The following is a 72,089-nucleotide window of genomic DNA, read 5'->3' as shown; positions in this document are numbered from 1 at the left end:
TGCAAAACAGTTAGTAGTCATTCTCTACTTACATTTTAAGCAGATACATACATTACACATACATCTTTCACTGTCCACAATACCATTTTATGCTGTTATCTTATATCAATTATATACTTATCTTTAGTTGTTTCCACTTTCATCACCCTAATTTGGTATTGTCAGCGTTGAATCATAATTCCACATCCAGAAAGTTTCATTCAGTTACTGTCACATTTTAAGCCACTATTCAAGTTAATAACTAAACTGTTAATTTCCAATCTAACACTAGTCCAGTATTCCGCCATTTATCAATTTCTTCCTCTGAATATCTGATGCAGTTCATTCAAACCGAAGGGTGTTATTATAGACAATCCTTTTCACATATTCAGAGAGTTATTGCTTGTATGTCTTTCTTGACCTGCATTTCTATTGAGGTAATTATTTTACACATTCCATGACAATTTGATATGATTAAATATGAAAAAGGAAGACGGTACACTATATGGCCATATTGTTCAGCCGTGTGATCTACCGTGTATATTTTTTCAGGCCTACTTCTAAAAAAAGTCAAGTAAAAATAAGAAACAAACTATGTGATTTTAAAACGAATTTAGAAACTGCCATTGACAATACATTCGACGTTGTGATGTTGCGAGCTTTCTGTTATTTTGAATAAACTTTGATATATTATAGGAGCTTTTATATCATATTAGTTTGTTACAAAAATTTAAAAGCCAGTGTACAAAAGTGTATATTTTTGATTTTTTTTATTATTTAATTAATATATTGTTACTAGTCGTTTCTGTCTAACCTACAATTTGTCTTTATGCTAACTTAAATATAGGTATATAACTAGGAGGACCCATCCGCCCTAACCTCGAAACACTCCAACTCACTACACAACACTACACAAGATCAGATGGTTTGATTCTTTTGAGTCTGTGTCCTGTTCTGGTGTTATCCAAAAGTTGCAATATTTCAATATTAGTATGAGAATGGAGTCTTTCCTCATGGCCCCTTGCAATCTCTTGATTTCTTGACTGATTGTGGGTATCTGAAGGTCTCGATGTAGGTAATCAGTCCTATAGTATTTGGGTGCATCCACAATACGTCTCAGGACTTTGTTCTGAAAAATCTGTATTTTATTAATATTACTCTTTGCAGAACATCCCCATAATTGAACTCCGTATGTCCATATAGGTTTCAATATTTGCTTATATAATAACAATTTATTATGTACTGATAATTGTGATTTTCTTCCAATTAGCCAGTACATTTTCCTGTATTTCAATTCCAATTCTTTTCTTTTCTTCTTTATATGTTCCTTTCAGCGAAGTTTTGCATCGAGATTCATTCCGAGGTATTTAGCGTTGTTGCTGTATGGAATGATAGTGTTATGTAATGTTATTAATGCTTGTACGGTCTGTTTATAAGTGAACTGCACATGTACAGATTTACTTTCATTAATTCTTATTTCCCAAGCTTGTGTCCAATTATTTATACTGTCACATGCCTGTTGCAATTTTCGTGAGGTATCTTCATTATTGTCTCCGACAGCTATAAAAAGTGTAAAGTGTAAAGTTGTTGGCATTAGCAGTAGTAGAGCATTGGTCCTAGTACACTTCCTTGTGGTACACCTGCATTAGCTTCTTTTATTGTAACGTAACTTCTTCTTGCTTCACTCTAAACATTCTGGTTGTAATCTATGTTTTAATAGTTTGGTTTGTTGCTGTTTTGGTAGCGTTTTCTGTAGTTTATGAACAAGGCTTTCATGCCAAACCTTATCGAAGGCTTGTGCTTCATCTAAGAATATAGCTGAGCATACTTTTTGACTTTCGTAGACTTTTTCAATAACATCTATTATTCTATGGACCTGGTCAGTTGTTGAGTGTTTGTTAATAAACCCAAACTGGTGTGTTGGTATTACGTTTTTTCTCTCTATACATTTTTGATGAAAATAAATTATTTACTAAAAATAATACTGTAACTTTTAGTTAATTTTAATACCATAATACTTGATGATCATCGAGGAACTATAGAAGTATAATCCACCACAACATTTATTAATGATTTAATTATTTTAATTTTTACTCCGCTAAAAATTCAAGACCTTACAGAAACGTTATATCCTGTTGATGTGCGAATGGACGAATAACTAACAACAATAAGATCAGACGCGGGTTATAATAGTTTCGATATTTGTTGTGAGTAACATAAGGTGAACGACAGATTTTGGAAGCGAGAAGCAATGATCATCCCCCAAAAAAAGTGGACTAAAATCATAGAGGGCGATCCAAAATATAGATAAACTAAGCCAAACTTAAGTGAAGATATTCGAAGCCCTGCGTCACCAACAAGTCTTCCCAAGAGTCAGACATAATTTGGTGATGATATTGATGATGAGAATCTACGAAAAGCACTTCTAAATTTTAAACCATATATTCTGGAATTTTTCTTAGATTCTTCTGTATAAGTTGTATTACCTTAATAAATGTTATCTATTTTTATAACAATTATGTAACTAGTTACATAATTTACATTTTAACGTGCTTGTTTTGGACTAAATATGTACAGAAAATTGGAAAAACTCTAGAGTAAACTGACGAGACATTACCAAACCATCAGAGCGATCATTAAAGTACGAAGAAAGTTGCTCGTGGTCCAGAAAAAAAATTCATTCGAACTTTTACCTTTATTTTTTACGAGGAAAAAAGTCATTCTTGCGATTAAATATTTCGGGAATATAAATACATAAAAGTTATAACTCTTTAATTACTTTTTTTTCGAAAGATAAGTTAGCCTGGGATTCCATCAGACCGAAATTTATTAAGCAACTTTAATTAATCTCTAATGAAACGTGGTTATGAACAATTCAGCAAACTTAATTAGTGGTTTTAATGACCTAATTAGTTATATATTACTTAGGTGAATTTTTTATTTTAGTTGTGAACATTTAAGCACTAGTAACCTTAGATGCGCTTAAAAAATATTTTTTTTGAGAATTGATATTTTTAAATTTAGCAAACCATATTTAGTTCTATTTTTAAATTATTTTCTTTATTGAAGCTATTTTATCTGACATTTAATTTTAAATTTTTAGAAGAACTTATGAATATAACTTTTAGTTTCTTGGCTGTCAAATAATAACAAGTTTTCGTCAATTATATTCAATATTCAATATTTATATTCAAGATTTTGGAGAATTAAATGTTTAGACCTATTTAATTTCATTACATTTTTACATGAAACAAATACTGACCTTATGCATTAAGGATAATGGTAAATATTTCACCACTTTTGACTAATTTATTTAGAGCTAATTATAGTTCAATAATTTAAACATTAGTAGTAAATATTTAAATTTCCTGAAAAAAAATTCAGCCCCTATTAAATATCATGGATAAAATTTTAAAAATATCTGTCTTGAAATCATTCTAATATCAAAATTCAGTCAGGTGTAAAAGAAGTAAATTAAAAAATACAGAAAATATAAAATAACTGTATTAGAAATAAACTATATAATTTTGGATGAATGCAAATAAAATTAACATATGTTAATTCTAAACAACATATAGTTCACAGAAATCACTTGAATTAATTCCAAAGTATTTTTAATTTAATGTAAAACTCATCAGACTGATTAAATCAGTGACATTTTTTGCTGATGCAAATCGGTCATATCCAAATTTTCGATTTTTAATCGACTTTAGAAAAGGAGGAGGTTCTATGTTCGGCAGTACAATTTTTTAATCTATGTTCTCCGATTTCACCATCAATTATACACCGATATTCTAAATTTTTTTTTTTATTCGAAAGAGTGCACTTCCGAGGTGGTCTTATTGGAATCAAGTTAGGATCTGATACGGAAAGGGGGAAATCGAAGTAAAACCTCAAATTTCAAAGGCACGTACCTTATTTTCACATATTTTTTTATCTAAAATAATGAGATTTGGAGAGAGATAATTTATTATTGCTGAACTGCCAAACTGATGTGACGAAAAATCGGAAGTAGTTCAGTGTAAAAGTCAGGCAGTTTGCTTTTCAAGCAATAACCATATCATATAAGATGTCGTAGATATACTACAGTAACTGCTTCTACACACACAAGGAAATCGCGGGTTCGATTCCCAACATGGCAGCAGCTTATTTTGTTCTAGTTTGGTTGGAACATTCGTCATATTATGTAGACTAGGTAGCGGACCCCGGGGCCTGAAACGTTTCTTGTTTTCAGTAATTGTTTTTTATTCCTATTTTTCTCATTCAGGCTGTACTTTTACTTAACCTATCCATTGTAATGCTTAATGAAATAACTGTGTAATTTATTGAGTAAATATCTAACACTAAATAGAGAGTCCAAACAATACATAAATAATAATTTAATTTTGTGACATATACATAAAATTAAATCACGACCAAATCAAGTTTGTTGCTCGGCAGCGACTTGAAAGTTATCAGTTGATAGTAGTTAAAATAATATTCTGTGTATATATTAAAATATAAAATACGTGTAGTAGATAGGTTAAATAAGATTTTTTTTTATTTTTTTTTATTTAGTTATTACAACAATGAGTATGTACATATTTTATTACGCAATGTTTATTTTTTGTATTAAAAATGTAAGTTTGAAGATTTTTTACTTTCTAATGAGTCCCTTATTTATCTTTTGAAATCGATTCAATTTTCTTTTAAAAATATTCCTTTATTTCCACAATTTGAAATCGAGCAGTAAGCTTATATCATTCAATGAAGTGTTTAATGGACTTTGGCAATAGATTTCTCCTAATCAAATATCAAAATTGATGAAAGTCGAAAATCTATTTAGAACATTCAATGATTACCGTCTGTAAACACTGAACAGTTCAATAATACCAAATGGAAAGCTTGTTAGTTATTCTATATAAAAAATGTTCAAACAATCGAACATAACTATATTAGCTATTACAATGATATCGCTGATCAAAATACCTGTCGTCCTGAAGATACGTCTCACAGACATATAGGTGTCGTGTATTGTCCTTGCCTTGGGGTACTTCAAATGTGTTTCAATCTCTATATTCTATAAATTTTTGACATTCGCGATATATTAACAATTACTCTATTATTCTAAGGCGCTGGAAATGGTTTGCAAATATCCTAGTCGTCGAGAAAGGAGGTTTTAGCAGTTACTCAGAGTACAGATGAGGGTATAATGCCGTCAAAGGGACCGCTCTTAACAAGTCACCACCTCACTATATTTTAAAATAAAATAGTTTTTTGCAAATTAGGATTATTTATTTTAATTGCTACACATTTCAAAACAAATGCAGCGTTTATAGTCATAATGATTTGAAATACATGAAACACACGCCATTAAGCCATAATTTAAAAAAATGTATCGTTATTTTGATATTGTAGAAAGGTAGTTAGGGATTTTTTTGTTTTACCTCTTATTTCTACAAACTACATAAATTGTTGCTATGTTGTTTGGCTATAAAACATGACATGTTAACAAAGAAAATGATTGCCTAATACATGAATACATGAATATTACTTACAATTAGGTTTATTCAGTATAATCAAATTAAAAATGTAGAATAAACAAATTAAAACTCCATACAACAGAAGACTTCAAAAAGCTTACTACATATGACTGATTGATTTAAAGATTTGTCATATATCATTTGTCATATATATATATATATATATATATATATAAATGATCAATGGATATACTTCTATAAAGCTATCACGGAATATATTATTTGGAATATATTAATATTATTTGAACTTGATGATGTGATATTTCTCAGTTTCTTGAGAATATTCACAACGTCATATTCATCATAATATTATACTCAACATTTTTGAATTGTATTTTTATTTTTTGTCATAGTGTAATTAGTAGTAATTAGTGAAAATTACAATTTTAAAAATATATTAAATAATTATTTTAAGTCTTTGCATTTTCTCTGATGAATGGAAATGGAGGTGGAATTATACTCCACACTCCCTGTTCTAAAAAACGGTTTGTCAAAATTATGTTGCGATTTCATGATTATGCTGACCAGAGAAAATGTTTGATGATATTCAAATAAAGAGTGAACGTTCTTCGCAGAGTGTGGGCGCATGTCATGCTGAAATATGGCAGTTTGACTATAGGAAGAAAGCAGTCCAGTTTGTATAGTTTTTTTTAGGATTCTTCACACATAAACCCGCCCGTTTCTAGCAAATAATGACTCATCGGATCATAGCATATTCCTCCAATCATTCCGGTTTTATAATCATTGCAGCAGTTGTTTCGCAGCTCAGTATAAACTTTCGTTAGAAAGAGTTTCATATTTGTAGCCTTTCCATGAATTTTAGTTTTGTCAAGTTCCCATATGTGTTCCCATCGAATTGTTTTTCTATAGAGAGACCTACTCAAGTCAGAGCTAGGTTCTGAGGTCACTTTTGGCCACAGTAGGTTTATTTTGTCCGTCTACAATTGTTAATTTTTACAGTACGTCGGTCTATATCAGTTAACCTTGGGTTTTGCCCACTATATTTCTTGGCCTATGAAGATGTACCATGTTATATTGTATTATGTGAAATATATACGTTATACGAAATAGTCAATATTTTTTATTTTGAAAATACTCAATGACGAAAATGGATTGCCATATTGCCAAAAAAAATGGCAAAGAGTTACAGAAAATAAATATATTTTTAAAGTAAAAAAAAATTGTCAATATACATACACGCCAATGAATATACTAATAACAAATGTCAATATAAATAATAACAAACAATGAATACTATGGCTAATTTAAAAATGAAAACGGCATATTGTAACTTGAATTGTAATGTCATTACTATAAAATTTGTTAAGACTTGTATCAGAAACTAAGTGATGTTAAAATAACTTCAACTTCAAATAAAGACATTATATTTAGTCACATTAGCATCTTATATTCTCATAAGCAATACGTCACTGAAATTAAGTGAAAAATGTCTCAATTATATAGGACGTTATTATAATAAAGTCAAAAAGCAACTACAGTAAATTGGCCGTAATAACACCATTAAAATTGAAGCGAACCAGACTTACGGCGCAGCCGAAGTATTTTCGGCGAAAATTCTTTCAGCGGAAGGTAATCTGAAACTAACGGAACACGTCATGAGAAATCTGTGAGGAACGAACTTTTTTATTGAAAGATTACTAAGGAAATCCGCCTTATCTTTCTTCCCTTCGTGATGCGGGAAATTGAATCAAATTGGAGGAAATTTAAAAGTAAGACCAAGCGATGAGCTACACATAAGACTTATATCGGAATTTGACAAGATAATGTACGCTTACTACTTTATTAGGGGGGCTTTAGGAGCATTATATTGATTTATGTAAACAATTAATTGTTGCTCAAATAAGTTTTTTCCCAAATTTAATTAAGTTAAATCATTTCAAAAAAAAAAAAAAATATATATATATATATATATATAATTTTACGAAAAGTGTTTGACTTATTGTTTTTAGATGCAATCTGTTAAAATTTTCATAAAGAGTGAATATACGGTAGAGAGCGCAGAATTTTCACCTGATGATTTGCTAATTTTTTTTGAAACTTTATGAAATAAATGTGTCATGCACTCCAAAATAATTTTAAATAGACGTGATTTTTATATATTAGATGTTTTCATTTATTTATAAAAAATAACTCAATATATGTTAATCAAAATATTGTCAATCATTTTATACAACGTTTTTCCATCTTGCAGCATGTGTGGGTTAACGTTTTCATGACAACACAAGAGGATGACTTTGCATCTGTTATTCGCTATCGCAGCGGACTTGTACCAAAACAGTTTCATCATCATTACAAAACATTTCATTTAAATGCTTGCGATACACAACACCTTGCCGATCCTATTATGTGCACAGCCAGATGTTATTGCCAAATGGTTTCGATATGGATGGGTTTTCTGGACCAACCATGAATCTTTTATCTTGGGATTGTTATAGTAGACAAATTTTTCATCGCCAATTACTATACGATACAGAAAATTGTTTCTTTTTGGTTGGCACTCGCGATTTTGAAATTGTGTAATTCGTGGGAATCAATCCAATCCAAGAGCACGTAAATATCTGGAACTAATTGATTCATCAATACTAGGACATCTGCAAGTTTTTTCGGACTTTGAGTATGTTTTTAGTCTAAAATATTATACTCAATTTATTGTCTTCCACAGTTGTCTGCGGGCAGTATATTCCCTCAAATCATTTTGTTATAATAAATATTGAAAATTTGCATCTGTTTGCACTCAGTAACTCAGCAATACTAAATGTTTAGTTTACACTATGATTTTTTAAAAGATTTATATACATTGGTCAAAATATATGCATCCAATATTTTATCATGCAGTCCTAATTCTTCGTTGTTTAATTATTTTAATATATGGTGTATATGAATATATGAAAATTTTACCCAGGCAGATAAATAGCAAATAATAAATAAAATATTAGTGAAAATATAATTTCGGTTTTACACCAGAGATGGTTTTAGAGTTGCATATACCTTGTAATGTTTATGTTTGTGTTAGGAAATTAATTATCGAAAATTTTATGGCATTTTTGGGTTAAGCAGTGTTAAAGTGAACTCTAGGTTCAAAATATGTTTGCTCCTTTCCGGTCTGGAATCTGCGATGTTAGGGACAATTCACGCTTTTGTTACCAAACAGTTGAAACAGTTTAATGAAATTAATAAAGAGATCGATACAAACCGACATATTTAATCTCTCAACATTCTTATGGAACTATAACATATATCAAGTACAAAATAACTTCAAATCAGTTATACAGCATTAAATCTCAGCAAATTAAGCGATTATGGACGAAAATAAGGCTAGATTGGGCCACCAGATTTGGATTATTTTGATCGACCTCATCCTCTTTAACTAGTTAAAAATTACTAGAAAAAGAGCAGAGAAGAAGTCCTGCATCCCACGTTTTATATCCCTGACTTTTTATTATGGATCTGAATTATAGATTAACTTGAAGAAATTTCAAAAAAGGTGTTTATGATAAATAAAGTAACTAATTAGAATCGCCACAATGTATCCAATCAAATGATAAATACAAGTCGCATTCCATTATTTCTAATAATATAGGGTATTCAATATTTTCGACAACCCAGCGGATAGCCGTGGGGGATACGAGTTTGATTCGCTGACAATTACGTACTAGGATCGAATATCGCTGCTGCTAAGGTCGTTTAAAAAAAAGTTTATAATATAAAAAAAAGGATATGAAAATTTAGGACCCTAAAAAGTCCGAGAGGCTGACAGGTCCTTGATATATAAAAGACAAATAATTTAAACAACAATGGAGCAAGAAGGATTCATCAAAACTTTCAAACAATGTCTCTCCATTTTGTTGATTTTGTCAAGTACTGTTTACACTAGAAAGTCGAGATAATTGGTTGGCTTGTTTTATAGGCTCTATAAGCTGAGTACAAACAGGTCCTTTCCAATAGAAACAAACACTTAGATCGATTTATATCGACGAGATCTTTCATATCGAAATTTCCCGATAAAAAACGAGGAAACTAATTCTGATATTGGAGTTCATTTAAGCAGATACCCCAACAAAAACCAGGCAATTTTCAACTTGCATGTGTTTATAAATTTGACTAAAATATCCTTTTAAAATCTGTATGCATTTTTTGAAATAAATTTTGTATGAGTAGACAAAGAACAATACATTTATATCTAGAATATTTTACGGATTCTTATCTCTTAATCGCGATCTAATAGGGATTCATTGAATAAGTATTATAGAGATATACGAATTCAAGTCAATATGCTAAGAAAAACCGAAATTACTTCCTTATCGGCCTTCGAATTTTATTTTATAATTAGCAGATACTTATATACAATGTTTTTATAATATATCCATTATTTTTTGCCAGTAAAATTATATTCTTATCTGATTTTCAACACCTGTTGCTCTCAATCATAAAATAACAGGCCAATTGAAAAGTCCCCAGCCTGACACATATATGGCGCTACTAGAATTAAATCCATTGATTTTTTAGTTAGCCCTAACCTTCAAAAGATGCGTGTATAAATTTGACAGCTATCGAATCATTAGCTTGTGAATTATAGCATTTTGAGTGAAGCAAATTTTGTTATTGTGAAAAAAACAGATAAAATGGAATTTCGCTTGTTGATAAAATATTGCTTTTTTTTAAATACAGTTGAAGCTAAAACTTGACTTGATACCGAGTTTCCGGACACTGCCCCAGGAAAATCAACCATCGGAGATTGGTATGCTAAGCATAGACGTGGTGAAATGAGCACCGAAGACGATGAACGCAGTGGACGCCCAAAAGAGGTTGTTACCGACGAAAACATTTTAAAAATGGGCAAAATGATTCTGAGTGACAGTAAATTGAAATTGAATGAAATAGCAGACACTCTAACGATATCAACTGAACATATACATCATATCATTCACGAATATTTGGTTATGAGAAAGCTCTGAGTAAAGTGGGTGCAGCGCGAGCTCACTTTTAACCAAAAACATCGACAAGTTAATGCCAAACGTAATAAACTCGAGTTTTTCCATCAATATGTGACAATGGATGAAACATGACTGCACCATTTCACTCTGAAGTCCAATCGACAGTCATCTGAGTGGACTGCACACAATGAACCCGCTCCAAAGCGTGGGAAAACGCAACAGTCGGCTGGCAAGGTTATGGCGCCTGTATTTGGGGATGCACCTGGAACAATTTTCATTGACTACCTTGAATAAGGAAGGACCGTCAACAGCGACTATTACGTAGCGTTATTGAACAGTTTGAAGGACGAAATCGCCGAAAAATGGCCGCATTTGAAGAAAAAGAAAGTGCTGCTTCACCAAGGCAATATACCGTGTCACAATTCAGTGAAAACGATGGCAAAAATCCATGAATTCGGCTTCGAATTCCTCTCTTCATCCACCATATTCTCCTGATCTGGTCCTCAGCCACTATTTTCTGTTCTCAGATCTCAAAAGTATACTCGCTGGGAAAAAATTTTCGTTGAATGAAGAGGTGATCGCCGAAACTGAGGTCTATTTTGAAGGAAAGGACAAATCGTACTACAAAAATGGTATCGAAAAGTTGGAGGGTCGCTATAATCAGTATATCATCCTTGAAGGGAATTATGTTGAATAAAAAAAACTAATTTTGACAAAATAATGTGTTTTACTATGGTAGGTCGGGGACTTTTCAATTGACCTGTGAGACTAGTAAGTACTGGTTGATAAATTAAGTAACGCAAGTTTCTCCTCTATTTGAGAAGGATTTGAATTCAGTAACGTTTCTAGAGAGCAGCAAGAAGGGTGAAGAGTAATAAATTTTGTTGTATTAAGAGAGAAATTCAATGAATGTTCTATAGAAACTTGATCATTATACTGCATTCTTTAAAATTTTGGATCTATGAAGCTTTCTGGTACTGAAATAATCGTATAAGTTACTGTACTTTAGCAAGTTAATTATACAATTGGGTACAATTCTAAATTATCTACTAATGCATACAGCTTTATACAAATAATTTTTATATGATATGAGTTACACCATAATACACTTGCGGTTTTGATATTTATAATAATATTTTTTACATACATATATGAATATAATACAGCCTATATATTAATGAATATAATTAAAATGAAAGCCAATTAATATCCCTCAAACTATCATTACAAAATATTTAACTAAGACCTTCCATTGTAGAGGACTTATTTTTTTCAACCTTATTCTAATATGGCATATCGTATATAAAAGGAAGCAATATACATACCCCCCACTTAATTTATAATTTAATAAGAGTCTCTGCTAAACAAAAGTTCAATGTTCTACTAAAAGTATGTAGGTTTTCCTATCTATAATTTAAGGTTGCATGACATGACAAGCCTATAATGTATAATTATATTAGTTAAACATTTATATTATATTATGAAAAAGCTTGAATCTGTTGACAAAATGGAAATATTAAGCGAACCTAAAATATGTGTAAACATACATATATTTACATACAAACCAATTTTAACATTCGATTGAGTGGCTATTGTGAAATAATGGAAATATGTGTTATTTTAAAATATAATTGCGATATTAGTTAAATATTAAAAATAGAAGAGCAATATTGTGCAGAAAAACTTAATAATATGCTCTACTGATACCATAATATATTCAATCAAATAATAAATACAAGACAGACCGTTCATCAATATCCCAATTAGTTCGATATCGAACATAATAGATTGGCTAAATTCTATTGAGCTTAATTCTAGCTTCAGAGAATGTTCTCAAAAAAAATTCAATCAGTGGAAAATAACGTGGATCTAACGCAACATGTCATGAGAAATCTTAGACGGCCAAACTTTTTATTGATAGATTACTTAGGATATCCGTCCTATACATTTTTTTTCTACGACGAGATAGATTGGATTTAATCCGAACAATTTATGAGATGGAAGAGAGCTAAAAAAGTTTTACATTGAATTAATATGTTTTTTAATATAACCTTAGCTAGTCTTAGTATTATTAGGTACCAGTTACATTTTCTCACCTATTTATTTATACATTTGTAAATAAATTTTGTCTCGCAAAACTATTTTGGCAGTGATCCAATTTTTAATATCCATTTTCGCACTTCTTCAGCATTTCGAACCATCTGCCAGCCAAGCCGTCTAAGCGCTATGTCTGATGATTATGCTGGGAATAAGCATGGACTTTACTGTGGTTGACTGTTCTATGTTTCTGTACTAGACCCGCTCTCTCTTCCAAAAACATACAGCACGAATGTGTTTACATACTATACCTCAGACACTGTTTTCAGGGCAGTGGCAATTATATGAATATAAACAAATTTTACTACTAGTAACGGTATCCTACTTGACAGTCCTTATTTCTCAATGTTTGCATAATTTTGCAATTTAAATACTCTCAAATCTAAAATGTGTACCATCTCTTCCATCTTTTCTTTCACTTTTCGGTGTCCTTGTAAAGCAGCCCTGTGATGATAATTATTAGCTGTTGCTAATTAATTATTTTTAACGATTCTATATTGCCTTCCTGGTCTTTCTCACCTTTGTTATTATTTCTTCAAACATATTATGTTTTCATGTTATTAATAATATAATAATATTCCTTTGTGTCAATCAAGTAACTCATACTTTACACTCGTATTTTCATATTGTCTGCTACTAATTTTCTAAGTAGTAGATGATTTATAAACGAATTTAAGAATACCACAAACATAAAATTATTTTTAAAATACTACCTAACTTCCAGTATTGTAGAAAAGAACGCTGAGGCGTCGAGACAGAAATGATTGGTAGAGTTTCGGAAATATTTGAGCATGCGTAGAGTCAAGTACTGATGAACTTTCATGTATGTTACCAAAGCCATAACAAAAAATTGAAATGAGACTTAAAAATAAACAATAAACCTTTTTATTAACCACTATACACAATAACAAATATGCTGTGTAAACATGTTCATATTGTTGAATGTGCGAGTAGAGAAAGCATACTAGCTCCATTGCTGATCGGTCATTGCATTGGGGAAAGCTAAAATTACAACTAGTTTTTAAATTATCCATAATTTAAACTTTAAGAAAATTACAGCTACTATGGGTGTGTAATTAAATTGAGTTTAAGTCCTTAATTAATATATGTATTAGATTTAAGTATTATAATATTAAATAAATTATATCCGATTTTTGTTTCTGTTTGATTATTTTATTTTTATCAATGAAATATTATAATTAACAATAAATAATAAATTTAATAATAAATATCTAGATTTTTTTGTAAATATTTCTCTGTCTGCTCTTCACTAACGAAGGTTTATGTCGACTGGAACTACAGTTTAACGTGGGCTCCGAACTTCGATCCTCAGCACTAACCCTACCGACTAGTCAGTGGTCAACTTAAAGATCATCCGAGAGATATTTGGCCTTACAAAGCCTGGACACTGGCGTGACTGGGATGGTTATTTCTTGTCGGATTTTCCACTGTTGCCTATAATGATATCATAAATGAGTCACAAACCTAAAGTACATCCATCTATCAATAAATCGCAACTCACTAACTTCTCATCTTTCAAGTATTGCAAGTGTGTTGTCAGCATTGTCAAACAAAAGCATGATCTAGCGTCTGCTATTCGCTATTGCTAGACTTGTTACAACAATATTTCATTCATTTTGCTGAGTTAGTTCGGTTCCAATCTTCGTAGGGTGAAAACGTATTTTCAATACGCTCCAAGCTCTAGAAAGATACCTTTCTTCAAAAAAACCCAGTATTTTATTACGGCTATTTAATTGAGTGTTAAAAACGCATAACAGATGCGGCTATCCGTCTCTCAGCGGACCTAAAGTGTAGTGAATACGTGTTTACGTGACCAGACAAAAAGACTGCATATCATTTTTATTAGTGTTTTAAAATTATTTCCCCTTATTTTGCAACAGTCCTTTTGAAATTCATTTATAATATTTTTAGTCAAAAATTAGTGCAAAAAATAATGTAAGTGAAAAATGAAGTGCGTGAAATAAACAATGCATTTATTTTATTTTTTTATCCTCTGGAAGTAAATAAAATAAAATATTAAAAATCTAAAAATGGCAAACCACAGCGATTTAACCAAATCACCTGCACACTTTGATATAAGATTAGAACAATCAGCAATAACGCAAACTCCACCACCAGAATGGAAGTTCGGAAGAAGAAATCGCGAGGAAACAAACAAGAATCAGTGACTATTGGTTGGGGAAACCGCTAGAGACAAAAAACAGCTTTAGCAAACCGTCGGAAGAAATTGAAGAGAATATACAACCAAGCCTTTCGAATTCATCCATGCCCTTCGTTATCATTAGATAACAAGGTATGAGTCTATACTCAAGCCCATTTGGGCATATGGAATTGAGCTATGGGGCACCGCTAGCAAATCTAATATATCCATTATTCAACGGTTCCAAAATAAGGTGTTGCGTGCCATTGTTGATGCTCCGTACTATATTTCAAATAAAGTGATACAACGCGATATTCCTCTAGAACCTATAACGAGTGTAATTCAAAGTGTTTGTGTGAAGCACTTCGAAAGAGTGTCGGTGCATCCCAATGTACTCGCTAATCAGCTACATATGCGACGTGATAGTGAAGTGCGTAGACTAAAACGTTTAACACCGCCTGATCTGATTACTGGACATATGTAGACTTTAGAATAAGCTTTAGAATAAGACTAATTAATTAAGATAATATTTTATACAGAAGATTGCTTAATGAAGTGATTTTCTACATGCCATGTATATATAATATAGACATAAGAAATACTTATTGCCAATAGGGCAGATTGTGGACTCACGAAGAGTAATAAAAAAATATTTGCTGAGTTGGCATCGATAGTCATCAAAATACACAACATCTTTCTAATCCTATCATAAGCATAGCAGAACTTTATAAACTTAACATAATAACTATGATTTTTGACACTAGCATTCATCGTAGCAGATACACTGTTCATCGTTAATTACTATATACCACAGAAATATGTATCAAACACAGATTTCACCACAGATTATGTTTTAAACTCGAAATAATCAAATTTAACATTTAGTTTAGGTTGTTTAACAGTATTTTACATTGATATTTCTCATTTTCATCAATAGAAGTCGCTGACCCAAATAAAATCAAGTAGGTTCTTATATATCAGCATTATCCATTTTTCCCATTATCAAAAACTAGGGAGCGAAACGTTGCAATTTTATTAGCAAGCACCATCTTTCTTTAATTAACTAATTAACCAATGATTATTGTCTTCGTTCCGTTGAATTCAAATCAGCCCCGTTAAAGATATCTGTGACACTGTTTGAATATTTCCTGTTGTCTTGTCCCGGGAGGAGCAGAAGTTAATCGGTATTCGTTAGGGGTGGATATAAAAACGAGACTGAAATTTAAAATTGCTTCATTAACTATATTTGGCCCGACATTATTTTGGGTTGTTTTAAAGGTTTAACGTTTTTAAGCTGAGCTTAAAGAGTATGTCCAGGAAATATAAACTGGATGTGTTTGGGATAATTCATTAAGCTAAACTTACGTCACTGTTAAATATTTTATTGAAACCGAGCTATACAAAGATTATTTTCGCTATATTATATACATTACATATATATATATATATATATATATATATATAATGAATATAAAATAGCGAAAATCTTTTATCTATGTATCTATTTTATGATAGTAAAACACCTGAAATGTATTTTTGGAAGTGCTGAACTTTTACAACATATAGCATGTGTTTTAGAGCTATGCTACATTTCAAAACATTAAGATCATTAAAAAGAGTATTATAAATATGTCAGTAATAACTAAAAATCTTAATGGAGTATATAAAAAACATATCAACTTATTAATTTGTAGCGTTTGAGAAAAGATCGCTTGGCATTTGATTGTTCTCTACATCTAGCTAGCGCTTTAAATTACAGCTGAAAATCAACAGGTCCTTTCCAGTCGCACCAAACACTTAGTCGATGATGGCATGGAAGATGGAAGGCTAACTACTTGGTAATTTCAACAGCTTACATCTGAGACATCTTTAACATTAAAATTCCCTGTACCAAAGTGAGCAAACTAATTGTTATATTTGCGTTCAATTAAGTAGTTATCACAACAAACACCAGAAAATTTTCGATAATCATATATTTTTAAATATGACGAATATATCCTTTCGAAATCTCCATCTTCATACTGTAATAACTTTTAATTGAGTAGAGCAAGACCTACATATTTATACCTGGAATATTCTATGGACTGTTATCTTTCAGCGGCGCCATAATCTAGATTCATTTAATAACTTTAGGTAGAGGGCCTTGAATTTAAAATCGTATAATGTTCGTTATCTTCAGAGCAGATAATTATATAAGATTCTTTTTTAATATATACAATTTTATTCGCAAGTTAAAAGTAAATATTAAACTCTTAATCACTATAGAACACTATTTTATCTGATTTTATGCTTGTTGGTTTCAATTAAGCGCCAAAACCAATATACCTAGTTTCTGAGAAAACATATTTCTTACAAGTTACTAAGAGATAAGACGATACCATTACGCAACAGTTTTCACCATAAAGAATGTTGGACATACTTCTCGGAAAAAACTTTATTGCTATAAGTATTTGTATAAATTTTGTTTATTTTTGGATACATAGAATTTCAAGATATTTTAAAAAATCATATAGCTGGCTATGTTCGCAGATCTTTGTTCAGTTGAATATTTACATGCGTATACCGTTATACTACCCATTATTTGCCCATTATATTATATGATATTTAAAATACACCTGTTAAGATTAATGCATCAGTAACGAGGGAAATATTTTACCATAAAATTGTATTCAATTAATATTCCTCAAACTATCAATACCAGAGATTTAACCTTTCATCCCGTACATAGGAGGAAGCAATAAATAAGCTATCCACTTAATTTTTAATTCAGTAAGTACCTCTATTAAAAAAAAGTTCAATTTATATTTCAATATTTAATCTTATAATATCTTATAATATCTATCTTACATGCTGTTATATTTATATAAACTATTGTTTATATAAATATAATATTTATTAGTTTATATAAAGTTAGTTTATATAAAGCTTCAATAGTTTCAACTATATAATAATTTTAAATCAAGATACAGGAATAAAAAGATAGATTTAGTCTTAAAGAGATATACGAACAATATAAATAACCTAACACCATATAAATAATGCTTTATTACGTATTACCGTAAGATTATTTAAAAATTCAGAAGTATTGAACTAATAATTTACCACTGAGAAACAGATATATAGATATATAAATATTGATATGTTAAAAGTAAACTAAGCTTTTCTTGTCCTATATACTATTTTTACATATACAAATATACCTATTTGCACGATGACCAAGTACAAGTTGCTGTTAGAAAATGATATCTTACTATCATAATTTTCATTTTACACTTTTTTAATTGATACACGCGATGGCATTGATTGATGATATTGTTTATGATTAAGTACAGAATAATTTTGTTATTTAAACAATCTTATTGAAAAATAATGTAAAGTTAAATTGACCTCAAAGATTAAACTTAACGTTAACTTGTAAACATCGTCAAGTACTATATCTCTACACCAGGAATGTCGGAACAGGCCCAAAACAGAAATATGCGCTCAGAGTAAATTGATAATTGTGTAGTCAGATCTGGGAAAACTACATACTTTGCTTTAATTAAAATACGAACTACTGCATTTAAAATACGAAGCAAAAATATTTTAGTCGTGTATTTGAAATATGAAATATACAGTGTTTTAACTATTTTTAATTTATATACGTAACACAAATTACTGAATTATCAGATATTAGATTATGTAAATAAAATATAAGTAATCTTGCCCAGCCTATTAACAAATAAAAGAAACATTTACTTTCATGGACTCTAGATTTTTAAATGTAACATAATATTAGATAGCATCTTCAAAGAAAACAGCATTTCTATGCAGAAACTTGTACAAAAAAATTTTTTGTATTTTGATAGCATTCAATTACGTTGATCGCTTTCCTCGTTTGACAAGCTGGCTTCTAACTTCGTTTTTTGATCACTCTTCCTATTCACAAAAACAATAAAACAATTATCTTTTTAGTACTACTCTTTTCCATTCAAATATTTTATCGCGTTTTTTTTTAAATAATTTACATATAAGGAATGAATTGCCAGAGTTTCAAATATTTACGCTGATCTGTTATAATTCTTTTTGACAATCAAAGCGTTTCATATCTAGCTCCATTTATTTCAGATGACTATTTTTAAAAAATTGCGAAATTTAAAGATTGGCATATTTAGCGATATCACTGCTTACACTAACAAGATGGAGCGTTATATTCTGCAGTATTTGAGTTAGGTCTAACTATGAAATGTATCTATCACAAATACTGAATATATATTTATTTAATTTACGTATTTCAAGTACAGATAATTCAAAAACTGTCCAACTCTGAGTGTAGTACGTTTTAATGTATGCTATCATATTCACATAAAGTCTTCATACTAATCGAATATAAACAATGGAATCGTTGCATCAACAAACATATGAAACACAAAGCCTCTTTGCCATCAAACGGTACCGTTGAAACAAAACACGCATATTGTAAACGCGTAAACAGTTTCTGTTACTCTATCCTATTCTGCTAAAGTATCCCTTATAACAATCACTTTGAAACACTTATCTAACCGCACACTCCGTATATTTATTTATATCTTATTTATCGATCTAACCAGTATTTGTTGTTATTAGTTGATCATTTTACAAATAAATAACTTTAAGAGCAGACGCATTCTAGGCTAGGATTTTAATAAAATCTACAACCTTTCAATATGCCCTTAGGATTTTTTTAAAAATCTTAATTATTTTCAGAGTTATAGTTGATCTAGTGACATGATATCTAAAAACGAAACTTTAAACGCATTTATCACGAAACTAGTTTTTCCAATTTCAAATTCTACTAAACTCGTTTGCATGATAATTGGTGTGAGCATTCTACATATATTCCTAAATTGTACCAAAATAACTATTAAATAATTTATAATTTCTATTATTATTAGAAAATTCAGAAATTTCTTTGTACAATCTGTTCTAAAACAATAAGGCACTGTGTTGTCCGTGTACTAAACTATTATTGTTTTTTTAAGGAGATAGTTACAGTCTGTGGGTGCAGCTCCCATCTCTTTACACGAATCTGTTGCTGAGACTGGGGATGTGGCATCTCTTGAGCCTCACGTGCATATATATATATATATATATATATATATATATATATATATATCGATTTTTTCTTATATATATATTTTCGATTGATTCCTCGTGTCCTCATCCTCATGACTCATGATTCCTTCAGGTGCTCATGGCTCATATGTAGTAGATTTTTCAAGAGAGCTGTATCGACGAGTTCTTGTTTCTCGCACAACCTTATGAGGGTGCACGCTCCTCAACGGCCGGTACATTTGAGTAGACATTAAAAATCATCGTGGTCCGGAGATTCGGTTACTTTCGGAACTATTCGTGTATTTGTCGGCGCAATCAACTCGTCACTAGCCGAAATGCTAAAAGTCGATGTTGCCAAATTTACAGCTAGGCTATTTGCTTTTTGGATGTATTTTATTTTAGAAAAATAATGCATTTAACAAGACTTTCTGACATTAACTTTTATATTTTGTTTTGAAAAAAAAAATAGAGTTTTTATTATTTAGTACAATATATAGTCTCGCCCTTAGATTTGTCAACACTGGATGGTATTCAAACCAAGCGTTTCTCAAAAAAATGGCGATATCCGTATTGCTTTGATTAAACGTTGGGTACTTATTAGTTTAACTATTAATGCGTTTGATACGGCATTTTTAAAATTATATTGTGATGTTCCTTTTTACTCAAAAAGAAGGCCTTTTAGTTTAGTTTCAGTTGTTACAAATAGAATAAATTAATTAAATTACTTAAATTGTGCAGTGAAAGTAAATTAATATGTCAAGTTGGTAATATGACATACTTGGTAGCAAGAGAAAGAAAGATTTCACCATGAGCTTGCTGCACAACTAAAGCCAATAACAAGAAGGATCATCCGCTTTCTGTGCTTCTCCAATTTACTGATTTTAGTATGCATGCATACTGAATTTCTGCAGTACCTTTGTCGGATCCATAATATAGATATTAAAAAATCTAATCTATATTTTAAGAATTTATAAGGCTTTGAAAGTTGGAAGCCACAGGACAATAAAGAAAAAAAATATTGCTAAAGAGTTTCTTAGAAAAAAGAAGTCAAGAAGCTGACAAATCGACTGCATAAGGTTTTATCATCAAGGTACTATTTTCCATAAAACTATCGATATGATTAATATCTTACGAATGAATTTTAGGTAGTGTATGATAAGTCAAAAAGAGTTACAGGCAAAAAATTAATTTTAGTCTGTCTATATACGTTTTTTTTTTGTTAAGAATGTTATAGGATTCAATATTGAAGCAAATACAAGTAGCCGATATGGATCCCAGAATAATATTCGACAATTGAATTTTAACAAAGTAATGGAGAATTATTTATTTAAGTAATTTCAAATAATCGTCTAGTTTATAGGCTTTAGAGAAGTGCGGGAAAATATTGCAACCGTTAATCCTGAAAAAGTAGCTATTAATTGTACTTGCTACAGCTGTATCATTGGTTGATAGTCAAGAGTAATCTGCAAAAATATCAAAGAGAAAAGCAGACCTAAGCAGAAATAAAAGATAATAGTTTAAAGGTACATATATACTAAAATAAAACACAAAATATTAACATGATTGAGATTTTAGGTACTTGAGTCCTTGATTTCATTCATTATAGTGATGTTTTCTAAACGGTAAGCTCTTTTTCCATGAAATATATTAGCCTAGCCTTTATTTGGAAATTTTCAATTGCAACTTGTGTGAGAAGTATAAAGGACTGTGTCTACAAGAAAGTTTGTTAATTTTATTTGTGTATTATGTATTTTATTTTATATAATACATTTGTAGTATTGTATATTCAAATATGTGGTAATTTAGTAAATAGTTTATGACATAGTTAACGTTCATTGTTTTATATCCTCTAGTTTATAATTTAAAATTAATATTAAATTTTAAAATATATAAATGAATATAATATAAACATTTAGTATTATGCTGTACCTCCTCTAAATGTTTGGTAAGTTATTGTCATGTTCTTACTGTTTCTTTAAAGTAATTTTTACTATATATACATATGTATGGTATATATAGCTTAATATAAAACTTATGAACATTACCCTTTATTTTAATAACTAATACAGAGTATATCTTACGCGTCGAAGACTAACACTATGCCGATATCAGAAGTTTGGTTATAGATAGGACACAGCCCTACTCCTGACGTCCCAAGCAATACTGAGAATATTCAAATATTTCTAACACTGGGGAGGCGCAGTACAGTCAATCTATCGGACCACGATGATTTTTTAATGTAGGGTACATACTGTATATCTGATGGGAGTCCTTTTGCGTCTTAAGTTGATTTCTGTGACAATAACGTTCTGGAATATTTCGCAATTTGTGTTCTTAATCGACATTAAAAAAGGAGCAGGTTCTATGATCGGCTGTATATATATTTCTTTAATGTAAAAAAATTTTTTTTCGGAAGAATGCACTTCCTAGGTAGTCCCATTGAAACCAAATCAAGATCAGTTTGGGGGGAAGAGTGGAAATCTAGGAAAAACCTCAAATTTCTAAGACAAGTACAAGGTATTTACATATTTTTTATCTAAAATAATCGGATATTTTTGTATAATGTTATGGCTGAGCTGATGTGACTGAAAATTGGAAGTCGTTCAGTGCAAATGCCATTGCTTGTCAACTGCTTCATGGTCACTGATTGCTTGTGATTGTAGTAACTGCAACTTCTTGTCATTGTAGATAACTGGTTTTATGGTGTAATGGTTAAAATGTTTAGCTTCCAAACGGAGATCGCGTATTCGTTCAATAACTCTATGTTGTTTAGTTAGAACCTTTGTTAAATCATCTGAGCGAAATAGCGACTCCAGGGGCCTGAAGAGTCCCTTATTTTTAAATATTATCTATTATTATTGTATTTTCCTCATATGGGCTGCACTTTTACTTGGCCTACTCATTGTAATATTAAATAAAATAACAGCATAAGAGAAGGTTTCTAACACTAAAAAGAGAAAAATATAATATTTTTAATAATAAAATTGAACTGACTTCAAACAATAAATGGATATAACTAAATTTTAATAACAAAAATTTAAAAAATAATCATAATTAGAATTTTAACACAAAAAAAGATAATTTAAACAACAATGACATATATGCCTAATAATCATTGTAATAACTAAAGAAAAATAAGCAAAAACCTTATTTAATCAAAGCAAAAATCTTATCTACTACACGTATTTTATATTCTACTATATACACACAATTTAGTTTATGATCACTCGAAGATGTACCATCTTGCCCAAAAAATACAAAAATAATAATATAATTAATTTTTTTTGTTTGTTTTCTTTTTTTGCATTAATATCACTAGGAATGTTGCAGCATTGTTAAGGATGCGCGTTAATTCCTGAAAACTTTTTTGAGGCCCATTTCACCAGCCTGTAATTTTTTAAGGTCTATTTTTAAATTATTTTTCTTTTAATTATACTTTAATCATTAGTAAATATTTAGTAAAAAATTAACAGTGAAAAGTTGTTGGTTCTTTATTTCTCTTGACGAAATACCTAACAGGCATACCTCTGTATACCCACTGGAATACCCCCTTAACCACTGGTAGGAAAAAAAATGGACACATCGTTCAATCGTTAATATGTTGGTTACCAAATTTAGACAATATTGCACAACATATCTAGATGTCAATAAGCAGTTTATATTATATAAACCAAATAAAAATGTATCAAAATCTCACTTTATCTCCAAAATAAACTTTAATAAAAACCTCAATTTCACAAATTGGTATTTGCGCAGAGCAACGGATTGCTATGTGGTATGAAAAATATTTCAGAAAAATCAAATAGTCTTCGGAGGTGTATTAAAGAAAAAAAAGTAAGCAATTTCCAATAAGCGATATATTAAATATTTGAAAAATGTTATTTTCTTTTCTTCAGCGCGGATATAAATTAGTTTTCGCCATTCTCGACAGTGCGAAAAATTGAACTGAAATTAAATTGGCGCACTTTTCTAGGAGGAGAGAATTTTTCACAATACAAAGGAAATAATGAATAATTTAAAGTGCCGTGGGCCAATAACATTTTCGGTTTTTATTTGGGAACCTCGTTACAGTTGATAAATCAAATTGGACCAAGTTTTTATTGATTCTATTCTATGGTGATATCTTCGGGTTCGTTTTACTGGGAAGAAAATCATATAAATTAGAATTTGGACTATTTATTTAATTGTCTGGTTATCTTTTGTCAATTTCAACATGATACTTTTAGGGGTATAAACGTTGAAATATAAATGGAAATAAAAAATGACATTGATTTTGTTTTTAGGTAATAATATGTAGAAGACGTACAAACTTAAATTAAAGCTAGGAAAAGCTTTGGATCACACTAGCTATGATCATCTTTATTTGATAATGCGATAAATTAATTAATATGAACACCACTACATTATAATACACCCCGTTGCATATTGGTAACATTGTTTTCGTGTAAATTATGCGACGCGTATATATTGCTCAGTTTATATGTCAAGTCTTGTATAGACTATGTTATAAAACCTCAGGTCATTTATTACTACAATTATGACGTCAAAACTATACAATACTACGTTTAGGTTTAACTTTTGGCTTATTTTGGCTTTAACATATAGCAACATCCTAAAGTAAATGAAATAACGAAACACACTATTAATAAAATATAATTTGTTTTGAAATTATAGTACGTCTAATACAGATATTGTAGAAGGAATTATATTACAATTCAGGCTAGGGTTGTTTTATTATATATACATTGAATTCTTTTTCAAACCACCTATGTTATCTCCTGGAGGCCCAATCCACCTAATTAGTGTCGCTTTATATTGACCTATTTATGTTTAATTCTTGTTTCCTTCGTTGATGTGTTTCCTTGCCAAGTCATTGTAATATCATCGTATAACCCCTTAGTTTCTTATGTACACTTTTTTCGACAAAATTATATTTCTGCATTCTCACTAATGGCTTTTCCACATCTGTAAAAACATTAACTGGATTCTTAGTTATTTCAACAAAATGCCAATATATATTGTGAACAATTACACATATATCTATACACATACATATTTCAGATACTCTAATACGATTCATACAATTCTCTCTTGGTATTTGTCACCATTGAATCATAATATCATGCCCAGAAAGCTCGACTCTGTCATGTCGCTTTCTGAACTACTCTTCAGATCAATCACTATGATGTTAATTTCCAATTTATTATTAGTTCACAATTTCATTATTTAATAATTTCAAGTCAATATAAAGATATTATTGTAGACATTCCTTCTTTTCGCATATCCATACAACGTTACTGCCTGTATATCTTTCTCGGCCTGCATATCTTTAGTGGTAATTCTTTCCCATACCACATTATAATTCAATTTGATTGAATGAGTAATAATAGCGAATAAAATGTTATACGAAGTTGCCGTATTTTTCAGTCATTTATTCTTCTGCATATCCTATTTCTAAAATAGGAAAAGGTAAATTATATAAAACGAAGTTAATATGCAACTAAATATTTAATTTATATTTACGAAGTAACAATTTAAACTATTTTCTCTCATTAACATAGTACCTCCAAATTCCTTATTACAACCTTTGCCGATTTACTTGTTGGGATTTTTCCACCACTGTGCTATATTATGGTGCACTCTTCATAACAATAACTGATTTCTTCTAGTTTAATAACAGTTGGTTTTCAAACCAGAACAAAACTTTTGGCTGATTACTCTTGAACTTGAAAGAAAACATTAATTTTGCTCAAAGAATAAAGCCAGTTCTGTTTCTAACATGATGAACAATATATCTGCAATAAATTATTTAAAAAAATTTAATTAACAATTTATAATCAAATAATATTTTAACTTTTACCTTTTTCTATCAACTTTTGTTATCTTTATAATCTTTTTATTAGTCTTGTCAAAGGTGGCCTAATGTTCATTTTGGAATATCTTTGTCTATAGAAAAATTGATTCTATTAGTTAGCAGGTTCTATTAGACCCCTTTGTAGTCTATCTTTACATTATTAAAATAGTAATTTTCCCAAGTGTATGAAGGGATGACTTACTTATAATATTTATAAGCTGCATATTTATAACTTTTCTTTGGATACTTTCTAAACTAATACTTTTCATTGAAATAATTGTATTAAATGATACTAATATTGATAAAATTTATTATCAAAATAGACAATTTATTCTTGGAACCTTTTATTAATTATTTAAGTTATTTACTTTATAGACCTAAATTTTGAGAAGTTAATAGTTTATTTAATGATTATAAATAATTTACGTTGATATAATCAATATATTTTAAAAAATAATTGTGTTGCTAATTGAATAATTGTGTTTATTATTGCTTTAATTGATGTTCTAATATGTATCACCTCATTTTGTATTGCATCTATGATTATAACATAAAAGTATATAAAAATCACATATATTTATATTTGTTAATTAAGTTGTTGCAGTTCAGAAAACAATCGTACTCATTTTATTATAATATTCAGTGATTTGTTAATTGAAATTTATAAATACTTTTTCGATTAATAAAACCTAATGGAAATTAGATTTAATTAAATATCATTTAAACAAGATTGTAAGTGTTAGTTCTTGATATAGTTTGCATATATTCTGATACGAAAATATTTGATAGTCTATTTAATGTTGTATATCAAATATATTTACGACATTATATAAAAAATACAATTAAAACATAGTTTTGTAATATAAACGTATTATTTTTAAGTTATTCTATTTATTCTATGGTTAAAGAAAGATGATTAAACTTAGCATAACTAACGCAAAATGTAAAATAATGGAATAAACGTGTTAAAGTTGAAGTCAGTTCACTGTCTTATGTACGTAAATTACGGATCAAACTGAAACAAAAATTCAATATAATTTTTCCATTAGCAGCGTAGCTTATTTTGAACAAACATAATAACGAAAGCGCGTAATCTACAAAGGAAGTGTTTAGAACCACAATATATTCAAATTTACACTGGCGAGGTTGACCCCAATATTAACACCTGCACTATCCCAACAAAGACATCGTATCCGTTTCAAAATTATATAAATCCCAATTAATGCGATGCCATAAAGGCAAATAAATAGAAACGCTGAGACCATGAAGGAAATAAATATCCGCAATAATCCGTTCGGGAGGCAGTTCTCTCACACAAACGGTCTAACGAGTTTCCTACAGCAAAATCGTGACATGATATAGGCGGAACCCTTGCAAATATTCCTTAAAGCCCATTACCAAGATTCATGGGTTTAGGAATGGGGTCCCGTTTAAGAGATTCATTAAGGAAAATTGTTTGGTCATAGGTTTTTTTCCCCATACCATGCAGGAAAATGTCATAGGTTTGATTGTTAGTCACAAATTCGCAAATCTAGCATAAGAAATGTCATATGTCGGTTATTCTACGTGTCCGTTCATGTCGTATGTATTACGCTGGGTCTTACGTAAAAAATTCTGTCATTAGTATTAGTTACCGTTATATACCACGAAGGAAAAATAGCATTGATCAACTGAACTAAAGCTCAAAATATAAAATATATTAAAAACTCAATAACTAAAACTACAAGAAGCACGTTAAATTAATAACGAATGCTTATTAAATGACAACTAAATTTAAATAGATGTACTATCATCAAGGTGTATATGTATTGCTTATTGCATTTTGTGAATTCATTTTAACATCACAACATCTATCATATTATTCTAGTTAAAAGGAGACTCATTGCTGTCTAATGCGTCCGAGCATTTAATCGAATAAGCCTACAAGGAAATACTCATCCACTTGTCTAATCTCAAAATACTCTGAAAAATTCTGCGAATTATTAGTGATAATAATAGAGATTATAAATCGACAAATGTTGTTTTGGCGCTTTGCTCGCTTTTATAAATATCATATCGTTGCTTATTATTGCTCTAATTGTAAATGCCGAAGACACTAAACAGAAATACTCCGAACAGGAAGGAAGTACCTTACCATAAAAAATTTTATGGTAAGTTATCAGTTATCGTTACGGACAATGCACTGTACTATAGCACAGGGGTGGAAAAGATCCCATCAAGTGGATCAAAACAAGGTGTCATTAAGAAATGGCTTGCACAATATAAATAAACTTTTGAAAATGTTTATAACCTGTAGTTAATATAAGCAATATTTTGTAGAAATTTGCAGATGTTTGACAAGCGGACGACTGATGTTCGAACTTACCAGATAGCATCGTATTTCTTTTTAACCATAATAAGATAAGAAGGAAAATATTCCTTAAACGAATTTACAAATTGTGCCAACCAGTATATTAAACATCTTGATAACGTCAGTTCACGATTATTCTAAATAGACTATAGCACTAGTGTCACACTTGGACTGGAAAGTCCCTGGAGTCATAAAGAAAACGAGTTTTTTTCATTCAAAATTGGCTTTACGTAATCTCCAATTAAGAGTCACGCAATCATTCCAATACGGCTCTAACATTTCAATACTGCTTTTGTAGAACGATTTATCTTTTGCCTCAATATAGGTCTAAGTTTTAGCCATAACCTCTTCATTCGAACGAAATTTCTTAGCGGTTGGCATTTTTTTGAGGTCTATGAACAGTCATTACCCGATAGCAGCCGAAACTTGCAAATACGGTGGGTGTGAGAGTAATTCGAAGTTCAGTTAATGTAGCTTTGCCATTGTTTTCAGTTACTTGAGTAACACGGTGCGTTGTGTTGAAGAAATGTTTTATTTTTTTGTCATATGAGAATTGTTTCCTTACAATTTCACCCTTCAAACGCCCCAATAACATTATATATTATGCACTGTTGATGGCATTTCACTTCACAAGATCATTGCAAGACGATTGTTGCGCTTTCGGACACTTTGAGCGAGGTTCACCAGTTACAGTCCACTCAGATGACGATTGTTTTAATTCCGAAGTGAAGAGATGGATCCATGTTACATTCATTATATCGGTATCATTATATTCATTATATCGGCGAAAAAACTCTATCTTGTTATGTTGAAACATGGCCAAACTTTGCTGAGAATCATCAATATGTTCTGGTTTTTGATCAGCTGTGAGCAAACGCGGCACCCTCTTTGAACAGAGCGTTCTCATAGTCAAATGTTCATGTTATATAAAACCACTATATATCTATTGATATTTATGATGTAAGGCTATAGAAAAGCGGTGAATGCAATAAAACTAGCGCCATCTATGTGTTAGCCCTGGGGACTTTTCGGCCCATGTGTTAAATTAAGTGAGGAAATATATTTTTCTAGTCCATAGTAGTCCTCTGTTTATTATATATTCAGTAGATTTTATACGTTATTAACATCTCTGGCAGTGCATTGCAAGCCGAGTCTATCTAGAATATAACAGCAGAAACTTAATTATTTGCTTTATATATGTTATGTGAAAGAGATCATAGTGATTAAAAAATATATCATATGAAATATAGGGAAACTCAAAATGGTATACATATATCTATAACGGTTTTTCAGTTTAATGTTGAATGTATAAATGAAAAAGTTAATAATTCCTGACTATCCACCATTTTAACAATATTATAAGGACTACCGTGGTTATATGCAAAACTATAATAACTGATAGACGATAAAACAAATTTGAATATGTAGTTGATGAAAGAGAACCCGATTAAGAGCCTTTTAAAAAGGCCAAAAATGTATTTAACTCGGCAGCGATATTAAATTACCCTAGATATTCACGTTCACTTGATGCATATCACTTACACTCAATTAACGTCAATGTAGTATACGATCAAATTTTTTATTTGCACCCCTATTTTTAAAATGATTGCAAAATGGCACTGACAGCAAAAATGTATAACTTAATATTCGTAGTCATATACTGTGATGTGTATCGGCATATCTATAATGTTCCTAATTAATTCTGTTTGATCTTATATCTCTAATTATACAACTATTTTTTATCTAACCGTATTTACAGTTCCCGTATTTTCCTATTGTTGACTTCTATAGAATAACTATTTTTTTTAGATTTTATAATAATTACTATATATATTTTCAGATTTTTACTAATTTCAATGTTAAAACAAATCGCAGTTATCTTTAGTTACTCTATTATTATAGTCATCGGTCACTATCATAAGCTTTCAGAAATTATTTTGTATATTCCTAACACAAAATGTGATCATTTTTTTATCTGCTACACTACTTTCTTCACCTAACTTTTGTGGTTGGTGAATAAAATAATAATCTACAATAACATGAAATATAATTAACATAATGGAACATATATTTAGTAAACTGGACAGATTAGCATCTTATACAGAGTCGCTTTCTGAGGGAGGGATTGCGATTTTGGTTTTTCTGCACAGGAGTCAAAATAGTAGGCCATACACGCCATTGCCTTTGTAAATATGTGTGATAACTTCTGGAGCCAGGGGATAGCGACTTTTTCGACTTGAAGTCAATAAGCGCGGAACTTTTTCTTACGGCGGAACAGGATAGTCCGAGTTTAACAGACTCAGGGAAATTTGGTCATTCGGTAGACGTAGTTGGTTGGCTTTAAAGTGTAGACCGTTGTTTGGGTTTTCATAGCTCCAACTCCATCCTTGGGTCGTTGATTGAGAGCGGGACTTGGGTGCTTTATCTTTTAATGTTGAGAATTCCATAGTTCTGTAAAAACCTTTCGTCTTCTGGCGAATGTCAACCTATTTACAAGGACTAATTCAGATTGTTGTTATCGCTATTTGTTCTAATTCAGGATGTAAACTCATATGTAAAAGATAATTCATATTACTAATTAGTATGATATAACGATATGTAAAGAATTATTATATATTATACCGAGAGGTGTAAATAAGGAAATGTTAGGAATTTTTAATTCGAATTTGTCCATAATTAAAATAATGATATTTGGATTCTACAACCCATATATGACGGAGAAGGAGGAAAATATTATGGACTATATTGAAAAAAAAAGGAGTTAGTACTAAAATAACAGAAGTATTTGGGAATATATGAGCCAAATACAGAATCTGTAAATATATACAGTAGGGTATTACACATCTTCAGAGATGAAACATATTTAATATAAGGTAGAAAAGGCCACCTTTATTCATGGTATAAATACTAACATTGCATAATAATAAATAAATGTAAGGTGGAAAAAACAAAATATATGTACATAAAAAAGAGTAATATCAAAAAGTCTTTCTGGATTAATATCCAATTCAGACCACCTACAAAAATCTCCAATCAGGTAGAACACCCGAATAGTTAAAGAAGAAAAAATAGTTTACTTATTTACCTAGCAATATAAACTGAAAACCAAGAAAAGAAAACAATTTCCTGAATTAGAAAAACTATGATTTTATACTTACCATGAACAGTAAATTTACGATTAATCATTAACATAAGAAAACGATATCATAAAAATTACGAAAATGGAAGTATACCAAATATACATAAAAAACAACATATAGACTTACCCAACTCTAAGATTCAACGAATAGAAACAAGAATAGAAGAATAAGATATGTCAGAAAGTTCGACGCAATGAGAAAAGAAACCAGGCCGCAATGCAGAATCAACAGAAGAGCATATGGAGAGGAAACAAATTAATTGGTGAGACTACTTACAACCTATTAAAGAGACAATAGGTTGAGAGAATTCAGAAAGCCAGGGCGAAAAAAAAACGACTAAGGATGAACTAAATAATTGGAAAGAAAAACGTATCGTGTAGACACTACAGAAAAGAAGATAAGCCCTGACTAGAGGAAGAATACTGAACAGAAGAAAGAAATATGGAATGAATATGTACACACCATATGAGACACCAGACACCTACTTACTAGATACTACTATTTCAATTCATACATAGATATTTTTAGGTGCGTATAGCACATCCAAATAAGCCAAAAAGGAAGCCAACCTCAGAATTAGAGGTAATAAATTGTAAGTATAAGTATAAGCCTTTGTTTTGGAATTCCCAAAATTGTCACAAAAGTCTCATAAAATATCGCGTCCTTGTCTTACCTATCGAGTAATTAAAAAATGCTGAGTGAAATACTTTAATTATATTTAAATTATACCTATTTTCCCCTGTTTTTAGTAGAAAACTAATTACAGGCCGGTTTTACAAAAACCTTGGCAATAAAAAAATTAATGTCAATTGGATTATGCTATAAATAAATGTGCGCTGTGCACTCTGTACCCTTTATCTCAAAAACGGTTAAAGGTGTAAAAAATATTTGATAGAACGCTTGTATAATATTCATAATAAATTCATATAACAAAAACACATGGGAAGCAAGATATTTGCAAAAGTCTATTTTATGACCATTGTTATCTTCAGTTGCGAACCCGAGAGCATATGAGACTTGAGAAAACTTTTCTAATGTCAAAACAATGGTTCATATCGATCTATTATGGCTGAGCTTAAACCCCCAATATGACTATATACGACGAGTATCTTACCAGAAAAATAGGAACAAAAATGTGTATCATTCAAGTTCACAGCAATTGCTCAGCCTTTGATAAAAAACCGCACTCAGTTAATGTGTATCCTAGTTCCAATTATTTAGAAAGATTGATAATGAGTTGAATAAATTAGTGCTTTAAAAATACGGATTCTACATATTTATTTTACTACAATTATGGGTATTATAGTAATAGAGTAAATATAGAAATAATTATAAAGTAAATATAAACGTTTCATACAGATATATCGTCAGAAATTTGTAAGAACATGATAAAACCTTATTATTGAAACATGGACTACCTGCCCCTTCAATGTACCTGAAATCAGTAAATTTGTATTCAACCCAGCGAACGTCCTTAATATGATCCTGTCCATGGGTCCCCGCCTATCTTATATATTTTTCTTTCAGTAAAACGATATTGCTTCTAGATAAACCCCATTCCGGCTGCCGTTATTATTCTCCGTTTGATACAAGCGTTTGCAGTCCATTCTTTGTGTCTCCTTGCTTAAACGAATAATATATATAGACATGCTATTCCTGGAAAATTTGGGAATAATGAAACTTGACAGTGGGGTGCTTTAGCATTAAATATATATATATGTATATATATATATATATATATATATATATATATATATATATACAAAATCAACAATAAAAATATAAATTAATGGATCAGGACTCCGTATATTTTCTATGAATATATAAAGACATGTTTTAAAAAATATAAGAAAATAATAAAAAATGCTATAATAAGTCATCTTAAAAATAAAAATAAATGTATAACTTACTATGAATGAATAAATATTTTATCCCGTTTTTTAACAACATATATTTAATAGAAATACTAGTAAATGTTTCAATAACATAATCTCATTTAACAGGAATTTATGTTAAATTTGAGAGGAACTAAAAACAAGTTTCATGTTTCATAGCGTAAAAATTTTTTTAGTATTTCAGAAGAGTTTCTAAATTTTTTGTCATTTTAATTAAAAAGATATTTAGTAGCGATTTATTCAACAGGTTTATCAAATAATAGGTTCGTAATTAAATCGTATTCTAATGTACAAAAACCCTATTCATGTGAATACATTACTCGTCAGATGTCAAAACAAATAGGATATGGCTGAGCATCTGAGCTACTGTAATCCACCTTTGGTGGTGACTAGGACACTCAGAACGCAATCTTTCGTTCATATACCAGTAGACTAAGCTAATTCACGGTACTTGTACTAAGATTTTACTAATTAAGGGTAATTTTCTAAGCATGGATGTTTTTTAATGCAATTTGTTTATAACTAGGGATTTTATGAAGCATCAATCAACTACCTGATGACCGGCTATACTTTCGGTAATTCCAGGAATGTTTCGAGTAACTGCAAAACGATTTGCCAATAGAGCGTTAAGCCATTTTTTACTTAGAATACCCAACGCCATAGTAGTGACGCTATATAACTTACATACAGTAGCCAGTTATAAAATAAAATAAGATTTTTAAAAGAAATAAGCACTTTGAGTAATGATTTAATTGTTAATTTGACAATAAGCCGGCATTAAATGGTATGTTACGGCAATAATATTTTGTGAAGATGAACAAGCACTTCTCAAAGGGTAAGAAAAGTGCGTCTGTCCAGCCGACTGAATTACATAGAGGTCTGCAATAATTCGATCTTGGTAAAAACTCAGTTCATCATCATTAATATTGTTGTTGAATATGGATATATAATGCCCATATATGGTTTTTAAGTACATTAGAAAATACATACTACATTACTAATTTTATATTGCCGGTTCTTTTGTAATACAAATAAATATATCGGAAGGATGTCATTTAAACTTACGTTAATTTTCTATAGAAGCTGTTGGTTTGGAATATATCCAATATATATTATGTTATGGTTATGCATGATACTCTTTAGCCTCGCCAGGGTCATAAACTATATGAACTATAGTTTTGAAGAATTAACTTGTTAGTTGGATTGTGAAAAATTAAAAAACGTATTAATTTATTTATAAGATTGTCAAAGTTAGCATTTTCATGGACAAAAAGCATAAATAGCATTTAATCTGTTATATTTACGCCTTTCCGAAGATTCTTGAGTTAAACTGAGATTTATATAACAAATTTACGACAACAACAGTTTTATTGCTGAATATCATTACAAAATACCCGAAATCCATAACCAATATATGCCTCGAGTATTTTTATTATTAGCTCATGTGTATAAACTATTTAACCTATTTGTTACTTTAAGTATAATATTTTCTCTCTATATACTATTACTATTACTAAAGAAGACACCTTATTAACTCAATTAATGGCAATTTTTGTTTTATAAAAAAAAAGTATTGTTTACATTTCTCCGTTTGAAATATTCGATTTAATTGTTCAAATAATTTTCATATCTGGTCTTTATATAAGCTCGGGAATAAATTAAATGTTTACGACTAGATACCTGCGATAACAAAAGCGCCATGCGATAACAAATGCAACCGCTGGGTGATTTGGAATTGAAAGTTTGTAACGAGAAGTCGTCGTAAATATTGATTTTTATCGCGCCTCAGTTAGTAATGTCACACGCTATGCATTTCATGGAACAGCATCACAGATATTCAGTTATCGAAGAATGCTAAAAACCATCAAGATATGGTACAAAAATCATTTCCTGGACGGAGAGGATTCTAAATTTTATTAAAAATTCGAAAAATAATACTATATAAGTTTCGATAACAAAAATAAACCAGAATTGATGAATATTTATTTTTGGAAACTAAAAATATAAAGTCTACTAAATAAATGCCTTTTTAAAGTGAAAAGAGGATCAAAATGCATTCAAACCCCTAATTTAACTTTCCTTCAAAGCACCCTGTATTATAGGCAGAATCTATGCAATATATAGTTTTTATATATTATTTTACTTGTTTACAGGACTTCAACATTACTACTAAACCTATTTGTTACTTTTATTATAATATTTTCTCTCTATATAATATTACTATTACTAAAAAAGACAGTTTATTAAGTCTCCATATAAATATTTCATCATTGAATGTACTGTCTAGACGTAGAAATAACTGAAAAAGTTCACGATAAAAGTTATTTTCTAGTCTGTTTATTGTCAAGCACAACTGCTAGTATTGCCTCGTTAAAATCAAACTAACAAATGAACATGTCTAGAATACAAAAAAAACCGTCGTTCAATTTTATCTCACTTGTATTGGTTATAATGTTACGCGAAAATGTATTATTGTACATTTTTATATTCGACATATAATTTTTCGACAGTTTGAAGTACTATACGTTATTTTAATAAATTGTTTATAATGAACAACGGCAATTTTAGCACAGTTGCACAATTAAGTAACCATAAAACTTCTAAATCATAATAATTATTAATAATAATTACTCTTTATAACAAGACTTTTTAAATGAGATACTAAAGGTAAATTCTCCATGTTTCTCTACAAAATTCTAACATAAATGTAATTAATCGATTATGATGTGTCAATTTACAGCCCAGCTGAAGAATAGATCCATAGACGTAACATGCAGTGATTTGAATGTTTCTGTCCAATTAAAGGAGAAATCTCCCAATTTAGGTGGCCAAATGGTGAGGACGTCCAGTGAAGAGATTTCTTGAAGTTTGGAAAATCCTTCACCACCAGCAAAAGAAGTATTGATTGAGAAGTAGATCTCTTCCCAGGCTCCGACTAGAAAATTTTCAGAAGCCGATGTAGTGACTTACGGTTAGCTGGTATTAAAAATATTAGTCACTATTGTCAAACAATACTTGTCAGTTGCCTTGCAAGCCATTAATTTTATTAATATATAATATTAACGCATGTTTATTACCCGAAGTATTTCGGATATATATCACTTGTCGACACTGCAGTACCGATATCATAACCATACAAATTTTTCATTGAGTTTAAAATCGAATTTAACGTTAGCTCTTAGTTTGCACTTACATCCACAGCTTTAATGGAACATCAATGAAGATTGTAGCTTTCGAACAAAATAGCTATTATGTAGCACATTCTTTCCTTAACCTGTTTTTCTCGATAATAAAATAAATAATTTGTAGGAAAATCTAAGCTATAATTACATTGAAAGGTGAAAACAAAGTAAAAATAGTTGCTTGGAAGAAATTCATTATATACAGTCATAATAAGATTTCAATTTATAGTTAAGTGCTGAAACCAATAACTGTAGCTATACTTTAGGTTAATGCTAATGTGCATCTGAGAGAATACCTTAGGGAATGTTTAAATATTTGGACAGTGAGTGTACGTTGGTAATATGTACCAATAAAGGCATGCGTAGAGATATAGTAAGCTCTTTAACAAATAAGCGGTTTACCTAAGGGTAAGACTTAATCTATTCTGAGAAATTTTGTTATTAAAGAGGCATTTACATAGGTCAAATGAAAAGTCCCCGGCTTACCATTAAACACAATTTTTTGGCAAAATTTTTATAGTACGATTTGTCCTTTGCTTCAAAATAGGCCTCAGCTTCGGCAATCACTTCTTCATTCGACGAAAATTTCTTCCCAGCGAGCATTCTTTTGATATCTGAGAACAGGAAATAGTCACTGGGGGCCAGATCTAGAAAATACGGTGGATAAGGAAGCAATTATTTTGCCATCGTTTTCACTGAATTGTGATACGATGCAATGTATTGGTGAAGCAGCACTTTCTTTTTCTTCAAATGTGGCCGTTTTTCGGCGATTTCGTCCTTCAAACGGTCCAATAACGTTATGTAATAGTCGCTGTTGATGGTCCTTCCTTTTTCAAGGTAGTCAGTGAAAATTATTCCATGCGCATCCCAAAATACAGACGCCATAAACTTGCCAGCCGACTGTTGCGTCCATTCGAATGACTGTCGATTCGACTGGAGCAAAATGATGGAGCCATGTTTCATCCACTGTCATATATAGACGCAAAAATTCGGGTTTATTACGCTTGATCGCCTTCAAACAGTGCTCCGAATCATCAACTGGTCGTTGTTGTTAGTCAAAAGTGAGCTCGCGTGGCAACCACTGGCACAGAGTTTCCTCGTAACCAAATATTCGTGAATTATATGATGTACACGTTAAGTTGATATTCAATTCCAATTTGCGTTCACGCAGAATCATATTGTGGATTTTTTTAATGTTTTCGTCGGTAACAACTTCTTTTGGAAGTCCACTGCGTTCACCATCTTCGGTTATCACTTTACCACGTCTAAACTCAAGGACTGATACTTGATGGTTGATTTTCCAAGAGTTGTGACCGGAAACTAGGCATCAAGTCAATTTCTTGTTACTTCCAGACGGTTTTTGTCTTTTATATCAAAATCATAGTTTTAAAATGGTTATAAATATATGGTTATCTAATGGTTATATACATATATATATATATATATATATATATATATATATATATATATATATATATATATATATATATATATATATATTAGGATTTGAGTTAGCTTCTTGTCCGATAAATCTTGTAACCATTTTTTGATTTTATCAGCCGTTTTTCGTCATTGACACCAAAAACGACATTTTTAAATCGTTGAAACTAGATATGACAATTTGAATATGATGGGTATAACTAACAGCAAAATTTTCGAATGATTATGCACTGAAGAACCCAATAATTTTAACTGAAAAATAGTTATTTTATGGAAATAAATGTCAAGACTAACAAATTTAATAGTTATATTAGGTTGCTTAATAGTCCTTTATATTGAAACTTTCTCCACTACATATCATTTTCAAAAATATATTCAATGTATAAAGGAATTAAATAAAGAAGCTCATTAATGTCAACTTATTCAAACTAAATGTAGTTAACATAACTGAAATGTTTACATTAGAGAATATAATTTTAAAAGCACTAAGACATATGTTTATGAAAAGCCAAGTAAATATTTCAATTATAATAATTGTACTAAAAATATAATAAAGATAATCTGCATTTTAGTTTGCCTTAATTTCTCAAGTAGTGATGGAGCCAAAAAGCAATATTGCCTTTTTATAGTCATTTATCTTATATGATTAACTAAATTTGTGCATTCTCTAGAGTACTTATGAGTTGACCGTAGATATTTTCTTATATTGATAGAATATTATTTACTCATAACTGATTTAATTGTTTAGCTTTACCATTGATTTATATGAACTGATAAGTAACGGAAACGAGAGAAGAGAAAATTGAACATCTCAATGTAATCGGAAAATAATTACTTTTGCCCATTTCGGCTGTGGAATTGAAGATTTTCCAATTAACTTATTTCTATGCGACACGATGCATAGACGGGCCCAAAAACGTGTCGGTATCGGAGAATTCAAATTGAACATTCGTGACAAAAACGACCCGTAAAAAATGATTTTCGTCGTGCATCCACTGATAATGCCACACACCGCGTTTAGCAATATATTGTACAAGCATCAATGTTGTTTCGCTTGGGGAAAACGATGGAAATGAAAATGTGAGATTAATGGCAAGTGTTAAGGCGAGCTTATATCGTGGAAACCATTTCCGTTTTGCATCATCTTTTTTTTTGTAGTATATTCCGAGTTTTTTCTCCTGTGGTGTAGTTAACTTTTTTAAAATATTTGTTGGGAATTTTTAATTTTTCGGAATATATATTGAGAGACAGAATTTACTCATATATACTAACCCACTAAGAAAGTTTCTAAGAGACCAGATATACGAGTGAGATATCTAATAAAATATTTTTAATAGAAAAATTGAATCGACTTTATGAAACTCACTAAAAAAATAAAAAATAAACTTGAATTTTTAACACCAAAAAAAAACATTTTAAAATAAAATAAGTACCTAATAGTTGTTGTAATAACTATAAAAAAACAATAAACTTATTTAACCTATATACTACACGTATTTTTTATTCATTACCTACCTAAACCTATTTGTCTATTTACAATATTATTCTAAGTACTACCAACTGATAAATTTGAAGTCTGCACCGAGCAACAGATTAGATTTGTTTTGTTCGTAATTGAATTTTTTGTATATGTCACAAAATTGTATTATTTTAGTAGGTCGATTTGACAGATGTTATAACCAAACTAGAACAAAATAGGTAGGTGCCTTGTTGGGAATCGATCCCACGGCCTCCGCGCGTAATCTGATGATCTACCATCCGACGATCGACCTACCAACAATCTAACAATCTGAAATCTGAACTAGCTCCGATTTTTCGTCGCATTAGTTCAGTAATAATATTATACTCAAATATCTGATTATTTTAGATAAAAAATATGTGAAAGCATAGGTGCCTTTGAAAATTAAGGTTTTTCCTCGGTCCCTTCCCCATTAGATTCTACCTTGGTGCACTCTTTCGCTATAAATATTAAAATTTTGAAAATCGATTCACAATTGACCGAGAAATCAGCGAACATACATTATAAAAAAATATACAGCTGAACATAGAACCTCCTCCTTTTTTGAAATCGGTTAAAAATACACGTTTTTACATCTTTTTACCATCGGCATCGCTTTTTAGCTCCATTCGAACAGTCTGCTCTTCATTCCTTTAAATAAAATAAACAATTTTGTAAAGTAAATTAATAGTTTTTGTTTTCCAAGTCGTTTAACATCTTGTAACTGATATAGTTGGTGGTATTCCGGGAAGATCATAAGGCTGTTCTCTTTTCAATTCATTTAATTAATCGGAATTATATTAACTATGAAGAAAAGAAGACAGGTTGACGTTGGATTGTTAATGCGTTCTTAAGTTATTCGAAGCATTCCTTGGTGTAGTTAAGTCGACTTCGGGTAAAAGTATCTCAGCTGAGGCTTTAAGTTCACAAATGCTTGATTAAATATGTTCAACGACCCATTTTTGGCGATTTAGTCCTTTAAACCGTCCAATAGCGTTATGTAATAGTCGCTGTTGATGGTCTTTCCTTTTTCAAGGTAGTCAATGAAAATTATTCCATGCCCATTTCATTTCATAATACAGACGCCATAGCCTTGCAAGCCGGCTATTGCTTTTTCCCACGCTTTGGAGCGGGTTTATCGTGTGCAATCTACCCGGATGACTGTCGATTAGACTTCGGAATCAATTGATGGAGTCATGCTTCACCCGTTGTCACATATCGACGTAAAAACTTGGGTTAATTACGCTTGATCATCTTCAAACACTGCTCCAAATCATCAACTCGTCCTTGTTTTTGATCAAAAGTGAGCTCGCGCGGCACCCACTTTGCACAAAGCTTTCTTATACCATTCAAAATCATTTTGTATATTTTCTTAATGTTTTCGTCGGTAACAACCTCTTGGGCGTCTACTGCATCCGCCTTCTTCGGTGTTCATTTCACCACGTCTAAACTCAGCATACCAATACTTGATGGTTGATTTTCTTGGGGCAGTGTTGATTCAGCTGTATTTTTCCTTTTTATCCATTTTTTTCACAACAACAAAAGTTGCTTCACTCAAAGTGCTATAATTCATAAACTAATGATCTGACAGCTGTCAAATTTATGCACTAATTTTTTGAGGGTTAGGACAAACTAAAAACATATGGAATTAATTTTAGTAGTACCATCTATGTGTCCGGCTGGGGACATTTCAACTAACATCTTAGTCCCTAGCCTTAGTTAGTATGTTTAATGCTTTTATACCACTACAAATAATGTATACTACATATACAGTACAATATATTACAGAAGCATATTTTCACGCATTTTACAGTTTTACTTTTATAGTAAAGCAAATGTAAAGTTCAGTTAAGTTAATAAAATTAAAATAGAATTTTTCGTATCAACTTCAAAATGTATTTAAAATGTAATTATAACGAGTTATGTGATTAATCACACTGAATAAGACTGGATAATTTGTACGTTTATACATTATTTGTAGTCATATAAAAGCATTAATCAACTATAAGTTACACAAGTTTATATTAATAAAATAAAATGAAAATTTTATTTTCTTCTATGTAAACCGTCTTTAAGAATATATAATTGTTTAGATGTACAATTTTTTGTTTAATAGATAGAAAAATAATTAAATGTTTTATTTAAATAACTTACTTTGGGCATTTTATTTACCAACCCTATTTTCTTTTCTTTCATGGCAATATCTTATTAAATTTCCAGACAGTTTCATTTATATTTAATTAAAATCAATTTCATATATATATATATATATATATATATATATATATAACCAGAAATAACGCAGAACATGTTTTTGATGTTAATATCAAAAAGTTTTTAGAACAACGCTTCATGGGTGCCAGACATGGTTATAGATCGCGTGAAACATGTACACAATCAAAAACTGCCATGTAACAGGAGATCCATAAATAATCTTTTTCTAACTGAAATAAATGACTGTTTTATTTTTATGCTTTCTGTTAACGAAAGTCGAAACAAACCTATAATTCAGTGAAAATCAAATCAGTGAAATAAAATGTTCCAAGCAAGAATCGACTACTCATTAGAATTTTAGGGCATTGATTTGATATAGGAGTTGATAACTGATATATATGTTAATTTAAACGTTTATTTAGAGAGAGTAAGGAGTAGATTTTCATCTCCAACTTTATTGAAACCATTGGCCGATTGAATGTGGCTACATGAATGGGGCAGCATTCCTTTAAATATTATTAACTAGACTAGACATTCTGCGAACCTATTCGACGAAGAATTGTAGCTATTTTAAAAGAAGACGGTGGCTCAACACCTTAGTAATATATAAAATATTTTAACAAAAAAACTGAACCGACTTAAAAAAATAAATAAGGAACTCACTAAAAATTAAATCATAATCAAACTCTGATTTAAAAAAAAAATAATTTTGAAATAAAATACGTACATAATAATCGCTGTAATAAGTATATAAAAATAAACAAAAACATTATTTAAACAATCTACTACACGTATTTTATTTTCTAATATACTCACAATTTAGCTTAATACCTGCCTACCTCCGAGCGACCCCTTTATCTATTGACAATATTATTTTACCTACTACCAACTGATCACTTTGAAGGTTCTGCTTAAGGTGCGGTGCCGAGCAAGAAATTAGATTTGCTTCGTTCGTAATTTAATTTGAAGAACCTAACCGAACCCAAACAGTTATATTAAATTAGATTCGTTTTTTTGGTAATTTAATTTTTTGTATGTTACAAACTTATATTATTATTTTTTCAAGTCGGTTCAAATTTTTTGTTAAATATATTTTATTTTTCCCTTCTTAGTGTTAGATATTTACTCGATAAATTACGCAGTAGTTTTATTTAATATTACGATTTAGGCCAAATGAGGAAAATAGGGATAAAGAAATGATTTTGATTTTGACAATTTAGAAACAATTGATTGAAAATAAGTAGCGCCTCAGGTTTCGGTGTCGGCCACCTAGCCTAGGTGATTTGACAAATGTTCTAAGTAAACTAGAATAACAAAAGATTATTGCCCGAGCCGGGAATCGAACTCGCGACCTATGTTAGGGAGCTAAACGCTTTAACAATTAAACCATGGAAGTAATTGTCTTCACTATTTCTACGAGGTTAGATATACCATAGTCAGTAGTTAAAAATCAAGCTGAACGGCTTCCGATTTTCCATCACATCAGCTCAGCAATAACATTATACAAAAATATCTGATTATTTTAGATAAAAAATATATGATTCTTTGTACGCGCCTTTTATATTTTAGCGTTTCTCTCGATTTCCCCCCTCCTCCCGCCAGATGCTAACTTGGTGACAATGGAACCACCTAGGATGTGCACTCTTTCGAATAAAAAACGAATTTTGAAAGTCGGTCCATAATTGACAGAGAAATCCGCAAACATAACATGAACTTTGATTTGCGAATTTTATAATAATATTTGCTGTTATTCGAATAAGAACTTACTCTGCAGTTATTTTATGAGCAAATAATATTCCCATTTTCAGCCAAGTCAGCAAAAACACATCCAAGAAATGTAAAAGATTCGAAAAACACTTGATGCTCTTAAATTTGATGATCGAAATTCAATCGGAGAAATGTTGCACTCATGCAACCGAAAATAATCTTCGAGATTAAAATAAAATTTTACCTTATCCGACGTTTTTTTTTCTCTGTCTCTTTCATTTTCCATATCGAAATGATTTTCTCCTCGATTTCGCCACGCCGCCAACAAATTAGAATATAAAAGGCGAAATCAAAGAAGTCATTTGGCCAAAACGGAAGGAGACGTCAGACGTGGCGAAAACCGCAATTTCTATCAATATGTAAGGATCTGCGAAATCTCCAATATTGAAATAACAAGGACGGGGGTCCCGGATAACACAAAAACCCAATCTAACTTGAACGGCGCCACATGCTACTATTTCAACTTTGTCACCAACTGTCGCCCTCACATGAATTTGCCAGCCAAAAGGCTTTTTTTTCATTGAACCGTCTTCGGCCTCGGCAGCGGCTTATTTCGGATGCGAAATTCGTTCGTATTTGGCGACAACTTTCATTTTCGCTTTAAATAATCCTGATTGATAGGCTCCCGATCATTTAGTAAAATCAAAACCTTTAAATAAAGTTAATATTTTCTTCCATATTGCGTAGAATGCGGTCTACAATGTAAATTACGTACGTAATCTTTAGTAATTAATTTTAACATCCACTTGGAAAGGTTTCCATCATTACTACATCAAATAATTAACGAATATTCCTGAAGGATTTAAAAAGTTAAATAGAAAACAACGAATCGGAAACCCTAGTTTAATGGTGTATAATGACCTAAAGTTAAAGAAGTTTGCAAATTTTAGTTCTAAATAAAGCAGTGAGACTCAGATATTAAAATAATAAATATACAATAAAATAAATAAATAAATTACAATAAAACAGCCAATGTAAGTCTGTATTTATTTTCCTTTATAAAGTTAGATTTTGTCAATATCTTACAGTCTTCTGATGCATTTATTATATCTGCAGGATAGTTAGTATTAACTATATCTTCATAAATTCTAACCTAATACTCATAGATATTTTAAATAATTACACCCAAATATCTAGCCACATAAATATTTCACATTTGACAATATGATTTTCTATAGTTATTTTGTATTAATTATATACTTATCTCTAGTTGTTTACTCTGACTTTATCCCTTTGTGTTGGTTATTACCAGCATTGCACCAAAAACCCCTTCCAAAAAGTTTCATTCAGTCTCTTTCACTGTTATAATCACTGTATAGCATATCTAATAATATATCTACAAATAAAACCTATGTGATTTTAACTTTTACCTTTTTCATTCAATTTTTGTTGTCTTTACATACTTTATTAACCTTTTGCCAAGAATGGCCCAATGTTTCAGTTCGAAATAACCTTAATTATATTATATATTTAGGCTAAATTAGATAGCTCGGTGAATGGCATGTTCGATGACGTGGTAGCTTATTTTCTTCGACGATGAGACGTTGGCAATTCTGATAACTCGGCGAAGACATGACGAGTCTACGGTGACTGCAATCGGTACGTAGTTTCTGGAGCTGCTCTGTGACTAATCCGTAGTCACATACGCTACGGTAATTCAGAAAAAAACAAATAACGACGGTATCCGACCGAAGCTGGCCAAAGCCTTTCAAATAAAATGTGTGACATTATGACGGAGACGGCGAGCGAAGGAAGACATTATAATTTAAACATAGCGCCGAAAGAAATGTTTAGCCGAGACGCTGATGATTAAACAGTGATGTAAAAATATCTAAGGGTTCAAGAGATTGTGAAAGAAATAAAATTTGGCCAAAAAATTTAAAAAAATGATATGGAAATAATGAAACGAAATTTAAGGTCCATTGTTCCAGCACTAAAATAAAATTTAATGAGGAACAAATGTTTGAATGAATATAATGCTGAACCAACAAAAGTAAAATCGAAGAAGAATAGTTTTAAAAATATTGAAAATGTTAAAACAAAAAATATAACGGCCACGTAAAATACACCATGTTGTACGTACCCTCCATTCACGAGTCCAAACCCAATTTTGCGAAAAATCACGTCGGTGTCACCACTTTAGGGTAAATTAGATGGCTCGGTGAATGGATGTAATACGAAATGAAACAGTGGTGTTCACATTATGTGGCCGTTATTTATTGGAGTAATATAAAAATGGCTGGCAAGGGTGTTACCTGGAGATGAGGCTTGGGCAGTCGATGGTGGTACGTCAAAAATAAATGATGGTCGAGTACTGAATGAATGGAAATACCTTTCAATACCATCCCAGATGAACGTCTCGGGGTTGCCAGCTATTCGTTATCGGGTTCTAGTCGGCGCTGCTGGCACCCCGCCCGTGTTCAACATCTGGGATTATATTTCTGGGTATTTTTTAGACCGTTATTCCATTATGTAAAATTCGACATGCCTCAAGCTCGGTACATATTCATATAAAATCAATGTCTCCAAGTCTTATTATATATTTTCCTGGGTAAATATAATCACTAAAATCCGCCATTTCCTAACAGTGTAGGATAGGATTACTACTAGCCTAAAGAGCTACATATCCCATATATATAAGTTTTCTACGGATATCTCCCAGGCTAACAGTTTTCTCTGAAGTATTTGCTTTATACGATATTTATATAGAAAAAAACTGCTCGCTGTATTTATATATTATATAAATTAAACCTCGAATAGATTTAAGATAGAGGTGATCTTGATTCGTCACCTACCCTATTTTGTGCTGTTCTATATAATATATTAACTGCAGCTGCAACACACTATAAGTACTTTCAATAAAATGGCATCAACTTAGTATTTAATAGTATAAATACTTGCCCCTCTGGTGCATTTTACTGACTAAAGGAGACACTCATTATCTCGTTCTTCTTCCAAGTAAAGTAATTGATTAGAGACACAATTGGTTCCCGACTGACTATTTGACGGCTTTGCATATTTAATCAAAATTACCACAAATATTAAACAACAGTTGAAAATTTAGCAAAAGAAGCTTCACAGAACGTTTGCCGCTTTACAACATCTGGTTATTATCGTGACGACCGGTATCAACATAAATCGAAATATATAACTTCGTTGGTATATACCAAAAGAAGTCATCAAAGCACCGATATCTATTTAGGAGCATGAGAGGTATTAATAAGAATAACTGTTAATTAACCTAACTCAACTGTTAACTAGATTTCTAGCAACTGTTGAGTTTTCAGATTTCCTACAGAAAATAATAGTTATCCATTTAGCATTATTAAGTTATTGGGTTTTTGATATTCATATTTTTTTTACCCTCAAATCCCGATTACTAATTTTGGTTTCAACGATTTTAAAATGATAATTTTGAATTCTAGAAAAGTTAAATAACTGTAAGGGCTATTGGACAGAGAACTGGATAACTAGAGAATTAGAGAATAGAGGGCAGAAATTAAAAATTCAGATAGCTCAGCAGTTAATGAATCAAATACTTCCAGATATTTACAGGCTGAGGAATAGATTTAAAAGGAGAGAAATTCATACGAATTGGCTAAAAATTCACATTTCAAATCCATTCACTATCGTGGTTTCATTGTGTTTGGCAAAGTAAGAGGAACTATCGGTGACGTATTGCAATTATCAATAGAAAGTGGAGATTTTATGACAATCCTAAGTGTATATTGTCATGGGTCAGTTGTGAACTTCTAAAATCGATGACAATGCTCGACCACAAGTTGCAAGAATTGTGATTGATACAGTGTTAGAGTATGAATGCGATGTTCTGTCGCACCCAGCTTACTCGCTAGACATAGGCCTTCTGGTTAGCTCTTACTCAGATAGATGCAGTGTAGTTTGATTTGCACACAATTTTTAAAAGCTGAAGACGAGCAAAATTGGATCGATGATCGGGAGTAAGCCAAGACTTTTTTATTGAACCATCTTCAGTCTCAATAGCAGCTTATTTCGGATGTCAAATCCGTACGTATTTGGCGACAACTTTCATTCTCTCTTAAAATAATACTGATTTATAGGTTCGCGGTGTTTAGGCAACCGGCATTTAATAAAATCAAAAGGTTTAAAGTTAATATTTCCTTATGTATTTCGTATAATGCGGCCTGCGGTGTTAATTAATCTTTTGGTAATTAATTTTGACGCCCTCTTGAAAGAGCTTCCGCCATTATCACATTAAATGATTAATGAATATACCTGAAGAGTTTCAAAAGTTAAACAGAAAACACAAAATCACTAAGTAAAACCCATGTTTTATGGTGTATTGTGACCTAAAGTTAAAGAGAATTCTAAATACAAGCTTTAAATAAAACATACCTATTCATATAAGAAAATAAATGTAATTAAGAATTTTACAACATAAGTGATTTATTTTTAACATACTCTTGTGAGACTTGTTACCAAAAATAAAGAAACATTAAGATTAACTCATATTATTAGATTATTGTATATATTTTGATTAGCGATATATGTTGGATAAAATGTGATGTCTTAGTATAAATAACTGTTAAATACGATCAAATAATTTTGAGGTACTATTTTGATATTAATTCAAAGAACGGATTTTAATTTGAAACTGTTTTAGATTAAAATACCGTGAAAATCAATAAAGGTAATTATGGCAATTCTCACCTCTAACAACTTGTATAGAATGACGAGGTAATATATATATATATATATATATATATATATATATATATATATATATATATATATATATATATATATATAAGAATGACGGGTATATTATATTGAATATTAATATGAATTCATTTTAGAAAAGACTAATTTTTTTATATGTTTTTTTCAATGTTATATCTCATTACCATATCTTGTGTACACAGCCGACATACCTACAACTAAAATAACTACTGTGGCAACATACTCGGCAATCTTAGCCCCTCCTGAAGATCCACCAATAGCATCAATTAACCTACAAACACACATAAATCAAATACAAATGGGGCTGAAAAGATGGCGTATAAAATCCAAGGAAACAAAATCCAGCCAATTATCTTTTACGCTCCGTGGAACTACATTAGGAGGAAATATCTTAATTTCTTAATAGCTAAATATCTTGGCATGCACCTAGATCGACGCCTAACTTAGAAGAAGCACATACTCGCCAAACGAAAAAAAACTTGTATTTAAATTCTACCTAATGAATTAGCTTATTGGGCACAAATCGAAGTTATCATTAGCTAATAAGATATTATTGGATAAATCTGTACTCTTGATTATTTGACCATATGGAATCAACTATGGGGAACCGCTAGCAAGTGTAATACATCCATCATAAAACGGTTCTAAAATGAAGTGTTGCGTGTTATTGTTGATGCTCTGTACTATGCTTCAAATGAAGTAATACAACGCGATATTCCTCTATAATAATCAATATGTCATATAAAGAAAGCTGTACGCAATACATATTAAAAAGCAATATTAGGACCAAATATATTCCTGATGGGACCGAGTATATATATATATATATATATATATATATATATATATATATATATATATATATATATATATATCTATATATATATATATATATATATATATATATATATATATATATATATATACTATGTAAACATAACATATACTTATTGCCATCAGGGCAAATAGTGGATATACTAAAGTAATAACAGAAACATTATAACATTTTAAAATTGTACATAGCGTTATTTCCATTTAGAATTGATATTGCAAAATAAAAACTAATAAGTTGGCATAATAGTATTTTAAAATAAAACATAGACAGAGAACTGGATAACTGGAGAATTAGAGAATAGAGGGCAGAAATTAAAAATTCAGATAGCTCAGCAGTTAATGAATCAAATAATTCCAGATATTTACAGGCTGAGGAATAGATTTAAAAGGAGAGAAATTCATACGAATTGGCTAAAAATTCACATTTCAAATCCATTCACTATCGTGGATTTTATTGTGTTTGGCAAAGTAAGAGGAACTATCGGTGACGTATTGCGATTATCAATAGAAAGTGGAGATTTTATGACAATCCTAAGTGTATATTGTCATGGGTCAGTTGTGAACTTCTAAAATCGATGACAATGCTCGACCACAAGTTGCAAGAATTGTGATTGATACAGTGTTAGAGTATGAATGCGATGTTCTGTCGCACCCAGCTTACTCGCTAGACATAGGCCTTCTGGTTAGCTCTTACTCAGATAGATGCAGTGTAGTTTGATTTGCACACAATTTTTAAAAGCTGAAGACGAGCAAAATTGGATCGATGATCGGGAGTAAGCCAAGACTTTTTTATTGAACCATCTTCAGTCTCAATAGCAGCTTATTTCGGATGTCAAATCCGTTCCTATTTGGCGACAACTTTCATTCTCTCTTAAAATAATACTGATTTATAGGTTCGCGGTGATAAGGCAACCGGCATTTAATAAAATCAAATGGTTTAAAGTTAATATTTCCTTATGTATTTCGTATAATGCGGCCTGCGGTGTTAATTAATCTTTTGGTAATTAATTTTGACGCCCTCTTGAAAGAGCTTCCGCCATTATCACATTAAATGATTAATGAATATACCTGAAGAGTTTCAAAAGTTAAACAGAAAACACAAAATCACTAAGTAAAACCCATGTTTTATGGTGTATTGTGACCTAAAGTTAAAGAGAATTCTAAATACAAGCTTTAAATAAAGCAGACCTATTCATATAAGAAAATAAATGTAATTAAGAATTTTACAACATAAGTGATTTATTTTTAACATACTCTTGTGAGACTTGTTACCAAAAAAAAAGAAACATTAAGATTAACTCAAATTATTAGATTATTGTATATATTTTGATTAGCGATATATGTTGAATAAAATGTGATGTCTTAGTATAAATAACTGTTAAATACGATCAAATAATTTTGAGGTACTAATTTGATATTAATTCAAAGAACGGATTTTAATTTGAAACTGTTTTAGATTAAAATACCGTGAAAATGAATAAAGGTAATTATGGCAATTCTCACCTCTAACAACTTGTATAGAATGACGAGGTAATATATATGTATATATATATATATATAAATATATATATATAAATATATATATATAAATATATATATATATATATATATATATATATATATATATATATATATATATATATATATAAGAATGACGGGTATATTATATTGAATATTAATATGAATTCATTTTAGAAAAGACTAATTTTTTTATATGTTTTTTTCAATGTTATATCTCATTACCATATCTTGTGTACACAGCCGACATACCTACAACTAAAATAACTACTGTGGCAACATACTCGGCAATCTTAGCCCCTCCTGAAGATCCACCAATAGCATCAATTAACCTACAAACACACATAAATCAAATACAAATGTGGCTGAAAAGATGGCGTATAAAATCCAAGGAAACAAAATCCAGCCAATTATCTTTTACGCTCCGTGGAAATACATTAGGAGGAAATATCTTCATTTCTTAATAGCTAAATATCTTGGCATGCACCTAGATCGACGCCTAACTTGGAAGAAGTACATACTCGCCAAACGGAAAAAAAACTTGTATTTAAATTCTACCAAATGAATTAGTTTATTGGGCACAAATCGAAGTTATCATTAGCTAATACGGTATTATTAGATAAATCTGTACTCTTGACTATTTGACCATATGGAATCAACTATGGGGAACCGCTAGCAAGTGTAATATATTCGTCATAAAACGGTTCTAAAATGAAGTATTGCGTGTTATTGTTGATGCTCTGTACTATGCTTCAAATGAAGTAATACAACGCGATATTTCTCTATAATAATCAATGTGTCATATAAAGGAAGCTGTACGCAATACATATTAAAAAGCAATATTAGGACCAAATATATTCCTGATGGGACCGAGTATATATATATATATATATATATATATATATATATATATATATATATATATATATCTATATATATATATATATATATATATATATCTATATATATATATATATATATATATATATATATATACTATGTAAACATAACATATACTTATTGCCATCAGGGCAAATAGTGGATATACTAAAGTAATAACAGAAACATTATAACATTTTAAAATTGTACAAAGCGTTATTTCCATTTAGAATTGATATTGCAAAATAAAAACTAATAAGGTGGCATAATAGTATTTTAAAATAAAACATATATATATATATATATATATATATATATATATATATATATATATATTTAAAATAAAACATATATAAACATATTCTGAACATTGAAATTCACAAAGAAAACTTCAACTTAATAAGTTAGTAGGTAATTTGGTAAGTTTAATTTCATGATAGATTAATGACTTTATAAGAATTCAGACATTTAGAAGTTATTACTAGCGATATCATGAAATTGGTACTACTATAAAAATGAACGCGTTATTGTACGTTAAAATATAAAAAATTCAATAAGTTCAACATTTATGTTGAATAAGAAATAGCAGTCCAACGCTTTATATTGTTTTTATCATTAGATTATAATTAACCAATTAACATCTACCGATTACTTCTATTAAGCAATATGTCATATAAAGAAAGCTGTACACACACATATTTAAATGCAATATTGATAAGACCAACTAGATTCCTAGCTATATCTGGATTCTTGTATGTGGAACAAGCCTTCGTTAATGTATGGCATAACGGTTTGGAGTTAGACACGAATAAGCATATACTACAATTCACTATGTTCAATTAATTAGCAACTCTACACATGTCAGATAGTTGAATCATTTATGGAAAATACCAATGCGCTTAAGAATAAATATGGCACCAAACATGCTCATTTAGCAGATTTATTTCCATATTTAAAGATATCACGTATATATTCAACAGCCTTCCATATTATGAATATAGATATGGTATACTAAATTAGATGATAAAAAAGCAAGTGTATTGAAATTGATAATTTGTTATTGAATAATACAATTTATTTAGAACCATAAATTGAGTTTTCTATTATCAAAACTTATTGACCAAAGCAGTGTAAATAAATATAATAAAGTACATAAACTATTAGATACGATTCAAAGCTTTATAGAACGGTAATGAATTTATGCAATTTACCTTCTCAAAAGTTGATTTCAATTTTGGTACTTGACGAATCCTTCCGAGACACTTCCGTTCTTGTTAAAATGCACGCGGGAACTAAAATTTTAATATCAAATATTTCACTTGCATTTGGACTGATGGAAAACTCCATCGACCGATCTGATAAGGAATTCGTTTTTTATAGCGTGTTTGTAAATCTTAGCTTATACGGTTAATTATAATTAACCGATAACTTTTATTAACCAATGTGTCATAGAAAGAATGAATTAATTTTATCACTCTTTGGAGTATAAAACACAAATTTTAAGTAAATTATTTTCGATCTGATGATACAATAAACAGTAAACTCAGATATTAACAAAATCTTATGAGTGATTGAGAAAGATAGCTATATAAAAAAAGGAACTTTTCTGACTGTACTCATACTTAAAAAAATCACCCATATATTCAACTTACCTGTTGATTCCATTACTGAACTTCTGACCTTGCACTATATTTCCATAAGTTAACGTAAAATATTTTTAAATAAACACATATTATATTTTTATGTTCAATTAATATAGTCTATTCAAAGTCTTTTTATATATGCGTCATAGATATTTGAGACGTCGAAACACCGTAGTGTTGCCGCATCAACTCTGAGTTTGTTCAGTTTGGTTTTGACATACAAGAAAATTCTAATTTAAATAAAATAATTGAACAAACATTTTATCAAATATAATTTATTTTAACATTACAGTATATAGCCAGAATAATTATAGGTAACTGTTAAAACATCTTATTACTATTGCTTTCAAGAATTGTGCATAAGTTTGACAACTGGACGCCGTCCGGTTCCCAGATGTACGCAAAATTATTCAAAATAATAGTTATAATTACTACAGATTATAAACCGAGATATAGAAAGAGATAATAAAGGCCTCCTTATAAGTTGCTGCAATTTTATTGAAAATGTTTTTTTAGAGTATCGCTGCATTTGTGACGACGAAACATTGCAATGTTTACAATGATGACATAAAGACAAATTTAGTTAAAATTATACCCAGAATTAGGAATGAAAACAAATATAACCAGAGGTATATGCTGGCAAATTATCATTCTCTGTGTTTATAATTTTTGTCTTCCTCAACCTAGTAGCTAGAGAATCTCTGAGTTTTCATAAATACCTAATGACTTCATATTTCCGGACTAACGTTTTGGTTAATTTTTTGACCATAGAAATTCTTGTGTTTTCACACAAGTCAGCATTATGTATATGCCAAGGTGCATTCCCTGCATTACGCTCTACATTATTTTAAAATATTTGAGCAGATGTTTCGTCCAATAAATCCTGAAGTTCATTATATTCGCACTTGTTTTATCAGATAGGCCTTCCTCTGTCCCTGACATCAAAATCGCTACTGTTAAATGCTAGAAACCAGAACCGATAATAGAGACGAAAGGAGCAGCATCGTCATAAAGGCATGTATAGAAACAATTTTGACTGTTACATGGTTGGTGTCTGTATACGATACTCAATGCTAAATTATTATTTAAATAGAAGATTATTAAAATCATAAAATTTAACAGATGTTTACATTGATAACTTGCATTTGTACTAATAGGTACTTCTGATTAGGATATATTCAGGCAACTAATACAAGATTTTTTGATCTGATCTGATTGATGATCTGATTCTTACTGATGCTTATAGATATTCGCATGATCCGGGTATGCAAAAATAACCAACCATTATGACTCACCAGGTTGGATTTAGAAACAAATATTCTCTAAATGATCAGGTGCATCATATTACGAATAAAAATAAGAACACTTTTGATATAAATTGAGACATAAATTACCTAGGCAGCTAAGCTACACCCTCAAATCCTATGTTTTTAATCATCACTTTCGTATAAGATAGAGCGACATATATTCGGATTCCATATAGGTTTACCATCCATAGGGAAAGCCATTTATGTGGGTGTATCAAAGGTAAGGTCCTTGGACTAATATTGTTTACTCTATACTAGTAATAATCCTAAGAGAGAATGTGTAACAATAGCGACATTTGCTAATGAAATTGCCTTATTCACTATAGCTATAAAATTATATAAAAAGGTGTCAACAATATTACAGAGTGAACAAATGGCGAATATTATTGGATGTTACTAAGCCTACACCTGAAGATTTCATGTAAGTTAGAATACTAATGGAATCCAGCAACATCATGCTGATCTGCAAGTATTCATAAAATTGCATAAAATAGATATTTGCCATAATATATGAAATTCACTTCAGAAAGAAATCCTTTATAAAATTTAGGGATTAATTTTAATATACTTGGAAGATAATAAAAAATGATATTTGCCATTATCATGAATTCGGGATAGATTTAGCAGAACCTCAAGTAACAGCAGTAAATGCTAAATCAAGCAGATACAGGGTTATATTAGCTACGTGTTATTGGACTCCAATATATTATCAAAAGAATGTTAAAATTACTTGAATGTCGTAAGTAACCTAGGTGAAAAATTTAAAATTGGTGATAATTTTAATGCAAAAAATACAAGACGGGGATTTAGAATGACGACAACTAACGAAAAGGGACATCATCATTCAGCTGCTGAGCTAATTTTAGTTACATATCAGCTGAAAACCAACTTATTGACTGACTGATCAAGAAAAAAATCCAGACCTGTTAAATATCTTCACAGTTAGACACATAACATCCAATTATATGGAAGTCGAAGAAAACTTTGATCTAGGTTCGGATCATACACCAGTGATGCTGACACTGAGTGAAAATATAATAAAAAAGAACAAAATCCAACGTTAACAAACAAGAAAACAGACTGGTAAGGATTTTTTTGAAGAATTGAATAATCGAATACAACTAAATGTACCTCTCAAGACAGTAGAACCTTAATCGTTCTTTTGAGGCAGAAAAATTATTTGTAGTTATTCAACACGCTGGTTTGAATAATATTCCAGAAATTAAGCATACAATTAAAGAAATTAATTATCTGACTTAAATCAAGGTAATGATAGTTTAAAGAAGAAAGCTAAGAAGAAATGATAAAAATTAATATACAAATATTTTAAACAATATGACGCAAAAGTTGAAAAAAGACATACTGCAAATGAAAACAAAATCATATATAACTTTTAGAGAAATCTAACAGATGACTAGAAAACAGAGTATGCGCTCTGAAAAGCCACAAAATACCTAAAACGATAATATCTACAAAGTCCATGTGTAAGAGACCTACACCAAATTGGGCACACAGTAATCAAGAAAAATTTGAAGTATTTCTGAACATCTAGAAAAAAGCTTCAAATCAAACGAAACTGACATTGAGTACAATTTGCCGAACTTAAAATATAAAAATTCAATGATTCAACTAGTTACTCCGAAAGAAGTAACCAAAATTGTCAAGATTTGCATTAACTCAAAGATGTCCCCAGGTTATTTAATAACAGGTTAATTACTGCAAAAACTATAAAGAAAGACAATCATATATCTCACCAATTTGATCTATGCAGCATTTTGACTAAAAAATGTCTCAGACCTTTGGAAGACGGCTAAAATTATCATAAGACCCTATACCCTAGAAAATCACCAAAAGAAATAAAAGCCTATAGACATGTTTCACTACTAGAGGTAATATCTAAAGTATTTGAAAATCTCCTGTAGGAAAGGATGAAACCTATTAAAGGGAGAACAATCCTAATATCTAGACATCAGTTTGGGTTTGTCAACAAACATTTGACGATTGATCAGGTGCATAAAATAACACATATGATTGAAAATGCTTATGAGGATAAAAAGGTATGTTCAGCTATATTTTTAAATGTAGCACAAGCCTTCGTTAAGGTATGGTATAACGGCCTTATTCATAAATTACAAAAAATGTTACTGAAACCTATTGAAATCTTACGTTACAGCCAGAATGTTTGGAGTCAAACAGGAATAAGCATATACTACAATAAAAGAAGCTAAAACAGATGTACCACAAGGAGGTGTTCAATTCATTAGCAACTTTACACATGTGATATACCTCAAATGGAAAATATCACGATGGCTACGTTTCCTGATGACACGAAACTATTGCTGACGACAGTGAAAATATAAATAGTTGGACCCAGACTTGGAAAATAATCAATAATTTAAATAAGTCTGTGTATATGCCATTCACGTAAAATCAGACGGCCCAACCATCAATAGCAATAAATAATAACATCATACTATATAGCAACAACGCTAAGTATTCTGGAAGCAACAAAAATAAAAGAAAACCAAACATAGGAAAATCAGTACAAAATAAATTGCTCTTAAATACGCAAGTATTGAAACCTATATAATAAACCGGAATACATTTATGGGGATGTTCCGCGAAAACTAATACAAATACTATACAAGTTGTCCAGAACAAGTCCTGAGAAGTACAGTAAATGCACTGATATACTACAAGACTTATTACTTACATCGATACTTTGAAAAACCGTCTGTCACCCAGAAAATCAAGAGAATTGCATGGATACATGAGCATATACTCCATTCTCATGTGAATATCGAAGTAATATAAACCTTGGATAACGCCAGGTAGGACACAGACTCAAAAGAATCAAAATATTAGATCATATGTAGTGTAGTATAGTCAGGCACATTTAATAGAAAAACATTAGTAATAGTACATAAATATTATTGCACCAGCGACTAAGATATGGTCGATCGGCCCTCCTAGATATATATCTAGACTTAAGCTATATAAAGGCAAATTGTAGCTTAATGGTCAACGACTAATAACGATGTAATAAAAAAATGATTCCAACACTGTGCGAAAAAGTTAAATGATTTGACAAAAAAAAAACATCAAAAGAGATTGAAAACATAAAAACGTCCAAACACAACACTCGGCATGTTCGGAATTACACAAAAGTTGCCAAAACCCTTTGACATATTACGGTAATATATATCTAATGTAATGTAATATAGTAATGAAAGCTAACTAAATTTGTTAATGTCTATAAATAAGAAAATTGCATTTATTTATTCGAATGATCATTATCCATATGATAGGAGAGACAGAACTAGAAGACATTGGTTGTTAACCACATTCCAATAGCCAGTTCTAAAATGTCCCAACCACTTAATATCATTAAATTTTCAATGGAAAGTTCGCGTTGTCTTTGAAATATTCTTAGGTAGATGCTATTTGCGTGAACATTTACATAATAATTGTTCTGGTAGTTTCAAATATGTTTCTAATGAGTACGAAGCACCTGTGGCCTTCATTCACCATTAGAGCTTTCTATCTATCTAATGGATTCCTATGGGTCGAACATATGTGTCACTCAAGTAAACCCGCTTTGGTACTAAAGCAATTTTCGTTATTAATTTAGTTGAGCATGGAGGTAATTTGGCTGTATACGTGTCGACAAAGTTGGCAAAGTAGCACTTGTGCCATCAAATTGCGATTATTTCTTAATTAATATCAGCGTTTAGTGCGAGTAACCCATATCTGTATTAAGGGTAATATTAGTTATAGTATTAGGTATAATTTGTTTGCATAAAGTCTATTAGTTTAATAAAATTACATGATAATAAAATTGTTGGAATATCGATATTGAAACTCTCTTTGTATGAATGTGTACTTTACTGGTAACTACTAATTTATATTAGGATTACATTACATTAGGACATTATTTATATTAAGTTTATTTTATCCGAAAAATCTACATTATTTTTCACTTCTAAAGTATTGCTTCTTTATATTAGCTTAGAGAAAAAGTAATTTCAGGATTCCCCGTATTTTAAAAACTGATGAAATTATTAATTAATAAATATGTTTTGTTTTATTCGTTTCAACTATAAGTCCACAAATGTAAGTGACAATACACCAACCGAATTAAATTATTTTCACAACTTTTGCTGTAGCCAGATCTATAGTAAGATGAAGTTTTTTAAGTATATAATTGTCAAATCTACAACTGGATTTATCAAAACTTTCCAGTCATTCTCCATCTATATTTAATGAGTCAAAATTGATTGACCTATCCTATTCCAACCGATTCTGGTTGTTTCTAATGCTCTTTCTAATTATTTGCTGTAATCATAACAGTTGTGGAAAATAAAGAGTCTAATTAATCGTTTAAGCAGCTCTTCTACCATGATATTTTTCGCATATTATTGTCGATCTTATATCGTTTTATCTCTGATTCATCATAAAAACTTTGTCCATTATATTTTTCACTGTTAGCTTATATGGACAAGAGTTCTATTCATATAGATTATTTTATAGTCAATGCTGAGATCAATATTGATGCTGAGAGATGAAATATCTTGATTTGCCATGATATGTTTAAGAATTCTATAGACTTTTCTATGTTTAGATCGATAATCGCGAGGTTTTTCTTTAATACCAATAACGATCAAACCATATCCGAAATTGGTGCTTCTCTTTTTGAAAGTAAAACAGCAAAGTGTGATAATTATAATAATTATTATAATTATTATAATTAATTAATATATGTGTTATTTGTTTATTGTTAATATAGTTACACTGGTATGGAGAATAAAAGTCAACGAGAGTAAATCAATGCATATCGAATGCATCTACTAAACTGCAGCTAAACTGTTCATCTAGAAATAAATATGAAATACATTATTACATCATACTAATTTCCTAAGGATTAATATTGAGCTAAAATAGATAATGTATTGGTTATTCGGACAAAATCTAAATTATTCGCACATAATAATAAGTTGATGCTGTACAAGCAAGTAATAAAACCTCTTTAAGCCTATAGGATTCAATAATAGGGATGTTCTGTCAGGCGCAGTACCAACATAATTTAAGTATTTCCAGTCAATCCTGGAGAGGTAGAACAATTACTTACAGCTATACCTTCGAATTCCAACTATCATAGAGGAAATTAAAAAAATGTGCAAAACTGAGATACAGACTCGATATACACAAAGCGTGTGATATGGTGTAGATGTATACTGAAGTGTACTAAATGGTAAGAACATGTTTATGATATACTATAATTTATAAAATATTTTGAGGAAAAAAATTGAACCCACAAAAATTTAATTTTTTGTATATGTAACAAAATTATATTATTAATTTATATTGTTTCAGCTTGGCACCAAGGCACCTTGGAGAAGTCGGTCCAATTTTTTTGCTAAAAATATCTTATTTGTCTCTTTTTAGTGTTGGATATTTACTCAATAAATTACGTAGTTATTTTATTTAATAGTATAATGGGTAGGCCCAGTAAAGTTGCAGCCCGTATGAGGAAAAATAGGAATAAAGAAACAATAATTGAAAATAAGGAATGCTTCAGGCCCCGGGGTCCAGCATATAGCCTAGGTAATTAGACAAATATTTTAACTAAGCAAAAAGTTATTCTCCGTGCCTGGAATCGAACCCACGACCTCCGATTGGAAGCTAAACGCTTTGACCATTACAATATAAACAATATTTCTACGAGGTCTTATAAAGCAAACTGAATGTCTTTTGCACTGAACGACTTCCGTTTTTCCATTCCATCACATCAGGTCAGCGATAACATTATAGCCAAATATCTGATTATTTTATATAAAAAAATATGTGAAAACTTTGTACATGCATCGGCCCACAATTGATGGAGATTTGGCGAACATTCATTAAAAAAAAAAAGAATATATATGTATATATATATATATATATATATATATATATATATATATAAATCAAAATCAATAAAGACTTAAATTTGGTTAGGTAACGTTGCATTATAAATTTTAATGACGTGCATTGGCTGTCTTATTAGAAAAAACTATATGTAAGCATAATTTCGGCACGTAATTTTCAAGGGAACGGTTGGGACGCAAAACTAGAACTTTAAGAACCAGTAGAACGAAACTAGTCAGACCGAAAATAGCGACTGAAAGAGTCTATAGTAAAAAGCAATTAATTACTAAAGAGTCGATAGTTTCTCACTCTAGAGTACACTTCATCAGTTCATTTTCTAACAATTAGTAGAATCTTTTCTGAAGTGTATACGTCCTATTTCAAACAATCGTAATTAATCTGTCGATCAAATCGATACTTCATGATTATAGGTCGTCTAGACTCCTTTTCTTATAATCCTATTGACTTACTAGTGGGAACTCCAGTACGTAGACCACTATTACAGTTATAAAGATTATTCTGTCGTATGCAGATATGAAAATATAAGAATGAAGAATAATGAATCTGAGCCGGCTTGGTCGGCGTAGTAGTAAGGACGGCAAGACGATCCACCTACTGTCGCGAAAGTCACGGGTTCGAATCTTAGTGAGTCATGGTCATAAATATATGTTTGTGATTGTTTAATATTATTGATTGTCCTAGGCAAGAATGTAAAATCCGACGTGAAAAATGGATCCTACTCACGCCAGTAACTAGGCTGGGGACCTGATGTCTTCAGGGATGGTTTCTAAGGTAGTCGCACGCCAGTCGGTAGGCCTAATGCCAAGGACCGTGGTTTGGAGCCCACGTTATGCAATAGGTCCAGTCTAGAAGAACCCTCGTTGGTAAAAAGGAGACTCTAAGATACATAAAAATTTAAAAAAAAAACAGTAAATAACCTAAAATATGTAGTGGATAAGTTATTTTATTAACATTAGTGTAGTTCACCTATAAACTAACCGTACGAGCACCAATAACATTAAATAACACTATCATTCCATATAGCAACAACGCTAAATATCTCGGAATGAGTCTCGATGCAAAACTTCGCTGGAAGGAACATATAAAGAATAAAAGAAAAGAACTGGAATTGAAATATAGGAAAATGTACTGACTAATTGGAAGAAAATCATAATTATCACTACATAATGAATTGCTATTATATAAGCAAATATAGAAACCTATATGGACATACGGAGTTCAATTATGGAGATGTTCTGCAAAGAATAACATTAGTAAAATACAAATTTTTCAGAACAAAGTCCTGAGAGGTATTGTGGGTGCACCCAAATACTATAGAACTGATTACCAACATTGAGACCTTCAGATACCCACAGTCAGTCAAGAAATCAAGAGAATTGCAAGGGGCCATGAGGAAATACTCTATTCTCATACTAAAATTGAAATACTGCAACTTTTGGATACGACCAGAACAGGACACAGACTCAAATGAATCAATCTACCATCTGATCTTGTGTAGTGTTGTGTAGTCAGGTGCATATATTAAACAATTCAGCAGTGACATGTGTAAACATTATATATAACAACCAGAGACTCAGTTACGGCCGATGAGTCCTCCTAGTTATATACCTAGGTTTAAGTTAGCATAAAGACAAATTATAGGTTAGCCGGAAACGACTAGTAACAATGTATTAGTTAAATAATAAAAAAAATTAACATTAGTAGTTCCTTGCAAGAGCCAAAATAAATGGAGACTTGAATTTGGTTACATTATAAATTTTAATGATATGCATTGGCTTCCTTATTGGAAGGACTATATGTAAGCATAATTTCGGCACATTAATTTCAAGGTCGCGGATGGGATGCGAAGCCAGAACTTTAAGAACCAGTGGAATGAAACTCATCGGACCAAAAATAGCGCCTCAAAGAGTCGATAATAGTTAATTACTAAACAGTCGATAGTTCCCAACACACTTCATCAGATCATTTTCTAACAATTAGTAAAATCTTTTCTGAAGTATTTACGTAATGTTTCAACAATCGCAATTCTTAAAATATTTTCAAATTACAAATACCAGGCACGGTTATTACATTTTAATGATATGCATTGTCTGTCTTATTGGAAGGACTATAAGTAAGCATAATTTCGGCACATTATTTTCAAGGTCGCGGATGGGACGCGAAGCCAGTACTTTAAGAACCAGTGGAATGAAACTCGTCCGACCAAAAATAGCGGCTGAAAGAGTCGATAATAGATAAATACTAAACAGTCGATAGTTGCCAACTTTAGGACACACTTCATCAGATCATTTTCTAACAATTAGTAGAATCTTTTCTAAAGTATCTACGTATTGATTCGAACAATCGCTGTTCTTAAAATATTTACAAATTACAAATACCAGGCACGGTTATTACATTTTAATGATATGTGTTGGCTGTCTTATTGGAACGACTATATGTAAGCATAATTTCGGTACATTATTTTCAAGATCGCGGATGGGACGCGAAGCCAGAACTTTAAGAACAAGTGGAATGAAACTCGTAGGATCAAAAATAGCGGCTGAAAGCGTCGATAATAGTTAATTATTACACAGTGGATAGTTCTCAACTTTAGGACACACTTCATCAGATTATTTTCTAACAATTAGTAGAATCTTTTCTAAAGTATCTACATAATGATTCGAACAATCGCAGTTCTTAAAATATTTACAAATTGAAAATACCAGGCACGGTTATTACATTTTAATGATATGTGTTAGCTGTCTTATTGGAACGACTATATGTAAGCATAATTTCGGTACATTATTTTCAAGGTCGTGGATGGGACGCGAAGCCAGAACTTTAAGAACAAGTGGAATGAAACTCGTAGGATCAAAAATAGCGGCTGAAAGCGTCGATAATAGTTAACTACTAAACAGTCGATAGTTCCCAACTTTAGGACACACTTCATCAGATCTTTTTCTAACAATTAGTAGAATCTTTTCTGAAGTATCTACTTAATGATTCGAATAATCGCAATTCTTAAAATATTTACAAATTACAAATACCAGGCACGATTATTAAATTTTAATGATATACAATGGCTGTCTTATTGGAAGAACTATTTGTAAGCATAATTTCGGCACATTATTTTCAAGGTCGCGGATGGGACGCGAAGCCAGAACTTTAAGAACCAGTGGAATGAAACTCGTCCGACCAAAAATAGCGGCTGAAAGAGTCGATATTAGTTAAATACTAAACAGTCGATAGTTGCCAACTTTAGGACACACTTCATCAGATCATTTTCTAACAATTAGTAGAATCTTTTCTAAAGTATCTACGTAATGATTCGAACAATAGCTGTTCTTAAAATATTTACAAATTATAAATACCAGGCACGGTTATTACATTTTAATGATATGTGTTGGCTGTCTTATTGGAACGACTATATGTAAGCATAATTTCGGTACATTATTTTCAAGGTCGCGGATGGGACGCGAACGCAGAACTTTAAGAACAAGTGGAATGAAACTCGTAGGACCATAAATAGTGGCTGAAAGCGTCGATAATAGTTAATTACTAAACAGTTGATAGTTCCCAACTTTAGGACACACTTCATTAAATCATTTTCTAACAATTAGTAGAATCTTTTCTGAAGTATCTACTTAATAATTCGAATAATCGCAATTCTTAAAATATTTACAAATTACAAATACCAGGCACGATTATTAAATTTTAATGATATACAATGGCTGTCTTATTGGAAGAACTATTTGTAAGCATAATTTCGGCACATTATTTTCAAGGTCGCGGATGGGACGCGAAGCCAGAACTTTAAGAACCAGTGGAATGAAACTCGTCGGACCAAAAATAGCTGCTGAAAGAGTCGATAATAGTTAATTACTAAACAGTCGATAGTTCCCAAATTTAGGACACACTTCATCAGATCATTTTCTAACAATTAGTAGAATTTTTTTTGAAGTATCTACGTAATGAATCGAACAATCGCAATTCTTAAAATATTTACAAATTACAAGTACCAGGCATGTTTGTTAATTAGAGGGCGAATAATTCATGATTAATAAGTCGTCTAGACCCCTTTTGTTGTCGATAATTGCCAAGCCGCCACGACGTATACAGTCCGCCGACGTTAAAGCCAAAGTAAATGAAGCTTTCTAGTTTTTCTTTATAACGTTTAGATTTTAAGAAAACTAGAACAGCATTCATAATTTAATATAGTACGGAGTCTTGCGATGGATATTCTTTTGAAAGGAGGCTTATTTATTATTTTAACCCAGCATCTTTATTGTTTCCCTTTTGTAGCGCTATTATTAAAATTTTGTACAGTACATAAGCTGAAGATATTTAGACGGCGAATATATTTACTAAAGAATTCTATGTCATGTAATTATAATTATATGAATATAATAATAATTACATTTCTTGGAAGATATTAATAGTAATAAGTTGCTTAAGATTATGTAATAAATTAAATAGATTTACTACTATTTTTAGTATTGTTATTCGAGCTTTCAATGTGCAAGGGATGTCCAGAGGATGGTTTAAGAACATTTTTTTATTTCCGGTCTACATAACTAGCGAATCGCGAAACATTGTCGTACATTTTGCTATATGACTACGGTAGTAGAGCTGGAATTGACCGAATTAACTTATTATTGAAGCTTTAAGTTCCTTTTATGACCTATTTTGTGAAATTCAGAGAATGTTACCTCCATTTCCCAATATATTCGGTTATTTCTGAGATATCGTGGGGCATTTAGAACCTTCCTCAACATCAAATCCAAAATTAGACATTTATGTTTCATCTACTATATGGTACAATATGTATACTCTATCTGTATACCATATGATATACAAGAATTTTATTTGAGATTATCAGTTTACTTGATCTACACAGCAGAGGTCGTCGTTCTGAATTTGTTCTCATCTGATAATGGTTGGATGATGTTTCGCATTTTCGAAGCTTCAGTGGTTTCTTTATTAACGTAAGTATAGGCAGGACGAGATTAGATAGTTATGGTGAAATGGTGACCGTTACTTATTAACGCTATATAAAATGTAGAAAATAAATAAAGATAAAGAATAGAGCAGCGCGGTGTTGCCTGAAGAGACGCTTGGGCTGTCGACGGTGAAGTAAAGCCTGATCTGAACGATGATGAGTGTCTGAGTGAGTCAAAATATCCTTCAATAATATCAGAGATCAAAATCTATGGGTTACCAGATCTTCATTATCATTATCTGAGATAATTTTTTCTTGGTATGTTGTCTCAAAAAATGTTGACATTGAACTCAGAAAATCAACTGAACCATAATTAAAGGATACAGATTTGTCTCCTATTTTTCTATTAAACAGCAATATAGGCGTATTCCAAGGAGTGAGCTTCTGCATTATTGTTGCATAGTTTTCGCACTGGACATAAAAATTCTTCCAAAAAATTCTAGAAATTGATTATATGATAGATTTGGGTAGTATCAGAAATATGAACAGCATAGTTGGTCATCTGATCACAAAAGGACTTCACCATTAGCTCGTCTTTCTCCTGATCTGTAATTGCAAATTGCTGTTGTCTGTCAGCACGCTGTGTGTTAAAGGAGAGAAATATGTTCTAGGTCAGCCTAACAATGTTGACATCAGACTCCACATTCTGACTCGGCTAATAGCTATTATTTTGTTTTCTGGATCAAGACAGATGTAGTATACTCCTTCGTTCGATTAAATTGTTGAGTTACCTGGGAAAAAATATGTCTGCGCACCGATTTGGAATTTCGATAGTTGTGTGGTTTTTAAGTATGTATTCTAATGCAATCACCAATCTTTTTTTATAACTTACGATTCGCACTAGATAGAGAAATACGTATAACATAGACAGAAGGAGGAAATCGACAGAAGCTTAAAAACATTAAAATAGACCGAGTGCTCTGAGATTATCCATATGAGCTGTTGGAACTATAATCTAACATTGAAGCTTTTATAATATATTTCTGTAATGGCGACATTTTAGTATATCACTTGCAGTGTTAATCTGAAAATGCATAATTATGAACCGTTATTATTTTACCAATTTATTTATAAGTCTTTCAGAGAACACATTCTAATGATTTTCAAAAATTGGTTTCAACATTTAAAAATTACTTATTTCGGAGTAGGCAACAAATAATGACTTAAGTAGCTTTTGAGAAACAAGACAAAGGCCAAGTCAACCAAACATAACTTATATCCAAATGGTTGAAAATGGTTCAGCACAAAATCGAGAAACCACATCACAATCTACTGAAACTACCAGCAATATTTCTAGATTAGAAAACATGATAGCTAAACTATTGGATCAAATTAGTACGATTCTTGGTCTACTTACAACCGTCGTCAGCAAACTTACCTAATGCCTGAAACCATTAGCTACAAAATCGTCTGGAATGCCAATAGGATCCAATAAAACGCCAGGGAACTAAAAATGTTCGTAACTGAACAGAATATTGACGTTATGATGGTTTCCGAAACACATTTTACGGACACACATTGTTTGAAAATTCCCAAATATAAACATTATCATACAAATTACCCTGATGATAAAGCACATGGAGGTACAGCCATAATCATTCGAGATGATATAAAGCATTTAGAATAAGAAAAATTACGCAAAGACTACCTGCAAGCCACCAGAATAACCATAGAGGAAGTCCATGGACCATTAACAATATCTGCGATTTATTGCCCACCCAAACATAACAACAAGGCAGAACACTTTCAAGAATTCTTCAGTACGCTAGGTAATAAATTTATAGCCGGAGGAGATTTCAATGCAAACATTTAATGTGAGGTTCAAGAATAATAACCTCAAACGGCAGAAAACTGCTAAAAGTAATAAAGACAGATAATTTATAACAACTTTCTACTAGTGAACCAACATATTGGCCTTCAAGCAGAAATAGAAAACCATACACTATAGTTTTCTGTATTACAAAAAATATTGATATAAAAATGTGTCATGGGGAATTATCTTTCGACCTGATTTTTGATCATTCACCAATAATAGTAACAAGTTCTTCAAAAATTACCATCAAAGATAAACCCCCTTCTCTGTGCAATAATAGAACTAACTGGCCCTCATTTAGAGAAAACTTAGACCGAAACATCTCTCTAAATTTACCGTTACAAACTGAAATGGATATACAAATAGCAGCAATAAGCCTTACAAAAAATATACAGGAGGCAGTATATTCCGAGACTCCTAATTGTGAAATATTTTCAAGAAAAAAATACACATATATCATGTACAATACGGAAAAAGATAGCAGAAAAAAGAAAATTACGACGGAATTGGCAACAGCAAAGGACTGAAGAGAATAAAAGACAATTTAATGGGGCAATAAAAGAGCTGAAAGAACTAATCCAAGTTGAACAAAACCAAAGTATTCAAGAATACCTAGAAAACTTGACACCAACTGAGTCTACAGACTATTCGTTGTGCAAAGCAACAAAAAAGCTTAGGAGATACCAGCAGCTTAACCCACCTATTAAAACAAAGGAAAATAATTAGGCTAGAAGTAATAAAGAGAAAGCCGACATTTTCTAAAAACACTGGAAAAATGTTTTTAAACCAGTCCAGTCTGAGCTGCATAAAGATGAGGAAAATAAAATTACTAGCTCTCTAGATTTGCCATTTCAAATGGACTTGCCGCACGAGAAATTAACGGTAAAAAAAGTTAAACAAACTGTAATAAGAGAGATTAGTATTAAAAAAGCTCCTGGTTATGACTAAATTACTGGTAAAATTTTAAAAGTACTATCAGAAAAAGGTATAAAACTATTAACATTTATATTTAATGCTATGCTACGAATTAGTTACTTCCCTAGTATCTGGAAAGTAGCTAAAATATTAGTGATTCTTAAAGCAGGAAAAATTCCAGAAGATGTGACCTCCTACCGACCGAAGGTTATTACCGATAATCTAGAAAGTTTTCGAGAAATTATACATTAAGAAGCTAAACTATATAATAGAAAAAGAAAAATTATTTCAGAACATCAGTTTGGCTTTCGCATTTAGAATGGGCTATAAACAAGTACATAGACTTGTAAACAAAATAAACACTGACCTAAATGCCAATATAGAATAAGATTAATTAATTAAGATAATATTTTATACAGAAGATTGCGTAATGAAGTGATTTTCTACATGTCATGTATATATAATATAGACATAAGAAATACTTATTGCCAATAGGGCAGATTGTGGAATCACGAGGAGTAATAAGAAAAAGAACCAAGACATTTTAGATAGGCTCTAGGATGAAACAATTATTTAAAAAACAAATAACTACAAAGAGAATTCAGCAGACTGGAATATCGACATAAAGAAGAGACATTTACATGTAGTCTGTATTTGTCAAAAATAAAAACAGAATAAGAAGTACAAGTACAAAGTAAGCAAGGGTAGGGAATCAAGGAAATAGTGGTTGATCATCTTTCGATCAGTGAGTAGACAGGAGATATAGATTAAATTCATAAGATAAAACATATTAGGCCCTACAAAATGAAGCAGATCAAAAATATAAAAGGAAAAGGTAATTATGGTGAATAGAACACTGGAAACACTGAGAGAACAGGTCAATTTATACCTGTTAAAGAGCCAGCGGACTCGGCAAACTGAGTGATATGATTTTAATTACTGTTTTAACACACAGACACAGTTACAGAGATATAATAGCAATATATGTATGATTAACTTAACGTGAACAAAATTTTACTTTAGTCCCAATTGGGATAGTATGTAAATGTGATGAACGAGTGTATGGACAAAATATACGATGCCCTGAATATATTCTTACATATGATGCAGAATACCAACATATAGTAATGAACAGTATGCACTGAAGAAATACATCCCGTTAACTTTCTTGTTAATTTCTGTACCTGGACAATAAAAAGATAAATAATGTACAAGGAAATTAACTGTGTAAAAAAAATAAAATTTGTGTAATATATATGTTACACCTGTCACAGGATTTCTTTGTTTAATGTTTATATCGTATGTATCATATGTAGTCAAATGTATGTGACGACCACCATCATTATGAATTATTTGTATAACTCCAAATGACGTCATTCAAAAGCAATAACTAAATTTACGAATTTTACGTAAAAACAAATTTAAAATAAGAATTATATATACAGATATAAGCCAAATTAGAAAATACTTAAAAACTAGAAAATTACGAAAATTATATAGAAGCTACAAGATAGGTGATAAGACAGATAATCGACGCATAAAATTATTTTTAAATTATCTAAAGTATTCTGTATTGTAAAGTAAATTGGAATAACTATAGAGGGGGTAAGGAGATCTACGGAAGAAACAGATTCGACAACATACGATTTTTTTCCGCGGAGCCAGAGTTAATTACAACATCGAAATAACAAGCAAAAAAAACAGAATGTGGTCTCAGAATACACTAGCACGCTTAAAAAAGAAATTAAGAGATTAAATAAATGGAGTGTATATATATAAATATATAACGATTTTATCTCTAAAATTATATATAACTATTTTAAAATAAGTATCATAAATATTCGTTGAATATTTCTGTCCCATATCCTCTTTGCGGAAGCAATAAACATAAATTTTTCACGCTGTCTTTCATTTCGTTCACACTTCATATCAAAGTCGGCTGTGGAATATACGTACGGATATAGATGTCGATAAGACGGGGAGTCAGTCTCTAAGGAGTCTTCCATAATACTTATTCTCATAGCTTTAGCAATTTAATATAATATATATAGCGAATCATATTCTTATATTATAAATATAAAATTTAGTATTTTTGTAATTTGCTCAACCCTAATTATAACAATAATGGATAAAATATTAAAGAAATTAAATGTACACAGGTTTTAACACTGAAATAACGATATGTGAAAAATATAGTTGTCGAGTATTTTGCGAATGATACACTAATAACAAATGATAAACTAAACAACATATAGAAAAATAAATGAGCTTAAATATAATCGTATAGTGAAAAATCATACTAATAGGTGCAACTGACATGTTAAAGGTTTTCGAAATTCAATATAATGATGGTATAAGCAATGTCTGATATAAAAACATTACAAAAATATTTTAAAAAAAGGTAACAGGTCCCCTGTTAGTACATATCATAACATTGCACATATCAGGAACTGGAAGTAAGAAGTACTCAAACGAAGGAACATAAAAACATGTGAGATATGAACCGTCTTACAGTAATTACAGTCCAGTCACCGTTGATTGAAGGCTAGATGGATTCTTGTGACATTATTATTTCTGAAATCGGATAATCTCATTCCTTCAGAAGAAAGCTTCAGTATCAGAACTACCACCCTGAAGATGTAATCTTTAGTAATTGAGAAACATCTGCTAGAACTAATCAATAATATCGTGTTAAATATTATTTATCGTATCATTACCGTCAAAGTTATGCTTTGCTAAGAAATATATTACTCAAAATTAATCGGTAATTATTGAATTAATTCTGTGAGATTTATTTCCAGATTAATTATTTTAACAAATATATTTGATATCAAAAAGAGACAATGATATTAATCCTGAAAATATTTTCCATTAATTTTAATTATCTCTGGTAAGAGGGGGTAACACGAATGACCATTTTGTGGGAGTTTGTTCTAAATCACACCCTGAATGGCTAGCCACATGCATAAAAGAACTCTTCATCTTTTTCGGACTAAAACCTCTCGAAATTCGCTAAAATTATTTTCATGTTTTACCCAGAGAACCCTCTACTACCTTAAGATACTGAACGAAGGTCTCTAGTCGCCAAACTGAACATCAGATTCCAGAACCTTTACTGCAAGCTACGGTTATAATGCACCATATCATAGTATACTAGTTACTTGGTAAATATAAATGAAATATGTAATTATATTTTATATCATTTCCATTTAAACTGCAGGACATTGTATTATAGAGTGTCAAAGCTTTATGTGCATGTATGTTGTTATTCAGAATATACATGAACGTAAATATTTTCCATTAATTATAATCATCTCTGGTAAGAGAGGGTAACACGAATGACCATTTTGTGGAATTTTGTTCTAAATCACACCCTGAATAGCTAGCCAAATACATAAAAAAACTCTTCATCTGTTTCGAACGAAAACCTCTCGAAATTCGCTAAAATTATTTTCATATTTTACCCAGAGAATCCTCTACTACCTTAAGACACTGAATGAAGGTCTGTAATCGCCAAACTGAATATCAGATTCCAGAACCCTCACTGCAAGCTACGGCTATAATCATCTCGAAAAGTAGCACAAAATAGGTACGCAAGAAAATTATATCTGAAATGCTAAATGACACACTAGAAAAGAAAGAGCTCGAGCTAAATTAAGATCAAGATTTTCTAAATATTTAAAAATTAAGAAAATATATATATCATATATATTGATATAAGCCCAAATATATATATCATCATTATTATATTTACATAAAATGTGACGGTTTTGCTGATGTAAAAATTTTAAAATAGCTGCCATAAATATTCGTTGAATATGTCTATCTCAAATCCTATTTATGGAAGCAATAAACATACATTTTTCAAGCTGTCTATCATTTGGTTTACACTTCATATCAAAGTCAAACGTGAAACGTACGTACGGATATAAATGTCTATAGGACGGGGGTTCGGTTCTCGGAAGGTTCTTCATTCGATACTTATTCTCATAGCTTTAATAAATTTATACAAATAAACAAAAAATTAAGTAAATATTTTTAGAATTTGGGAACATACTCTATCGGGTCTAACACATATGTTAAAACTCTCCTTGTAAGGCATTGAATCATATTGGCGACACAGTAAACACTTAAATACTAATGGAATTATGATTACTAAAAGAGATGTGTAAACTATACGACTCAAAAGCGTCGTTATGCAATTGAATCTAATGAAGCACATACTTCGGCAGATAGCAGTTATTAGTTTTTGCAGGATACTTATTTATAATCGTCATTTTCATTTTTGTTGCTGAACTAGGTGTAAACAATCATTTTCAGAACACCCAAAAATAGATCTGCCAATTTTCAAGCTATGACAAATATGAAATGTTTTCCATTCCTGCGACATTCTATTCAAAATTGACCATTTTTATGTAAACTTAATTT

General features: G+C 30.7%; 1 long non-coding RNA gene across 1 annotated transcript; it reads right to left on the bottom strand.

Annotated features, from left to right (window-relative positions):
• Positions 1 to 25,399: 25,399 nt before the first annotated feature.
• Positions 25,400 to 52,362, bottom strand: LOC143204854 (uncharacterized). The gene is made up of 3 exons (XR_013007688.1): positions 52,289 to 52,362; positions 25,648 to 25,733; positions 25,400 to 25,582 (listed from the first exon to the last, which is right to left on the bottom strand). It is a non-coding gene; the product is annotated as an uncharacterized LOC143204854 (long non-coding RNA).
• Positions 52,363 to 72,089: the final 19,727 nt, after the last annotated feature.

This window comes from Rhynchophorus ferrugineus, unplaced genomic scaffold, assembly GCF_030347505.1.
Source record: "Rhynchophorus ferrugineus isolate W39M unplaced genomic scaffold, kcgeb_rfMv2 rfM11, whole genome shotgun sequence".
NCBI classification, from domain to species: Eukaryota; Metazoa; Arthropoda; class Insecta; order Coleoptera; family Curculionidae; genus Rhynchophorus; species Rhynchophorus ferrugineus.
This window is presented reverse-complemented; position numbering and strand designations above follow the sequence as displayed.